The sequence below is a fragment of the Actinia tenebrosa genome, unplaced genomic scaffold, assembly GCF_029948245.1.
Source record: "Actinia tenebrosa isolate PJP-AT-01 unplaced genomic scaffold, QUT_ActTen_1.0 PGA_scaffold1__47_contigs__length_23844297, whole genome shotgun sequence".
Taxonomy (NCBI): domain Eukaryota; kingdom Metazoa; phylum Cnidaria; class Anthozoa; order Actiniaria; family Actiniidae; genus Actinia; species Actinia tenebrosa.
The window spans coordinates 1,887,101-1,958,057 of NW_028292578.1; the positions used below are offsets into that span (position 1 = coordinate 1,887,101).

The 70,957-nt window shown below is 37.4% G+C and overlaps 5 protein-coding genes and 1 long non-coding RNA gene across 10 annotated transcripts in view; 3 read left to right on the forward strand and 3 right to left on the reverse strand.

Moving 5' to 3' along the window:
• Positions 1-5,612: 5,612 nt before the first annotated feature.
• On the forward strand, positions 5,613-21,107 carry LOC116305210 (uncharacterized). The gene is made up of 19 exons (XM_031715068.2): positions 5,613-5,752; positions 8,719-8,882; positions 9,308-9,359; positions 10,737-10,949; positions 11,964-12,155; positions 12,410-12,598; positions 13,206-13,403; positions 13,691-13,882; positions 14,582-14,776; positions 15,325-15,516; positions 16,085-16,273; positions 16,786-16,974; positions 17,054-17,137; positions 17,595-17,754; positions 18,350-18,501; positions 19,056-19,187; positions 20,357-20,466; positions 20,694-20,852; positions 20,990-21,107. Exons 1-18 carry the CDS (start codon positions 5,698-5,700, stop codon positions 20,838-20,840), a joined length of 2,805 nt encoding a protein of 934 aa, XP_031570928.2. The 5' UTR covers positions 5,613-5,697; the 3' UTR covers positions 20,841-20,852; positions 20,990-21,107.
• A 637-nt stretch (positions 21,108-21,744) lies between these two features.
• Positions 21,745-35,427, reverse strand: LOC116305213 (uncharacterized). Of its 3 annotated transcripts, none has more exons than XM_031715073.2 (7): positions 35,257-35,427; positions 27,662-27,743; positions 25,234-25,384; positions 24,711-24,868; positions 24,489-24,620; positions 22,995-23,104; positions 21,745-22,567 (listed from the first exon to the last, which is right to left on the reverse strand). In XM_031715073.2, the coding sequence occupies exons 2-7, from the start codon at positions 27,726-27,728 to the stop codon at positions 22,421-22,423; spliced, it is 765 nt and encodes a 254-aa protein (XP_031570933.2). In that variant the 5' UTR covers positions 27,729-27,743; positions 35,257-35,427; the 3' UTR covers positions 21,745-22,420. The 3 variants fall into 3 exon arrangements, with proteins under 3 accessions (XP_031570933.2, XP_088888404.1, XP_031570931.2); XM_089032278.1 differs by lacking the exon at positions 35,257-35,427 and adding an exon at positions 29,093-29,800; XM_031715071.2 differs by lacking the exon at positions 35,257-35,427 and adding an exon at positions 28,430-28,940.
• Positions 35,428-35,442: 15 nt separating this feature from the next.
• LOC148909684 (N-acetylglucosamine transporter UNC93A-like) lies at positions 35,443-43,679 on the forward strand. Its single transcript, XM_089032277.1, has 6 exons — positions 35,443-35,881; positions 36,360-36,551; positions 37,141-37,336; positions 37,745-37,907; positions 38,351-38,618; positions 39,003-43,679. Exons 1-6 carry the CDS (start codon positions 35,443-35,445, stop codon positions 39,296-39,298), a joined length of 1,554 nt encoding a protein of 517 aa, XP_088888403.1. The 3' UTR covers positions 39,299-43,679.
• A 663-nt stretch (positions 43,680-44,342) lies between these two features.
• The window catches only part of LOC148909685 (phosphatidylinositol 4,5-bisphosphate 5-phosphatase A-like), a 67,148-nt gene continuing 40,533 nt past the window's right edge, over positions 44,343-70,957 (forward strand). The window contains exons 1-13 of one of the 2 annotated variants that reach the window (XR_016120163.1): positions 44,343-44,528; positions 45,593-45,703; positions 46,226-46,334; positions 47,145-47,261; positions 47,746-47,853; positions 48,243-48,310; positions 48,945-49,053; positions 57,150-57,262; positions 58,036-58,192; positions 58,902-58,976; positions 59,425-59,493; positions 59,941-60,123; positions 60,850-61,753. Coding sequence is in view for 1 of the 2 variants with exons in the window: in XM_089032338.1 (XP_088888464.1) it covers positions 44,518-44,528; positions 45,593-45,703; positions 46,226-46,334; positions 47,145-47,261; positions 47,746-47,853; positions 48,243-48,310; positions 48,945-49,053; positions 57,150-57,262; positions 58,036-58,192; positions 58,902-58,976; positions 59,425-59,493; positions 59,941-60,123; positions 60,850-60,921 (1,302 nt within the window). In the remaining variant the exon portion in view is untranslated. Of the gene's footprint in view, positions 44,529-45,592; positions 45,704-46,225; positions 46,335-47,144; positions 47,262-47,745; positions 47,854-48,242; positions 48,311-48,944; positions 49,054-57,149; positions 57,263-58,035; positions 58,193-58,901; positions 58,977-59,424; positions 59,494-59,940; positions 60,124-60,849; positions 63,564-70,957 lie in introns of those variants that run through there. The other variant, XM_089032338.1, reaches the window with a different exon arrangement.
• On the reverse strand, positions 46,068-47,736 carry LOC148909686 (uncharacterized). The gene is made up of 4 exons (XR_016120164.1): positions 47,566-47,736; positions 47,206-47,258; positions 46,593-46,641; positions 46,068-46,298 (listed from the first exon to the last, which is right to left on the reverse strand). It is a non-coding gene; the product is annotated as an uncharacterized LOC148909686 (long non-coding RNA).
• Positions 64,365-70,957, reverse strand: part of LOC148909687 (N-alpha-acetyltransferase 25, NatB auxiliary subunit-like) — a 16,231-nt gene continuing 9,638 nt past the window's right edge. The window contains exons 19-29 of one of the 2 annotated variants that reach the window (XM_089033352.1): positions 70,846-70,949; positions 70,627-70,688; positions 70,329-70,398; positions 70,149-70,191; positions 69,525-69,716; positions 68,426-68,549; positions 67,771-67,836; positions 67,475-67,572; positions 66,674-66,775; positions 66,450-66,593; positions 64,365-65,700 (exon numbers count right to left, since the gene is read on the reverse strand). In XM_089033352.1, coding sequence (XP_088889478.1) covers positions 65,578-65,700; positions 66,450-66,593; positions 66,674-66,775; positions 67,475-67,572; positions 67,771-67,836; positions 68,426-68,549; positions 69,525-69,716; positions 70,149-70,191; positions 70,329-70,398; positions 70,627-70,688; positions 70,846-70,949 — 1,128 coding nt within the window. In that variant the 3' untranslated portion in view covers positions 64,365-65,577. Of the gene's footprint in view, positions 65,701-66,449; positions 66,594-66,673; positions 66,776-67,474; positions 67,573-67,770; positions 67,837-68,425; positions 68,550-68,794; positions 68,891-69,524; positions 69,717-70,148; positions 70,192-70,328; positions 70,399-70,626; positions 70,689-70,845; positions 70,950-70,957 lie in introns of those variants that run through there. The other variant, XM_089033353.1, reaches the window with a different exon arrangement.

The following is a 70,957-nucleotide window of genomic DNA, read 5'->3' on the forward strand; positions in this document are numbered from 1 at the left end:
TATTCATCTCAGTTCTATAGTGTCCTTAAATCGACAGTACGAAGTGAGATTTCGAATCCGTGGTCCGGGGGTGTGGAGGGAGATTGAGGTTGGTATTCATCCTATTTATCCAATGGAAAGGCTGTGAAAAGCGATCAAAAAGTTAAAATCGTAGGTTTAAAGTGTGCTTCAAAATTTGTCACATTTTGGCTCTTTTGAATCGTACAGCTTGGATACAATTTGGGCTTCAAAACGTAATATCTATTGTAATCGTGTACGTAATCGTAGGTTTAAAATTTGCTTCAAAATTTGTCACATTTTGACTCTTTTGAAGGGTACGGCTTGGATGCAATTTGGAATTAAAAACGTAATATGTCTTTTGTTGTTGTTTTTGTTCTTGTGTGATTCGTGCAAACTTAGCGAAAACTGATCAGAGAATTGAGAATATCAAATCCACTATGGAGAGCGAAGAAGAGAATAGACTTAAAATGAAGAGAAAGTCAATTTAGATAAGAAAGGCAATAAATAAATAAATAAATGAATAAATAAATAAATAAATGAATAAATAAATAATGATGAACGAACGAACGAACGAATGAACGAACGAATGAACGAATAAATGAATGGATGAATGAACAAATACCCTTGTTTTGTAAGACTACTGGCGAGTAACCACTGAATCACAAATCTGTAACCCACTTTTTATGATCGAATTAATGAAATCTTAAAATACAAATTTAGCCTAAAATCTCTTAAAGTTAAAGAAACGATTTTCCCGCCATTACTAAGAAAAGTGTACCGATAGTCGCAATAAATGTTTACCTAATTTTAGGCGAGTAGCCCTACCTCCCACTTCTCCAGCCACAAAACACTTAAAATATCTGATCTTATATTACTTTCATAAATGCAACTTAGGAGGGACGAATTAGGAAGCTAAAAGTGTTAATTAGTACATTCGAGAAAAAATCTGTCCAATTTGAACTTGATTTCAACCACAAAACTTAAATTACTGTCGCATTGTTAGTAAGTGAGACGAGGTCTCCTGGCAATATCGACTTTACTGTCTTCAATACAATAATCATCAACATGATTTCTACAGCCCGTCTTTACAGTTACCTAGGAACATAACTACTTTGTTTATCTACTACTCTGTCTGGTTCGGTTCAATAACCTAGATTATTCCATGCGTTCGATTCTCCCAGGAGAACTATGTTTTCGAATCGATTTATCGACACTGATCTGAACTTCTATTCATATATACTCTATAGCTTTTTGTCGCTAGAGACAAAGGATGTTTTTCAAACGATTAGACTGAACTTCATTTTCTTGTTCATTTATTTGTATTCGCTTTTTGAGTTTTTTGTTGTTTTTTTTGTTGGTTTTTTTTGTTTTTTGTTTTTTTAAAATCTTTTTGGACTTTTTTTTTGTTTTGTTTTGTTTTTGCCCTTTGATGGTTTACGACAATAGAGGTAAAACAAATATCCAAAAATAAATCCCCCAAGTGGTTTTTAAATCGCATTATTCGTATTCCTACAGAAGTTACTTTGTAAATAATAGAGATGTGCTAACTAAACATTGTGCTAAGATATTATGATGACATTTAGTCGATAACACTTGAGCAGTTTGGTGATTAGACCTGTATATCTGGGAGTCGGGTTGAGAGCTGGTATCTCTTAGATTAGATCAGAGAAAACAAATATTTTATCAGGTTTTTAAGAGGATTTACAGATATTGATCGTGAAGCCGATATTGTTGTCGTTTCCAGATTCGAAAGATCGATTTTTGATAAAGAGCTCTATAGAGGAAAGGGGATCACATGATGATAAAAAATTTATAGTATTAATTCAGTTCCTTATGAAGAAAAGAGAGAAACGAAAGAAAGATAGGAAGGGAAAGATAGAAAGGAAGGAATAATGAGAGAAAGGAAGGAAGAAAGAAAGGAAGAAAGAAGAAGAAAGAAAAAGAAAGGAAGAAGAGAGAAGAAGAGAAAGAAGAAAAAGCTGGTAAAAGGGAGAAGAAAAAGAATGAACGGAGATAAGAGATTAAGCAAACTCCCGAATCACAGCCCTCCTGACTATCCTCCTTCCCCCTGCCCCCTCACCCTCTCCCCTCCCTCCCCCTTCCCCCCTCCCTCCCTCCCTCCTCTTCCCTCTCCTCCTCCTCCTCCCTGCCTCCGTCCTCCTTCCTCCTTCCTCCCCCTCCCCCTCCCCCTCCTCCCTTCCTCCCTGCCTCCTCCTCCCCTGCCGTCCCTTAATACTAATCCGCATTGCCAAAGTCTAAGAATACAGAATAAAAAGAACACAGAAGAGAAAATCTCACATCTGCACATCTATGCTGTAACATTACTCATCTTTGGTTGCCATGGTAATTATGGAGCTAATAATTTTCTACTAAAACTCAACAGACAGTTGTTTTTTACGTTCATTGTTTAACTTAAGTGCAATGGCAACTGATTTTGATAATTAAATGCTCTAAATTCTATATTTACTTTATTTGAGGCAAGAGAAACTGAAAACTTGTTTTCTCGGTTCAGTTTGAAAGTTTTTACTGAGAAAGACGAAACGAAATCGTAAGTTACAGAAGACTGTTGATTTACAGTGGAAACTTCTAAATAACCATGCATCTCTGTGACAAAAGTGTATCTTCAAAACTTGTAAGTTCGACCCTGATGTGCAATGCGACAAAATATTCCGAGGTTGAGAAAAAGACTGGATCGAGTTGGCATCGCAGTGCATTTTAGGGGAGGAAATAGCCGCCATCTTGGAAATATGTTTCTTTGAAACAGCCCCACAATGCACTGCAATGCCACCTTCGCCCAGTTTTTTATTAACTTCGGAATCGCTAATTAAAATCTCAGAGTACTGCAGTCCTTGTTTAATATGTTAAATTGATCAAAGATATGACTGACAGCAAACTCAAACTCGTTTTCTGAACGTAATCTGAAGTCACTTTAAAAAGTCGGTTAAGTTTTCCTGACGGTGCACTGTTTCGATTGGCTTAAGCTGCTGACACACGGTGCAACATTGCATGCAACATTGCACGCAACAGGACTGTTGCAGCGTGTCTACCCCAAACTTGTTGCATGCAACGTTGCCAACAAATCTGAAGTTGAATCGAGCTCTACTCTTGCAACATTGCGCGCAACAAATTTCATCATGTAAACATAGCTGCAACATTACCTGCAACATTTTGAAATTTCCAGCCAATCAGCTTGCACCAAATTTATAACTGCTGACCAAATATCTTAACATAGCAGGCTGACACAAGCGATGTTGCGTGATTTTGTTGCAATGTGTGTCACTCCGATTCAAATTTGTTGCGCGCAATGTTGCGTGCAATGTTGCACCGTGTGTCAGCACCTTTATCCTACAAATATCTTGATCAACAATTTTCCAGTCAAGGGATAAGCTAGATTTTGAGGATTTAAAAAATTCTTTTTTCTAATTTTTTAAATGAATATTTTGGCACTAATCAGTGTCGCGCGGAGACTGGAGACGTATTTGAAAAAGAGAATCGTTTATAAGACTATCAACCAAATGGGAACAAACAATTAGCCAACTAAACAAACAAACAAATAAAACAAACAAAAACCTAAAAGTAAATCAGAAATTTTAAGAAAAAATTAAAATCGAATTAGGCTTGAGATTCAAGTCAGCCATCCAGAACCTAAACTCACTAAACCGGACTTGTCTCGGAAAGAATAATTCCTAACGATACGCGCCTACTTATCGGGACTTTCCGATAGGAATGAGACATATCATTAATATTTTTCCGACTAGAATTTCTGGTTTTAATGGTAAGCACCCCTGGAAATGTGTTAGGGAACCCCCGGGCCTGCGATGATGCAGTGCCATGACTAGCTGGTGATGGATGCCACACATCGGTGGAATTGCTCCTAGTCTTTTCCGTCTATCGAAAGCGGAGTTAGCACCTATCTAATATCATTTTCAAAGGAGGGTTATTGGCTTGAACCTAATCACGCCTCCCAGTCCCCGTCAGATAAAAGGCTGATGCGCCCATCCAATCCACCTCAGGTACATTCTTGTTCTGATACCCCAATTCTAGGGTCGGATCCAGGAAGCATCCAATCTATTTCGTGTATATTCTAATACTGATACGTCCTTCCAATCCAGCTCGTGGAGGAGGAGGAGGAGGAGGAGGAGGAAGAAGAAGAAAAAGAAGAGCCGCCACCAGAGTTCAATGCAAATACATACACCAAGATAATATATCTTTCGCCGTTTTTTAATTCGTTTTAACTCTGTACGTTTAGCCGACATGAACCGACATTCCGTTTAGCTATAATCCTTTCTTATTACTGTAGCAATTTTTGTTTTCCAATGAATCAAAATGTTTCATCTTTATACAAAAAAACTGTTTACAAAAGAAAATCGTAAAAAGAAACTATATATATATAAAACAAATTAAATAAAATGGGTAAAACGTAATATTAAAGGAAGTGAAAAGGCAGGTTTTGAAAAGCATTGTAAAAATAATAGAAAGAAACGAACTGAAATATGTAAGCTATTCAAGAGTGATAAAACAAACCTATAGCAAAAATAGGGCAAAAACACTAATTCGAGAATCCTGTTATCTCTTTCTCTTTATCAAAAACAAGATTCTTTCCTAAAAAATTGTTTGTACAAATATCCATAAGAAGCAAGCAGCCTAGTTAGATAAATTGAACCATACATGATCAGTAATAGGTGATAAAAATTGTAACCAAATCATCTTAAATTGGCTCTTTGATGTAATTGTGTTTATATAGGTAGAATTATAACTTCCTGGTTATCTGAATCATTTCTACGGAAATGATTATGATTGATTACGGAGCTGAAAATTGTTGATTCATAATTACCAAGATGGCGGACCCTTTCTTGCTTCTGCTCAGAAAATCTTTGACTCTTGCCGAAAATACATCGATCACAAAATTAATTCCATAAAAATATTAACATGTTTTGTATTTTTCTTTTTTCATACACTTCTTTATATTTTTATATATTAATGTATCTTAGGAATTAAATATCTGAATAGATTCTTAAATTTCTTGCGGTTAAGTGGTCTGTGTCATTATCAGCACTATTCTTTTCTTGTCTTTATTTCATTATAAATGCCTTTTCTTGTCTATATTCTCTACTTTTTAAGAAAACAACAAATTACACAAAACTAACAGAACGAATAAATTAGTTTAGCGCGTGAATTCAAAGTCACGTGACATAGCCAAGCCTAAAATGCTGTTCGCTCCATATGTGTACGAGATAATAACTGTATGTTAGACAAAAGTGTCTTCTGTATGGATATAATTTGTTATTATTGTATAGTCTTTGTTCTAGTATTTTATTGCCACGGATAAAATCCGAGTATTAGATAAGCTTACCTAGTTAACAGGAGCGCGCAGTCGATAATTTTTATACCAGAGGTGGCTAGATTTAATTAATTAAGGGTATAATTATATTTGAACACATGTTCGCACTAAACCAAAAAATTATCGCGGTATCTGCTGTATCTTTTTGTACTAATACTAAAATTATTCCCATAACCATACAAGAATAAATTAAGTTTCAATCGAGATTTCAAAAGAAAAGGTCTTTTGTCCTGAACAAATAGTCGGTAAATACAATAGTTCCGTATGTACGGAAATAACTAATGATATCTGGACTACTTAAGAAGCGGTTAAACAAGTGGTGAACCATTTTCAACACTGTCACAGAATCAGAGGGGATGCGCTGTCTTGGTATATTACTGTTCTGTGTTCTGGGAACAGGCCTTGCTCATGGTAAGAAAGAGGATCTCCTTAATCTTTATTAATATATAAATTATTGATGTTAGAATAACATTTTCGATTTTCAAATACAATAACCAGGGTTACAATTATTTTTGCAAGTACTCGTTCAATCTGGTCTGGATTTTACGTGAGAAAACCTTGGCTGGTTAACAACTGAAACATTTCTATTTTAAGCTCTTATTTTTTTATCGTTCAATAATATTTTGTAATGTTTCTTTTTTTTAAACCAATGCGAAATTTGTAGAATTTTGTTTCAACATCTTATGATATATTCCTTTTGAAAGTAGCTAGAAAGTTTTACGGAAACAAATTTATCAATAAGATTTTGTGAGCAGCAAATTTCCAAGATAAAGGCGACAAGATAAAAGCTGATATATCTGATTGTGCTGAACGGTTTCATCAGTGGAAACACATATCGCTTTCTATACAAACGCCATGGAATTCACTCATCACCGACGTACTATAATAATATTATTTAAGATGGCGCCTTTTTTCGCCTTATTTCTTACTTTACGAATCATTAACACCTTAGCTGCTTTATACAAACAACTAATAGGTTATTTCAACCAATTTCGTTTGCTTAATTATCACGACTAATTGCGTCCAGGAAGTGGAGAATTTACCAAGTAATTTTACTTAGTTCTTGTTTTCTCAGCTAATCAAAATTTCCGATGGAAATTATAAAGTTTATTTGATTTAATAACGAATGCATAAATTTAAATAATGGTTAATTAGAGCGCAATTGGCCTATGATTCGATGAGGAGTAGTAATAACTAGTTGGATCGTTAGATATAGTATTGGGAACCTTATAGTATTGGGTGCTTACCATGTACTAACTAATCCATTACGTTGGAAATTTATTCGCTAAGGCCAAACAAAAAAATAAGTGTGTTTCCTGTTGCATGAGAAAAAATAATTGTGGTCGGTAGGTCGGTTTTTTTTTTTACTGATACAACAGTGGATGTGAGCTTACTGGGAACCTTGTGGTGCATTTGGGAATGAAAAAAATATAATGGTCGGCAAAAATCGGCAAGCAAATTAGGGTCCGTCGCGCAACAGGAAACACACTTATCTTTTTGTTTGGCCTAATGGTAAAAATAGAGCGAGAAACTTTGGTACTCGCGTCTACCGAAAGAACCGAAAAGAGCGGGAAAATGGATTACTTCAATCGGAAGAGCGAGTTTTCTGGAATTTTCTGATCGGAATAATGCATACCATTTATTTTCCATCCGGAATTTTCAGTTTTTCCGTGTTTATCATTCTGAGCACCCCTGTTATAACGCGAGAAATCTTATGCTAATGCAGGCATTAGATATAATAAATCAGCTGTGAAAACATTCTCCTGAATGCTCTCAAGTCAAGTACCAAAACCTACTATAATGGCGACCATTGGCAAAGAGCCTATTTCTGTAGCTTTTTCTAAATTATGGAACGCTTTATTTTTTACCTTATAACATAAAAACGTGAGAAACTCCGAACATTTTCAGATCTACACTCAAATCTTATTAATTTCTTAAGTAGATTTTCCTTTTCTTTCCTCCCCTCCAGCTCGATATATTAGTTTCTAGATTAGTTTAGCTTTGTAAAGCACCGATACTTTGTGGGGTACTAAAACGTTATTATTATCATTATAACTTTATTGTTCAAATCAAATTTGCAATTTGCAATTACCAATAAACAGTCCGTTCCGTCTTTCTGCTTGGCAAGCTTTTTTTTTACATGGCATTCGATAAGCTAACCTGATATTTTTCAAATGTTAGAAGAGTCTTGAATTTCTAATACGGTGTCATTCCATTACCTTAAATTCTTCGCAAAACTCATAATAAATCAGAAAGATTATCGATTATTGCATGTACAAAGGCCTCCTTTTATTAGTCAAATTATTTTGCCGGCATCGCAAAAAAACAAAAACTTCCTGTGAATATTCATTGACAATTTGTATTAAAATAAACAAATGTTAAGGTTTACTCACCTGTGAAATTTCATAACTTTGACAAACAAATGTGACAATTTCCTGAAAAATAACAAGTTTGTTAGACCATTAAATACACCTTATTACAAAAACGTTGTCGAACAAAAAGTACTTCTTTTATTGTACTGTTATGAAGGGAAGACTGACGTTTTTGATATTACGTTGTTGATAAATTCTAAAACAAATATTTTCACCCATCCAGGGGGCTTCAGAATTAAAATAACTTATCTGTTATTTTATATTTTTATATGACAACGATGCAATTAGGCATAATCTTTCGGATATGAAAATCAAGAGCAACCAATTTTAAGAAAAATCTTAGAACTGGACAACGGCCACCCCCTTTTCCTTTTTGAAAAATTAATCCTCTTTTGCTACATATAATTTTCAATTAAATAAAATGACCAAAAGTTACTTTCAGTTCAGCTATGTATTTTTTTAAATTTTTTGGTCTTGTCAGATATCATTATGATTTTTTAATACCTTTTGACCATGGTATATACCTAAAGTAATTTTTAATTGAGGATTAATAATTTTTAAAAAATTTTATATTTGGATCGCTCTTCCAAAGTTGGAAGAAAGAATGCTAATCACCTCGGTCTGCAAAGGATTGTGGGATTGAATATTAGAAGGAGATCATTCGCCACCTTGGATGCCCAAATCAAGTCCCCCAGTAAATCTATTTTGTGAGTAAATGACGTCATTTACTCAACTCTATTGTTCCATTTCTCTTTTAAATCAAAATTTCTCAACTGCAAGTGGCTCCAAGGCTAAGATTTTCACTCCTCTTTTTTCAATCTGGTTTTTATAATTAAGTCATATTATCCTCAAATACTTCAAACACGTATTACAAGTGTCCCTTCTAAATAATTCTCAGGATGAGAGGTGGTTGATTGAGAAATAAATCTTGCGCAGATGATCATTATACTCTTGTTACAAATGAAAAACCTCTATCTTAGCATAAAGTAATCCATCTTTTCACAGGCCTCGAAGACGATAGCATTACCGACGATATTAAGCTAACGGCTGACGAGGCAAATGGTTTCATGGCGCATCCTAGAGTACGAAGAGGATTGCATCATGAGTGCTATTCTGAGGGATGCTCGTTCGAAGAGGTTCGAGAAGTCCTGGGACGATCACAATACGCGGTAAGTGAGACTTGGGCGTAATACATGCTCGGTATTGTTCACTCTGAGGTTCGCAGTAGGGGGAAGTGAATGTGAAAATGTGAAGATACGTTTCGAAACGATAGAGGAAGCTCGAAAAGGACCATGGACCACGTTAATTTACGGAACTCAAGTTCTGATTGGTTAACCCACGACTGTCCAAATGATGGACTGAGCATGCGCAAGAACGACCATAAATTGATTAAACACGGCGGCCTGCAAATAACAGCATTTTCTAGTTACTGACAAATCACCATCGTTTTTGCTCAACCTGGTCCAAAATGAGGACCTTATTCGTTTGTCAAAAAATAAAATTCTCAAGGGAAAGTCACGTGGTACGCTAATATAGCGTAGAAGATTTGTTTTATAGTCTGTTAGTAATTCTGTTTTTTGTTTTTGTTTTGTAGTATGAGTACTACTACACTTATACCTGTAATAAATTCAAAAGGAATTGCAAAGGTAAATTTCAAGTGATACTGATTTTGTTTAATACGTTTATAACCACTTATCAAGATAATATATAGTTCATTTTTTCTTGCAATTATCTATTAGCCATTCCAAGCTTGAGGGGAAAACTGGGTCGAGTTGGCAGTGCAGTGCATTGTGGGGCTGTTTTAGGGGAAGAAATAGACGCCATCTTGGAAATATGACCCCTAAACAGTCCCACAATGCACTGCAATACCAACTAGAAGCGGTTTTTTTGCTGAATCTCAGAATGGGTACGTTATTTAATAAGTTTAATTTTTTGGATTTTAAGGTTCTTCTTGTTCTGTCCAGTTCATACTATGTTTGTTAGTTCGATTGACTGTTTTTTTGTTTGTTTTGCTTGTTTGCTTTCATGATTTGATGTCAACTATTTTTCGTTCTCTTATATTTGTTTGTTTATTCGTTTCAATGTTTATTTGTTTCTTCGTTCATGTGTTTATTTGTTTATTTGTTTGTTTGTTTGTTCATGTATTCAATTGTTTGTTAATATGGTAATTTAATTTTTCATTAGCTCGTTCTTCGATATCAGTTAAATTATTTGTTCGTTTGGTTTATTTGTTTAAGTTTATTTTTTGTTCTTTTATGTGTTGATGTGTTCGTTCGTTCGTTCGTTCGTTCGTTCGGTCGGTCGGTCGTTCGTTCGTTCGTTCGTTCGGTCGGTCGTTCGTTCGTTCGTTCGTTCGTTCGTTCGTTCGTTCGTTCGTTCGTTCGTTCGTTCGTTCGTTCGTTCGTTCGTTCGTTCGTTCGTTCGTTCGTTCGTTCGTTCGTTCGTTCGTTCGTTCGTTCGTTCGTTCGTTCGTTCGTTCGTTCGTTCGTTCGTTCGGTCGGTCGGTCGGTCGGTCGGTCGGTCGGTCGGTCGGACGTTCGTTCGTTCGTTCGTTTTTGTTCGTACGTTCGTTCGTTCGTTCGTTCGTTTATTCGGTTTGTTGGAACCTTTCAAAAGTGTTTGTCTCTTCATTCTCCTGAGCGACCTATACTTTATCTACCTATACTTTATCTACAAAGCTAATAAAGTAATAAAGTATATTAGTATTTTTACACAAGTAAATATAATAAATCCGGCGCGCTCATTGGTCAAAATTTACGTCTAATCCTGCTATACTCACCTACAGGTGAATATAGCGAACGAGCGCTCGCTCGTTGTCGATTTGTGCTTCTTTTAGAGATGAATAAAATTTGAAAAAACAAAGCAAATGTCTCTCCACGTGATTTATATTAAATTCATTGTGTTAAAAATACTAAAACAGTTATTCGCCTCAGGCTCAGTGAATATCGGGGAATATTTACCTCGTCGCTCTCCTTATTAGTATTATTATTGATACTATTAATATCATTATATTCTATCTATAGTAAGATGCAACTACCGCAAGGAATGTACATTTGGTGCCTGGGGTAGCTGGACTAAACCCGATATACCCAAGTCTGATAATTCATCTACTGGCTGTTACAAACAATTTAGGTACCAACCATACCAACACCCCCTACAGACAACATATCAACGATGGAACTGTAATGGTCTTAAGACGAGTTGCCCTGCAACCCCATCTGAAAGCCGCCTTTACTGTAAGTATTTTTATCAATGCTAGGAGTACAGTAAAAACCTGCATAAAAGAACCCCCATTTTTGGAGTTGAGGCTGATTTTGTTCTTATTTAACGGGTGTTTACTGAATAAACAGCCTGAAGGTGTTCTTAAGGTGTTCTTAAAATAAATGTTTCTAAAATATATAACAGTATTACTATATAGACTACCAATACATGTAGGTGATATCAATGTGTAAGTTCAAAAATGTTATTAAAAAATCTTGACTGCAATAATAACTGTATCAAAACAGTAGAAAAATAAATTATTGTCAGGTCAGGCTTGGAGTCTGCTACTGGTAATATTGATCTTATTTTTTTAAAAACACTTTTTAATATTTCAGGCTGATTGTGTTCTTATTTACATGGTACTTAAAATGCCCAAATTCAGGCTGGGTGTTCTTAACTCACTTGTTCTTTTATGCGGGTTTTTACTGTATTTGGTAGTGACTCCACATTAATCTTAACAAATCATCCCTCCCTTTCCTCACTGTAAAACAGATGTCTAGGCAGATTAAAGGTAACTCATGTCAGGCAATGCTCATTACAATCAATGGACTACTTCGACGATACAGCGGCCATCTTGGATCGCAAGGCAATAGAAAAATAATATCAGCCGAAGCTTTACCAAAAAAAACAATTTTAACACTAATTTTTACGCATCGCCCATGTTTTTGACACTTATTCGTCATTGTCCCGACGATTTTCCGAACATACGCAGTTTACGTTCCGAGGAATACCAACTTTTTTCCGAGCATATTACTCGTCAATTACGACTCAGCAAACATGCTCGGCTGATCACAGGATGTAGTTTCTTTTGCTGGTCCATATTAATTAAGGAAGATGTTCTTTTCTCGTCAGCGAAGATGAAAAACAATCAGAGCTTTCGGCTCCCATCCCAGAGCCTTTGTCAATTATGGTTTTTGATTTTGTCTTGAGTTTTCTCGTTTGGTTGGTTTTGGGTTATGTACTAACAAAATGCCATATACGTTCTCCAGGTTTGTGCAAGAAAGCTGTCTGTAATGAAGGATCCTGGTCATCCTGGGTTGGTATTGTCCCTAAAGGAAAATGTACCAAACAAACTCGACAGCAACCCTATCGAGTCACGTGGACGACTGAAGCAAGCATTGGATCCTGCCAAGGAGTTTCTGACAAGTGTCCTGCACCAAACGTTGATTTGAGGAAGAGATGTAAGAGGTGGCGATAAACCTTAACAATAAACAATATGAGCCACTACTAGGCTATACGTTGTAGCCTACTAGTAACAAAAAGTCCCGGCTTTAAAAACTAAAACATTAAATTTAACTTTAATTCAAAACTCGTTTGCAAATATTTGACCGAACAATTACGGCCTCACATAAGCTATTGACTCATAGTCCATTCGTCGAGGACTTATTGCTGAATACTCCATGCTGTTAAATTAACTCCAAGTTTACTGTTATAGGCAGCTGCAGCAAAGCTGTTTGCAGCCTTGGGAACTGGGGGTCGTGGTCTGGTAACGCTGCTCAAGGACAGTGTGGAAGTCAAGTTAGAACACGTTCGTACTCTAAAAGTATTGTCTATGAAGAACGACAAAGCTGCGATGGTGTATCTAAAGACTGTCCAACAGCAAAAAGTCAAACAAGAAAGTTCTGTAAGTAGCAATACTGAGTTACTGATAAACGTTTGTTACGAGGGACAAGGAGATACTTTGAGCTGAAATCAATCAAGGGTAGTGTAGCGGTAGTGGAATCAACATTCACCTCTCGACTCGGCATCACAGTAATGATAAAAGGGTAAATTATTCACCGTGAAAAGATGAAAAAACTTACTGGCGTTTCGGAAGCTAGTTCTTCGTCGGAGTAAAAGAGAAAGAAGTGGTAGAAAGGAGTGTTTATATACTGGGAACAAGACAAAAGAAACTAATGAGAACAAGGTGGGCAAGGAAACGAAAGAAACAATCTAAAGGCAAAAGAGTGGGTTAGTTAAAAGCAAAGCGTTCATTAATCCCGTTGGGACTAAGAGTGCCCAATAGGTGAATATGCCGCATTTCTTTGGTCTTGCGATAATCATTGTTGCCGGCATCACATGTATCACATGTAAGTAGAGTTTGTTTTAGGTCTCTCCCTTGATTCGATGTTTTTTCTCTGGTTCTCCGGCTTTCCTCCCCCCGCAAAACCAAACAAGCTTCATTTAATTCTACTTATGCATAAAAACTATTGCAACGCTATTGATGACAAGAATTGTTATTCAATCTTTAGGTAGCTGTAAATATGCGATCTGTAAACTGGGAGAATGGTCCGAGTGGAGCCCACAGGCACTAGCTAAAGGCTCATGTGGTCAGCAGCAATCCCGTCAAAGACGATACGAACTTACAGTAGCCTATCAGAATCATGTGGGCCCCTGTCCATCCCTTCCTCAAAAGTGTCCTGCAGACATCGTGGAAAAGAGAGAGCAGTGTAAGGAACTATAGTCATATGAATAATTTTTTTTAGATATAAGGATAAACCAAACACCACGTGGTGCGTTAGCGGAAGCAGAAGAAAACCGATGGACGTACGGATTGGCGCAACGAACGAACATAGCATTGTATAATTTACGAAACTGACAAACTACTAACCAAAAGGATACCGAAATGAACCAACAAACCTATGGATGTATCGAAGAAAGAAAGATTAAATTAAAATTAAGAAGCACAATCATTCATAACCTTCATTTTTGATAGTTTGTAATCTGATTTTTCCAGGTTCATGTGCCTATCGAGATTCTTGCGCACTTGGCGCCTGGAGCGAATGGAGTGCAGATGTTACTGAGGAAGGATGCAAGATACAAACACGAACAAGACCTTATAAATCACCCCTGAAGCACGCTCAGGGTGATAGTTGCAAAGGTCTCAATACTGAGTGCGTCGATGAACCCAAGGAAAGCAGGACTTTCTGTAAGTAGCTTTAACAAGAATTGGCTAATTATTATGTGCTTTGTACGAGCGCCATCCTGAAATACGAATTGGAAAACCTCGCTACGTCTTCACTCTTTGTTGCTGATCAATCAGGTCAAGAGGTCCCCCACAGGAGAAAGGAAGGAAAGAGCACCCAGTGAATCTCCCAAAGATATATAAATCTGCCTGTCAATCCTTAAGTTTGCTACACACTATTTGGACTGAATTTGTACAACGTCGCTGTGTTTCTGGATTACAGATTCATTTGGTTTCAGTGTCAAATTATTAGTGTCAAAATATTCACAAAATACGAACGGTAATGTAAAGAAAGTACAATTTTAACAGTGCACACAAACTTAAAATCTAACGAATCTTATAAACTAATTACGATTTTGAGAAGACAATACCACAAAATATTGACGGCTGGTTGGGAGAAAATATATTCTATACTAGGCGGAGTCGAAATTTTTGTATCACGATTTTAAAGTATTGAACACAAAAAAAGGAAAAAAAACTGACTGATTTTCGTTTAAAGCGCGCGCGCTCAAGCTTTCCTTTTCGTCGTGGGTTAGTCAATCAGAAAACTGAGTTACAGAAAACCTGAAACTGCAGTATTCTTGAGCCAACCTCTAAATTCAAATCGTTTGCATACGTTTTTTCAACGGCCTATAAACATTATTTTTAATTTTTGGTTCACAGGTAAATGCAAGTACTTACGATGCGACATTGGCGTGTGGAATGAATGGAGTAGTGATGATATCAGTGCTGGTTCTTGTGGAGAGCAGAGAAGAACAAGGTCCTATACATCCAAAGAAGTCTTTGAAAACAGAGTCGACAACTGTAATGGACTCCCAACTGTCTGCCCTAGTGATCAACATCAAACGAGATCAATGTGTAAGGAAAAGTATAATATAGTAGTCCGAATTAAAATTATTTCAACATTCCCATCAACCTTCATCTGGACTAAGAATAAAAAAATAACCGTTCTTGGGTTTGTATGAAGTACGTTATAGCCGCCATTGACCTTAAAAAAGGTTCAGTCTTGATATCGGGTCTTGCCATGCAATTTGTCATTTATTGGGTAGCATGGGTGGCGTTCGCGGCTAACGCGTCGTCTTTCGCCACTGTGAGTCTAACAGGTTGGGTCGCTGGTCCGTCCCCCGCGGTCGTCACATGTGAATTGAGTTTGTTTGATGTGTTGCTCTCTTTTATGCTACGAGGGTTTTATCCGGGTTCTCCGGTATCTCCCCGCCGTAAAAATCAACATGTGAGTTGAGCGTTGTGTGCGTAGAACATTTAATGCAGTGGTAGTGCGTGTGAGCGAAAAGTGTCCCCAATTAGAACTAGACATCATGGGAGCTAGTGGATGCACGCCACGTTTAAGATAGTGAAGACCTTTAAGTTCAAATTAATAATATTTTTATTCTTTTATATTCTTTCAGGTAAGTGCAAGACCGTCACATGTGAGGTGGGTGACTGGGGTCCATGGCAAGGTGATATACCTTCAGATACTTGCTCTACGCAGACTCGCAAGAAGAGCCTCTCAGCTAACGAAGAGCTCAAGTACCAAAAAAACACATGCGAAGGTCTGCCAACCAAATGCAGCGAGCCGCAACCAGAATCAAGGAAAATGTGTAAGATAATTTGTTTGTCAGTCTATTGACCTCTTGCAGCACGTCGGAATACAGCTCAATTTGGAGGACATAACGAGAGGTTTCCCAGGAAAGTGAAATTCTTTTGTTTTGTCCTCCAAATTGAGCTGCTTTGACGTCACATGCAAGGAATCTATTAGTAGCCGTAGATGATATTACGTAATGCAGCAAAAACATACAGCATCAACATATTGTGCAGTGATCGTGTCAGTGATGTGTCAAGAGCGTGTAAGGCTGATATTACACGGAACGTTTCGCGACGACGATTTTTCGCAATACGACTTGTGGATTTTTAATACGTCAACTTTTCGCGCAACGTTGTAATTGTTGAATGGATAGCGTCATTCCCATGAGAACGTAAAGTTAAAGTGAGAGGTTATTTCTTCACAATGGCATGGAATCCATTACGATGACATGGAACCCCTCCCCCCCCCCCCCAAAACGTTTTACTGAAGCTGAATGTTACATTGCCCCCACCCCTCCCTTGACAGAGACCTCGTTACGCCCCTATAGTGAAAGACAGTATTACCGTTTTCTTTGATTATTTCAGGTAACTGTTCACATCGGGAGGACTGTACACTCAAGGAGTGGGGATCTTGGAGTGGTGACGTCCCAGATGTTGGCTATGCAGTGCAGATCAGGAATCGTGAATACAACAAGTCTATCATTTACATCGAGAAAGAGTCTTGTGAGGGTCTCGATGTCTGTCCTGCCATTAGAGACGAAACAAGAACAAAATGTAATTAAGTACTGTGATACTTTATAGCCTTGTATAACAAATTTCATTTAGAAGATACTACTATTTGTATGAGAAGATTTAATTGTAGGATAACGCGATATGATGCAGTAATAATCATCTCAACATTTTCTTCATCATTGTCTTCATACTGTAAGGCGGCGATCATCACCATTATCACCACCATCTAGGTTCTCATCATCATCGTCATCATCACCATCACCATCATCAATTATCTTCGTCATGTAAGGCCATCATCACCATCTAGGTTCTCATCATCATCATCATCATCACCATCACCATCATCAATTATCTTCGTCATGTAAGGCCATCATCACCATCTAGGTTCTCATCATCATCATCATCATCACAATCATCATCATCACCACCATCTAGAACGTCGTCGTCATCATCATCATCAACGTCATCTTCAAATTTCTACGAAATTTGAAATTTCGAATTCAAAGAAGTTTCCATGAAAAGTAAAGCTACTGATCATGATTCGACATTTCCAGGTAACTGTAATCAGATCATCTGCGGCTGGACAGAATGGTTCCGTGCCGGGTATGACCCAGAGACACGCTGCTACGAGGAAGTGCGCGTCAGGAACATGTCTTCGGGATTCAAGAAGATTGAAAGAATGGGAAGCTGCGATGGGATCCCAACATTCTGTACCGATGATAACGTGGAGAAACGAAAGGATTGTAAGTGTGAAGCTATCGATTTGATAGTCACAAATACTAACACATTCAGCTAGTAATTTTGAATCATTATTCTATTTAGGTCAGTCTGGCGGTGGTGGTCACGTGATCGTTACCAGTCCCCCTGTCACGACACGTGCAACAACTCTTCCCCCAACTACAGCGTGTAAGTAAAGCTGACATGTTTTTTTTCTACGGATTCTGAAAAGCACTTTTAACTAATAGCTATTATATATTTTCAAGGAAAGACAATAGGAAAAAGGCGGATACATACATATATATGTATATATATCGCTAAATTGTCAAAGTTTTAGGGATTAGGTATATATATATATATATATATAATATAGTGATCATTATCATTAGAGACTCTTCCACAGTCTCTCGCTCGTCCGTTCCGTCTCCACGCTTAGAGACTGTTCTGGTTCTGGTTTTTGTTTTTGGACTGTTTTGGTTCCCAAAGCACGCCGGGTCCAAGCTTTCGGGACCCATAAGTCCTTTCGGTCACTGTACCGTTACAGTCTCTAAGCGTGGAGACGGAACGGACAAGCGAGAGACTGTGGAAGAGTCTATCATTATCATCACCATCATCATCATCATTGTCAATATTATTATTCTTTCAGTCGTTCCAGCAACATACGTCTCACTGGGTTGCTTCGCGGATTCTCAGAGCAACAAGGTTCGTTCAATGTCTTTACTCTACCTAAATCTACGGTCACAAGTTGATTGGTATGACCTGAAGAAAACCGTTCAAGGATGCGCAAACGCTGCCAGAGAAAGGAGGTAAAACACAAAATATATAGTCACCAAATACCGCAAAAGTTTATTTTGAACCAAGTTTTAAAAAGTTCTTTTTGCAATGGGAGGAAACTAAACAACTTTGTATGAGTTGGGAACTTAAGTTGTGACGTATTTCCGGGTCCTAATCCTCAAAACCTCACAAACCTGCTAAACTAGAAAGTAGAAAAAAATATCTCAATGGACAATGCTTTAGATAATAAATCCTATCATTAAGGAAAAAAATATTTATCGAAAATGCTTTTCGTTTTGAACACGGAAGGCTCGATGTGGCTGTGCTTTCGCGCACTCAGTGCCAGATTCTTTGATATCCCTTTGTACAGAGAAAAGGAAAGAAAGATAGAGTATAGACCACGGGCTTTGCATCAATGTGCAGTGCTGCGCATGCATACTAGACCGTGCACAGAGAAAGCGATCGTATTAGATTTCCTTTATATGGTATATATATTTGCTTAATTGGCCATTTTGCACGAACTTATCTTTCCCCCTTTGATATAAACACGGCAGCCAAACAGCCAAGGAACGCATTGTCTCAACTATTCCATAATTAATTATCTCGTAATATACATTTTCGTTCAAGGTTCAAGTATTTTGGGGTACAGTTCTTTGGTGAATGCTGGGGAGGCCCCAGTGCTGGAAAGACATTCGCACGTAATGGTCCTTCGAATAAATGCTGGAACGGAGTTGGACAACAGTGGGCTAACGCTGTTTACAGAGTAGAAGACATGCCAGGTATTACATTTCCATTACAAAAGGCTTGCTGGCCGATATTTTTCACAGAAGTCGATCTTGCTCGATATTTTTTTGGTGGTTAAAGAGCTTGCTCGATATTTTGGGAATCATCCCCCCCCTCTCGGAAATCAAATGGTACGTCCCTAAGTATGAGGAAAAAGATAACACTGGCCCCATCCCTAGACTATTTCCCATTTTTCGTGCGTTTCGCCCTAAAACACAATGACGTGATAAAAACAATCTTTTGTTTTAACGCAAAGAGTCATGGTCGTGGGTTAGGGGAGGGAAACAAAATAGCAACAACACAAAGAAAACTGGAAAAAAAAAATATTTTGTATAACTTAGAAATGCAATAATTGCCACACCAAATACCGTGTAGGGCAAACTTCAGTTGATAAAAGTCAAATAAGAGCTATCAATTCAGCTGTAGAGAGTAAAACTAATGGCAAATTCTTATTGTTCTTTGCAATTCTGTCCCCCTTACAGACAAGCTTTGACGTCAAAGTGATACAGGGCAATGAATATTATAATAATATTTCTTTTTTGTTCAATAGCTTGTTCTGAAGAGATGAAATTTAACGCTCAAGTCAGCAGTGGTGATGTGTCCGAGGGCAGCTGGTGTGCAGGAAATGAAGAGAAATATCAATGGATTGTATTGAATTTGGAGAGTGCCAAGAGAATCACAGGTAAGTTTTGCTATTACCAGACATTTATCATAAGGTTTAACGACTGAGAGGGGCCTTTGAAGTGCAAGATTTATATGAGGAGATGTATTAGAGGTGAAAACTGTTTTACATGTAAAACTAGAAATGTATGGAGCAATGTCTAGTGTTGAGTGAGGATCCTGAAAGGGGGTCCTAATCCCATTTGCCAGACCCTGTTTTGACAAAAAACCCTAGTTTCCATCTAAGCTTTACTCAAATCTCAATCTTATTCCCATTTTTTTATTTCTTTTTTGTTTGTGAATCCCAATCCCAATCCCTAAAATTCCATCTTCCCAGCCCAAAAAGGGCGAATCACAGCTCTTATTTTAGACATTTTACCCCAGGGCCCTCTTGTGAAACAATTGCTAACTTAGCCATGTAGTGCTTGAAAGTATTTAGTTATCAACTATTTAGTTGTAAAATAGCTAAGAATTCACTCAGGCATGAACTAAACAAAGACGCATAGAGGTATTTGCTTTTGTTCCCAATGTTCTGCTTCAGTAGTATCCACTTTTTGTACAAAATAGCAGCAAATTAGCTGCAATTAGGAAAGGCAAGCGCTTAGCTTCGCAGAAGAATTAATATGTAAGATTTACAAAATATACTGTTCGATTTGACTGCTCGCTTGCCGAAACTTCTCAAGACTGTTTCCATACCATCTTTCTTTGATTTCTTACTGTATAAATGTTTATGACTGAACAACACTTGCTAAAAGGTCGAATTAAAAGCAACTTAGTAGTAGATATTTGACCATCAGCTTACGGGTTAATTACTCTGGAATTCCTTTGGAAAACCATTTTTCAACCTAAAGAAGCCCTAAACTAATCTATTAAGCCTTCTTACCGGTGTTCATAGGGTTTTCTGTTCCTCAAAGCTCCAGACTTTGCAAAACACGACCTGACCTTTGATCTTCCCAACAATGAAACAAAGATGGCGGATGTCGAGTGTATTTTATGGGACTCCTGTGGCGGGCAATGATTGGCTAAAATCTGGTTTGCTTTCAACAAATCACATTTCAGTAAATAAAGAATGACCTTCACAAATTAATCAGTACATTAATGAAAATGATTTGTTTTTATATAGCAAAAATAGAAATAAAAAGAATTTAAAAAATGTTTTTTATGAGGTATTTCTGTTATATCATTCACCAGGTATTGGAACGCAGGGAGGTAACAAAGACAGCTGGGTGACCGTCTACAGTCTTGAACACAGCGAGGAAGGAGAGTCATGGATGCCGTATAAAGAAGAAGGCGTAACCAAGGTAACGATCAAACCGTCAAAACCAAAGAAGAGAGAGTGAAAGAGAGAGAGCGAAAGGGCGGAGGGTCCAGGATCCCACATTTCATTTGATCCTACATATTTCTCTCACGTCCTCCCACTGTCTTTCTACCTACCATTCAGTTTTCTCAGCTATCCGTCTTAAGACTCCCTGTCATAGTAGTACTACGCATTTTAACAATAGACTAAATCCTAATCTATATTTTAAAGATTTTTGCAGGGAATTCTGATCGATTCACCCTCGAAACTCATTGGCTTAAATTCCCCATCAACGCTCAATATCTGAGGTTCAAGCCAAAGTCATGGACCTCGACTCATGTCTGTATGAAGGTTCGTGTGTATGGCTGCAATGAGTGAACCACAAGCTAGGTAAGCATATATTGATTATATAAACCATCACTGAGTTTCGGGTTAGTATAACAGAGGCGAATATTGGGGGGGGGGGGGGGGGGGGGGTTGATATTCAGCTCTAGATCATTAACATATTTTCAATAATTTTTCAACAGACGTTCGTGAGATTCATTACCGCATCAGAAATCTAGACAATGGGTCTCAACCACCTATTGAATCAGTTTGATTTGGTGTGATCATCTTTAGTGTATTAATAAAAGTATTACATCATTAGTGTGACTTGTCTTGTCATGGGCTGATTGAGTGAGAGGAATGGGAGGACAGGAAAACTGTTGACTAGGTTAGATAAAATTCTTTTACAGTGCGACGCGCCTAACCGTGGCCACGAGAAACTTATTTTTTTACTAGTTAGCCAATCAGACAGCGAGAATTTGTGCATTTGTACCTGAACTCATTCAGCGTGACCGCAAATATTTACAATTATTTCGTACACTTTGCAACAAAAACTTAAATAAATGGCTGGGAATTTGTCTAGGTGATACCTATTTTGGTCCCTTTGCTAGCTAACACTTTCGTAAAAGTCTTTTAATTGATGGAAACACTTGGGGAGAAAGGATTCAACGGCATTGGTAAAATAATAAGTTCGGTTAGGCGGTTAGGCGCGTCGCATAGTATATGGAGTAGTATAATACCCTTGAGCTCAACAAATGAAACCCGATTTTGACCAAATGACTAGAATCACTGAGAAATAACGATATTCATGGCACCTTTTTCACGATCGTCCGGTTTCGACCAAACCCTCCCACGATGTGAAACTCGGCACTAAGTAGCGAGCTCACGATTCTACGGGAAATGTTGCCTCTATCATTTCGTTCAACGAGCGTAGAAAGTGAACACGCGGTAACTTCAGTACATGACATTTCTAATCATCATTATTTAATGTCCAGGCGTGTAGTCATGGCAAACAACAAGTACATAGTGTGTCCAGGCTTTCAGGATTGCTATCAAGTGATCAGACATCAGACAGTACAGTGCAAACCATATATTCGTGAAATAATACTAATTAGTACAAAATAGCACCAATGAAACAATTGAACTCTAGCAGGATGTTAGTTGCAATAACAAATAAAAATTATTAGAATTCGGAACCCTCATAAACCGGTCACCTACACCCTTTATTAATCGGGCAGTCTTTACTAAAGGTACCCGTCTATCTTAAAAACAGCCTTTGGTAAGATATTAGCGACCTTTAGATACGACGACGAGTACGAGTACGAGTCCTGTGCACGTGGGTAACACTAAATCGTAGTTGATTCCCGATTTTTTACAATCTAAAGTTTCGATCTACGTACTCGATCACGACTACAAAAAGATAGTGCCTCTCTTTAAAAGTTAAACACTCGCGTACTCGTTCTCATACTCTTCGTCGGATCTAAAGGTCTCTAATACCCTTCGTAAAACGGACACCCTCTGCTAATCGGACAGTTATTAAAGAGAGACCCTAATGGAACGGACACCACCACCCTTAGTATTTACCCTTTATTCACTGGATTCCTTATTGGATTCCTCATTAGTGAGACAACACCCTAGCAACCATAAAGTCGGATGCGCGCGCAGGCGCTGCTATGAGACGGTTGCCATGTTTTGGGAACGAGACGAAAGGTTTGTCCTTCGGTGGGATTAACAAGCCACTGAAGCTGCAAGTCGTACCAATTGGTGTTGCCAGTGAAGGTCTGTAATGATGAACGGAAATAATAATGACTATCAAAATAAAAACAAATAAAATCAAACAAACAAACAAACAATGGAATTTTTTAATAGATTTTTAATCAACAAAAACTTTACTTTAGGTAAAATGTGATTGAAAATCTCAGACGTGTTTGTGTTGAAAGATTTAGATTCATGTATGTATCTTTTTAAGTACTACAAAACAAAGAAATAATACTCAAGAGACGACAATGCATAGCCTGACATGGGAAAACAAAAATGCTCATGAGGGTCTTCTCTCATTGATTGCATAGCTAATATTGAATTGATAGAAATATTACTCATTATTTTATCATATTCGAAAACTGTTACCTCTTTAAAAAAGGTTTTCCCGCTCTCACGCTGTGATCACGCAATGGTGATTCTAATCTACCCATAATTCTGATGGCTTACCCTGATAAGGCCTCTCTCGCGGTATGGAATATAGAAGCTTCCGTCCTCCGAGTATTCCAAGATGAATGTAGTCACCCAGTGGTTAGGGTATTTACCCTGAATGCCAATCCCTGTTGACGTGATAAGATATTGTTATCTAGTGGTGGTCTAGCTGTGCTTTTCAGTGGTCATAGCTACCATTTTGGTTCCCTGCTAGCAGAGTCTCTCTTCTCTTTCTCTCCCTTCTTTCAGGCGGGGATCGGAGGAAGGAGACTGCCGATGTAGAGCGTTTCCTTTGATACACCGCCGTCCACGATTGTGGACGAACAAAACCAGTTTTAAAACCGGTTTTTAACCGATTACATGTAGTGCGCATGAGCAAATGTAAGACACCGTGGCGCCAAACATTGTTTGACGAGAGCGGCTGTCAAAATCATGACAGCGTTGCTAAGTTACGCCACACATGCGCGACAGAAATAACGTCCTACATCGGCAGAGTCTATTTTTCTCTCTCAACCAAAACAAAAGGAAAATAGGTTCTGCTAGCAGGGAACCATTTTGGTTGAATTTTAAAATAATTTTTTTTTGTTGTCGTTAACTGGCCAACATGACGGATCACGTCTTTTGTTATTCGATGTTATTTTTACCTTTTTGACAACAATTTGACCTTACACGTCATTCCCTAGCGTATTATTTCTTTGTTTGAGGGTTGCACACGAGAAGGCACATGAATATGGATACAACTCAAACAGATAGTCTTATTTTCAAGAGAATGACACGTGGTGTGAATTGGGAAAACTAGCTACATTCTCAACGTAACCTAGTAATATCTCCTACGAACTCATTATCGTAGGGGTGTACGTGTATGTATCGTAGGGGTCTTCGTGACGTCATTGACGCCATTTTGGTTGACTTTGACAAAAGATTTGGTCTTGGCGTCTTTTGTCATGTCAATCAACATAGACTTTTCCTGAGTTCGATAAACAGGATGCATTGTGGTCTAGTTTGGGTACAAACAACACCATATAAGGTTTGATGAAAAAAAGATGTTTGTACCGTAGACTAGACCACAATGCACCGTGTTCGCTGTACCAGAAAATTAATGTTCATGGTAGCCACGCCTTTTTCTTCTTTTATTTTCATGGGAAAGGATGTACGCTGGGTGTTACTTGACATCATGATCATTTCCGGTCTCCTGTGGGACTGTTCATCAGCTGAAGTTTAGAATAGTCCCCTTCACAGTTCCCTGCGTCATCTTGAAAGGTAGCCGTGCCTTTGCATCGAAGCGAGACGAACAGTGAGCTTGTAATGATAGAGACATGTCTAAGGTTGTCTAAGGTGTTAAAAAAAGGTCTCTATCATTGCAAGCTCACCGTTCGTCTCGCTTCGATGCAAAGGCACGACTACCTTTCAAGATGGCGCAGAGAACTGTGAAGGAGACTATTCGGTCTTGCTTACAGCACATAGAAGTCAGTGATGTGAGATTCAAAGACTTATCAGCTGATTGAAAAATACCTGTAATTCTTGTTGGACCGTTAAAGATCATCTCCAACCATGGTGACGTATCGTTCTTGCTGGAGCACCACGTTGATTCCAGAAAAAAGCCACTGCTTGCTTTGGGTGTAAAAAGCATCCCAGAAGAGCATGCTGTTGAAGAAAACATTCGAATTGAACAAACATTCAGACAAACAATCAGAAAAACGAACAGACGGACAGACATGACATTCAGTATAATACCAGGTAGGTTAACGATCTTGTAGACAGCATTAACCCACGATGTTCCGACGCCATCTTTACACTTGGTTTCGCTTGCAGGACCAACATTTGCAAAAGTCGTCCCAGCATCCTTTCCGCTCCAACACTCCCCGTAAAACTGGATCGCGAAGTACTGGAAACTAAAACACAATAAACATTTTATAATAGACTCATTTATTTGAATCGCATATCAATCCATTATTTTTTAAACAAATAGCGCTATTGAGAATGCGCATTACGTCATTGATAACGCCCAAAATAAAAAACAATGCACTCTCGAGATTCACCGTTCGTTTACGCATAGATTAAGGTGGCTGAAAATAAGAGTGCCATTCATAAGAGTGCGTCAAATTGCGCCCCAATTCTGGCCCAGACTCCTGTGTCGTCATTTCCGGTTTCCCTTTTGCTCCCAGACTTAGGTCCCTAATATACTGAGCCGTATTCACTACATTCCCCATGAACAGATGAACAGATCTTTTTTCTAGTGACAGTTTATCTATCTTACCCACGGGTTTTTACTTGTGCAGCGCAGGTATCAACCGTCTTGGAATGGTTCTTCCAGTCGATGGCGTCACGTAAGTTACTCACGATGACCGGTAGGGGTCTGGCACTAGAATCGTAGAAGCAGCCTACGTACACATAACTAGCCTTTTGCCCTGGTGAAGATAGGAAATAGAAAACGAAAAGGAAATGCTTTATCAGTAACGAACAAACAAGTAAGTAACATAAGTGGGAAAAATAAAAGAAAGAGGCAAAGGTAATACAAAAAAACGCGCACAAAAAAAACAAAAAACAAAAAACAAACAAAACAAAAAAAAAAAAAAAACACAAAAAAAACAAAAAAACGAAAAAACAAAATAAAAACAAAACAAAACAAAACGCACGCATGAAAAAATACACACAAAGCACACACAAAAAAACCCGCGTCAACCGGCAAAATAAAAACAAAAAATAACTGGGATAAAATACGATATCATAAGGAAATGCAAGCTAAGAATAAAGCTCATGAGTAATAGTGCAGCCTAATCCTCTTTTATTTTAATGAGCAGCAGATAAAACGAGAAATTCAAAAGAGATTATACTAAAGTAGAGATTTATTTCATTAGAGCGGTATTCATGTGCGTGGGCGATGGACCAGAAAAATAACCAATTAACAGATTTCAGGCTAGGGTATTTATTCAGTGCCATTAAAAGTTGATTTTAGTTTCTTTCTTTCTTTCTTCCTTTCTTTCTTCCTTCCTTCCTTTTTTTTTTCTTTCTACCTTTCTTTCTTTCTTTCTTTCTTTCTTTCTTTCTTTCTTTCTTTCTTTCTTTCTTTCTTCTTCCTTCCTTCCTTCCTTCCTTCTTCTTTCCTTTCTTTCTTTCTACCTTTCTTCCTTTCTTTCACCTTCCTTCTTTCCGCTAAATAGTCCGATTGTTCTCTCTTTAATTTTTCGTAGTTAATCTTAATTCACTTCCTCTTTTTCTTACCTCGTTTTCTTTTCCCTTTTCTTATTACTTATAAGTTATAATACAGTACAGTAACTTAAGGAAAAGAAAATACCAGGTGATGATAAATATAGATTTTTTTGGATTTGGTTTCAAAACCCTCTCTTCTGCGTCCAATTTTAGACTCAGTCTACTATATCAGATAACACCGCCTCACAATCATGAATACTAAAATTAGAATTATTATGGTGCGCAAACAAAAACTGAAGTAATGAAGCAAAACGCTCTTATTTCTCGTGTCTCCAGTGTGTTCTTGAATCATTTCAATACTTGAAAAACTAAATAAATAAAGGCTTAATTTTATACTATAGCTCGTCTTGTGCTTTGTCGTGCAAAGTTTCGAGTTGCGCAAAATTTACAAGGTTTGGTTACCGCGCGCACAAACCTATAAAGTCAAAGCATTGATTCCTTTCTTCATACAACTCAATCAAAGAGCTTAGCAAATTGAATTCGAAGGATTAAATTCAACAAACAGTCCTATTCGCTAAAACAAACCCCAATTGTCCCAACACCATTGTCATGACAACGCAAATAAGATGAAATCATTTCTTATCATCTTATGTTTATTCTTGAAATGATCATCTTTAACAGAAAATATTTTAAAAATTTAATTCCTTTTTCTGCGATATGGATAGATTTAAATGTTATAAGATAGCACTTGAACGATTAAACTGCCTTATTTATCTTCAAGTCTGAGTTTAAGACGTCTCGTTTGATATGAAAATACAGATTGCTTCTGGTTACTTTATGGCCCGGGCAAACACTGAAAAAAATAAACAAGTATACTATATTTCCTTGAAAGCCTTAGTACAGGAAGCATTTTCTTGACAGACAGTTTGGTTTTGTCAAAGCTGTCTTTCCATGCCGTAGATCTTGGCATTGCCAAGTAATCTTGCAAGACAGCAGAGAATGAAACTCTTGAATAAACTCTTAAGAAGATGAAAACAGTACTTTTAGCTTGTACTATCTAAAGTGTGTTGTATACATTGCTCGCTTTATCGCATTTACAGCTAATTTAATCGATAGAGAGCTGAGTAACAACACTATACTTGGATATCAATAGAAAAAAGGGGTAAATATAAGTAAAAAAGAAAAAACGAAAACAAAAATAAAATAGAAAAAGATATTGGTGATAGTTTCATTAGTTGTGTCCGTACCGTAAAGCCACTTGTTGTTTGTTCTCCTAATAACATTTTGGATCCGAAAATGAGAAATATTCAATATTTTAAATACAACGTAATGCCGACTTTTCAATACGTTGTATCTCAAATTTCATGATTTTTTTATTACAAAAAGCCTCATTATCCCCTTAAAATGTCAAAAACAGGACCACTTGGTTGACTATTGATTCAATATTTTTTCTTAAATACTGAAAATGAGCAGAGCTCAAGTAGCTTAGCATCGAATTGTGATATTTATTTTTTTACTACAAGATGAACACTCACCTTGGATGAGACGAGATGAAACCAAGAGCAAAGCGACAGTGATTACAGCAGGCAGAATCAGCCTCATGATGGATAACTAATTCTATAAGGAAAAAAATCTACAATCGATCAAATTGGTCGACTAAAAGTGAAGCGATTAGATTCAATATTGACAGTTTAGTAGGTTGATGGAATAGTATCCGGTTTCATTAGTATGACCGAGATCATTTTTGGGGGTGGGGACGGTAGGTAGATATTGTACTATCGTAGCCAATCAATCTCACTGATTTCACCATCACACCATTGACTTTAATTTTCTTACAAAAATGTAAAAGGTTTCATAATAGAATTCAGAATAGACTTCGTATACAGTACGGCACACGGCACGGTCACAGAAATGAAAACATCTTTTGGACCAACACTGAGCGCAAGACTAATTACTCATGCCCACATTCATGTTCACGGCGGCATGGCGTTTCCTTATCATGGATGATGTATTTATATAGTTAGTTGTAGACTTTGCAAAGTAAGGTTGAGGCGGCGTTTCGACTTCAAATCTCTGCATAGATGTTTTTAACGTTGGGCGTTATGCTTTTCTATTCCATACCACGTGTCATTCCCTAGAGTATTATTTCTTTGTCTAACGGATGCACATGAGAAGACACTTATGATTATGGATACACCTCAAACAAAGAATCTTATTCTAAGGGAGGAATGTTAAGTATTTTGTGAAATTTAGTCACAAGATACTCAAGATTGATTGAGAGTTTGACGAGTTTATTTACTAACCAGAGTGGCCTTTAGTCACAGAAGGTTATTTAAGTTGTTATTCATAGTCTTTTTGTTCTGAGCTATTTTTTCCCAACTGTGGTAACCTATGAAATGTAAGTAAGCAAACACGAAACTCGTGAAACACTTGAACTTCGAGTGAAATTTAAAGCTGCGCGCAAAGCAGCTTGAAATAGACTTTACTCGAAAGGCCTATATAAAGGTATAGAGTTTAGATGTGTAGATGGCCATCATTACGTTGGTGTCTTTACGAATATAAGAATATCCGATTAGAGCCTAAACGCTACTTAACTCTAACTTTAATAGGCTCCAACTGAATTTTATATATTCAGTTTCCTTTAGATAAATTACTCGTTTTTTGTTTTTGTTTTTAAATAGCGCAATTAACCAACAGAATTCATAATGTTAAGCAAAATCCCAATGATCTGATATGCAGGCCATACTGGGTTTTGATAAGGTATGCCAAAAAAAAAAATTATTTATCGGCCCAAACTGAATAGACCTTTCCCGAATTCGCTTGACTGACCACGAAACAATGGTTTGAAGTCGAGACTGAACTTGATTCTTTTATTCATCAAGTTCAACCTCGACTTGAAACCATTATTTCATGACCAGTCAAGCGAATTCGGGATAGGTCTATTGACCAATACGGAGACCTTTTACCTTGTTGGTTATGTTTACCCATTTCATTCCACGTGTCATTCCCTAGAGTATCATTTCTTTGTTTAACAGTTGCGCATATGAGAAGACACATGAATATGGATACAACTCAAACAAAGAATCTTATTCTCAAGACAAGAGGTCTGAAATGGGACGATGTACATTCAATATGCTCATGGTACATTGGTCGGCTTGTAGACATCCAGTTGATCGTGGACTTGTTAAGCTGCCGATACACGCTGAAATTGTGTCTCACGCTGGCAAAGCAACGGAAATATTGAGATTGCATTGCCAGCGTGTATCGGCTGTTTTAACACAACAAACGGTGTAATGTCTAATTTAGTTCCTGTGCGCCCTGTAGGACATGTTAAGCCAATTGACATTGGCCTTCCATCAACCAAGAAGATTAGTTAGCCGAACTTGTATCTTAATACTTGCGTAATTTGCTGCTGACACTGGCGACCCTTTCGCTCAATCAGCACGATACTCGTGTGTTTGAAGCTACAGCGCTGGATCGAGCTGAAACGAAGCGTTCGAGGTCGAAAGTCATATATCAGTCAGCAACTACTCTTTCGGAGTCCGAACGTCATTAAGTATTTCTTTGAAACTTTTTATGTTTGTATTGCAGCATGAAAACACTCTCCAAACTCACAGGATAGACTACCCAGGATACCTCTTGGCCTTAAGGACGGACCGTTAGATAATTGAGGGGGGAGGGGGGGGTGAGTAAACCCCAAAAATATTATCGAGCAAGCACCTACGGCAAAAGAAAAAAAAGCGCAAAACAATGAATAAATAGATATCGTGCAACATAAATTCCTGCCACTTCCCCCCCCTCCCCCCCTTCAATTATCTAATGGCACATCCCTTAGCTTCCAAACCCCTTCTCTCCACCTCGTCTTCTATTTTAGACAAAAACATGTTGGTTTTTGGCTCCCGTTTAACTCACCGCGTTGACTCGAGCTGCAATTCATTGTACAAAAAAAAAAAAAAAAAAAAAAAAAAAAACCAGTGTACAGTGACATACTTAAAACGAAGGATTTCAAATGGGACGACAATGATGCAGAACGGAACAGGTTTTTCATCTATCAATACGAGCCGATTTCATATCAAAAAGAAATCTAAACCAATTGAAAATCATCCACAGAATTATAGAAAAATGCAATCGATAGTGGAAGAAAATCTAGTCTATTTTAGTTCAATATTTAATTCCAGCAGATAAACATCGAACCAATGCGACCGTCTTCCTTGAATGGGCAATCGTGAAAATCTAAAAAAACGTTTGATTACAATCATTTGAGAAAAGTCCGTGGCGGAAAATTAAGATTAACAAAATAAATTTTTTTAAATTGTGTTGAAATTTTTTTCGAACTCAAAATTATTAGGAATTTTAAGAAAATAGTAATGGAGAGTCGTATATTATGAACGTACCTATGATTTTTAGCGGGGAAACTGAATTAAAATTAAAGTAAAATTGAAGCAGCCCTCCGCTGACCACAAATGACTGTAATATACAACTGCTTCGTCAGGAAATGGAAACAAATGATTAGTGTTAGTTTACTTCAAATTGGTTGAATATGACACCTGCAAAAGATTATAGTATAAAAGTAAATATCTTTTTTGCTTGACAGCCTGTTTTTGTTCAGTTAATATTTGACTGAAGTATGGATATTAGAAACAGGTGATTAAGAAAGAGAAAAGGAAAAAAATATGTATATCAAGAAGGGAAGGAACAAAAAGAAGAGAAGAGAAGAGAAGAGAACATAAGAGAAGAGAAGAGAAAAGAACATACAGGAGAGAAAAGAGAACAAGAAATAACAGAACAGAACAGAACAGAACAGAACAGAACAGAACAGAACAGAACAGAACAGAACAGAACAGAACAGAACAGAACAGAACAGAACAGAACAGAACAGAACAGAACAGAACAGAACAGAACAGAACAGAACAGAACAGAACAGAAAACTGAAGAAAAAAAGTTAGCAAGTAAAATTCAACCAAGGTTTACAGTTCCACACATCCATTTCTTCCCAACACAAACTGTCGTGACCGGTCTCCTTCAATATGTCAATCACGTGTACTGAGCTGCTTCAATGGATTTACCGCTGTCTCTATAGAAGCGAAGCCATTCAGTATCTCCTTTCATCGACGCTAAGTGCGCCCGGTCATTTCTACAACCACTATATATCCAGCGTTCTTGTCCAATAGATTACCCTAACTTGTTTTCACTTGGCTAAACCATCAAGGTAAGTTTTCTTTCTAGTCAAGTTTGTAAAAGCCACCACTAGGTATATTAATGTAGTACAGATACGTATTTTGTTTGCTCTACCAATGATGTACGAAACCTTCGATCGAGATTTCGCCACGCGATCTCTACGCTTCACCACAAACTTAAAGCGCGAAAGTACAGTAGAAGCTTTGTCGCTGTTGCGTGCTGTTTGGCGCTCCAACTTAAGATTGGTTCAACATCTTTAAAAAGAGATATTGCTTTTTCGTTTTGAGTTTTACTTTTGTTTATAAATGGCTTTTTACGGATGAAAAGATTCTTATTTTAAACAAATTAAAATGATAGTATAAATCTAAAAACGTAAAACAACATTTTTAAAAGTTATCGCTGAACTTTCGAATTTCAGCCCAAAAATGACTACAAAAGATTCTTCGTGATTTATACGTTGAAAATTTGGTATCTGGTTTTGTTCGCGTAGCTATACTCTACATCTGCGCTTCTTGGTGAGGTCATTGAACCATTCACCGCTAGAATGGTATCTTTTCCATTGCATTGAGTTGCCAGTTGCAAAGCTAAGTGGGACTTCTTTCTAGTGCAAGAGTCGCTAACCAATCGACGATGATCACAAAATGAACACAGGGGGCAAATTATTTAGTGGATCTCTTGTTTTGTCGCGTTGGGCAATAAGTCGGTGTGTTAGTTTTACGAGTGCATGAAGTAAGTATTTAGTGATTCGTGGCTCGTCCCTGAAGGCCCCTTGCTCTCTGTAGCATGCCGTTCTACCTCGTAGAAAGATAAGTTTCGTATTTTGTTTTCCTTTGAGAGTCAGTTTGCTGTAACAGAACAGCGGGAGAACAAAGATCACTCGGGATATCGATGACAAAAAAGAGAACATTTTGTTGCCAAGGTCGGAGCGATTGTCGACGTGGTTGTTCTCGGTATTCGCTTCCCTCGGCGATGGAAAAGTCTGAATCGTACGAAAAAGGGTTTAGAAATGATTTCTATGCGACAGACAACGAAAAAAAACGAAGCAAAGACGACTTATTGTTCCATTTTTTCTGCGTATATTAAAATAGTGTCCTCCTGAAAACCATACGACCAAGCGAAGAAAACCTCCTGTTTTTACTCTAAATAATGTCAATATTTTCAAACTAATTCTACTCAACAGAATAAGTATAATTAAGTAATCCTCACATCACCACAAAACACTGGTCTTTAAAACCCATTCCCTTAAAAAGGTTTACAATTTAATTAGAAAGAAATAAGCTTCTCTTTGTGTGTTTACATTCTCCGGGCGAACCGATCGACCGCCCCCGTGGACGCCCCCTTGCTTCATCCAGTCACAGTGCTCTAGGGCTACGCATTTATCCTCATTGGAATTCCACGCGGCTAGTTAAGCGATTTCCCATCAGTTTGACTGACAAGCACCAGGTTTTATTTGCAGACATGTCTGAGAATTGAATAGGCCTTTTTGCGGAGGTATGATGATAGGTTTGGAGCGCGTGTAAAGTCAACAGTCTTTTCAGATTTGTATTTCCTTTTTCGTTCATTAGTATGATCTACACAGCGGGGAAATGGCCAAAAAAAACATCCGCGGATCGTAAGTTCTACAAAACATAATATCAAAGAAATCAAACACGATTTATTTTTAAAATTTGGTTTTAAATTTTGAGTTCGGGCGGTGTGTAATGGGAAAAATTTGACCTTTCGTACAATGACGTCATCATTTGGCCATATATTAAAACATTCTCTTCGAATACTCCCAGAGAGACGTTTGTAACAATGGATAAAGTTTTTTATACTTAGTATTTTACTTGAAGTCTTAGTCTTCTTAGTCTGTGCCTTCAACGACGATTTTTTCCCATGTATCTTTTATATATGTCTTTTATATATGAACACTGATCTCCGAGTTCCGGTCGTGGATGTTGACGCTGTTATATCCCTCAAGGTTATTTGTACTTAGTATTAAGCTCGCCTTTGGAAGGTACTGGAAATAATTAGCGGAGCTTAGAGTTAATAAAGTCTATCTCGCTTGCTCACACTTACAAGTAAAACCATTTTGTACTTAACTTGTTTTAATTGAAGATGCTTAAAAAAACAGAGTGAAGTGAAGAAAATTAAAGTAAATTAGAGATCGAGAATAAGGTTGCTCGCTTCACTTCAAGCTTGGCGTCACGCTGCACATCGTTTGATAAGAATGACTGGCTCTTTACATATTGGGAAACATTCCAAAAAATAGTCATAAAAGAAGAGAACAGAACAGAATAGAAGAGAAGAGAAAAACAGAGGCCAAAACTTCTATAATTTTGAATACAAATGAACTAGTTATTAGCTACATCGTTGATGTTCAAAGACAAGATGTCATGTCAAGTTTTCTGGCAGGCAGCCAACGTCCATTCTTATTCAAATAGAATACTGTGCAATATTGAACCTGCGATTTGCAAACTTTAGAGCTTTAACCTACTATGCCATCAGCAAACTTGTTGACATTTGTTTTTCTATTGAGAAATGAGAAAATGTCGTCATTCTTATTATCAAAACGTCTAATACTTTTTTCTCTCCTTTTTTTTTTTTTTTTTTTCTCTTAAAATGTTTTTCTACGACTTAAGGAATTTATTTTTTTAGAAAGGAAAACGAGTTCCGCTGAACTTGGAAAGTTATAAATATTTTAGATTTTTGAGTCAAGGAGTTTTTAGATATCGTATAAAAATATTCAAAATGATCCTGCCGAGCAACGGGCTTAAACACACCAAATACTCAGAATATCAGCAGTTGTTGCTAAACACCTTAAAGTCTTAATAGTTCCCTTCACAGTTCCCTGCGCCATCTTGAAAGGTAGCCGTGCCTTTGCATCGAAGCAAGACGAAAGTTGAGCTTGCAATGATAGAGACCTTTTTAACACCTTGGATAATTATTCATAGGTCCCTATCATTGCAAGATTCGTTGCAAAGGCCCGGCTACCTTTCAAGATGGCGCAGGGAACCGTGAAGGGGTCTATTCCCTAATTTTTCAATTTTTAGCTATAAAATCCGCAACAGATACTGCATCCTGTTTTGTTCATCGAATTTATCGAAAATAAATTTTCATATTAACGGCGTATTATGTACATCATAAAATGATTTTCCCTACAGTTTCTATTTCACTTGACGTCATTTCCTGTCTTGTTTGGAATCAGCATCGTAGTCGGTGTTTGACCACCATTTGGAGCAGACAATGAGAATAAAAGACATTTATCAGGTGATTGAAATCTAGACACAAAAGTAGACACAAATGAATATCATCTCCTTCAAGTGGTGTTCAAACGCTGACCACCATGTGCTGTCAGCCAGAAAGAATTCTATTGAAAACTTGCGATTTGATAAACATTCTACAATAGAAAGGGAATGACGTCAAGTGACACCACGCAATTAGTCTACGAACTATTTCACGGTCTGTGGAAAATCACTCCAGTGTAACTATTAAAGTTATCGCAATATTAAACTACGAGTGAACTACTCTGGCATGACCCGGCATCAATACTACATGAATTAACATGCGCACCGCCGTTGTATTCGAAGGGGGTTTTAAAATTGGTTCAATAGGCTCTCTCGCTTCTCGGTCGTAGGATTTGTTATCGCGACATATCTACTCGTGCAACCGAAACTCGTGTCGCGAACAAGTTTCAACAACCACGTGAAACTTTTCTCGCAACGCGTTGCGTCAAGTTTACTAGAGCCTTGAGTTGGCTGTCACGATCAGCTAAGATGTTGTTTCGAGATTCCATGTACGAGTTAACCATGCCCTGACTTTGACTAGCCCAGACTGCGGTTGTTTCAGGGTTAGATAAAATTTAAAGATGTTTTTCTTATAAATAAATAAATGTTACTATATTATCATTAAATAAATAAGGCAGGATTTTTTATCCAGGATTTCCTGCAATGGGTCACTACAGCTCACTAACCTAAACAAAGCGTTGCTTCCTCCCCTAGGACTTGCTGCTGCACCCTAGGAATCCCGCGCTCTGCCTTCCTTCGATATACGACCCTAGATGAAGTATGTATAGCTGCCTCAATCAGTGCACAAAAGTTCACTTGAATACTAATCTTTTCGTGTTTTTTTTTTCCAAAGTTTCTTGATCTCGAACAAGATGGAGCACAGGGTCGAGAACGGTAAAATAGAAAATGGTTTCGCTTTACCAGAAAACACCAAGCCAACAGTAATCGATAGCCAGAACGCTAAAACACTCGACGTCAGCATGATGACACCTGCTCAGAAACGTCGAGAAAAAATTGCCATCCTAAAGAACGTTCTCACCATCAGCATGGGCTTCCTGTTTCTTTTCACCGCTTTCCAGTCCCTGCAAAATCTGCAGAGTAGTTTGAATGTGGACGAGGGGCGTGGCTTGGCCTCCCTGTCAGTCATTTACGCATCGTTAATCGTCTCTTGCATGTTCGTGCCACCCTACTTGATTGGTCGTTTGGGATGTAAATGGGCTTTAGTCGTGTCCATGATAAGCTATGTGTTGTATACTGTGGCAAATTACTACGTTCAGTGGTGGACACTGATACCGGCGTCTTTCTTGGTTGGTAAGTCATATTATTATACATTTGACTTACTATTTTGTTTTTGCTTGGCCGCGGTGTGACACCCCCCATCATTCACTGCACCAGATTTTTAATTTGCTCCATCATCACCAAAGTGCCCTATCAATTACACGTTGCAGCAGGTTGGGTACCCAGGATTATTTCCAACATGTGCGGGGAATCGTGTTTTATTCTGCATTATAAAATATTTGAGATAAAACATGCGCGCTTATTGGCTGGCTACCATGTTTATATCAGAGGACAGAGACACGCTTTAACAAAATCGTTCAAAAATATTTTATAAAAGCAATATAAAACGTCTGCTTACGTCTCTGTACTGTGATATAAACACTTAGGGAGCTGTAGAGCACTCGAGTAGCAAGAGAAGTACTCGGCTACGCCTCGTGTTCTCACAACGAACCAACAAACCAAGTGAATTTCCTTTTGCAGTTGTATTTTACCTTCAGATATTTTCTTGCAGGCTTATCAGCAGCTCCCTTGTGGTCGTCAAAGTGTGCGTATCTAACCACATCAGCAATACGATACTGTGAATTGAACAAAGAAACACAAGAAGCTGTCGTCACCAGGTTTTTTGGGATTTTCTTCTTGATATTCCAGAGTGGCCAGATTTGGGGCAACCTCATTTCGTCAATGGTACTGAAAACTGGAGAAGGTAAAATGCAATTAAAAAATATGAATAAATAAAAAAAAGGCTTTAGGTCTTGGGTAATGCACGTAGGAGGTCGAGCAAGATCCACTAACTGGCAAGAGGTTAGGTACATCCTTAATAGAGTAGATTTCGTATGACTGTGAAAACGTCGGTGCCGTATGCGTGCCTAGAATTTTGTTTGGCGAATTTTCTCGCGATGTGTTTGGTCTGGTAGTGCCGTGACCTTGACTTGACCGTGTCCGCGCCGTGTTTTGGGCATTCGATTGGAAGGAGAGTAAATTCTCGTGCAATGTGAATGGTCTGGCGTATGCCTTCGGTGTGTTCGCGCCGCGAGCTTTTCACAGTCATACGAAAACTGCTTTAGTATGACACCGTTACGGTACGAGGAATTAATAACATTCACCATTAAATCCACTGCGCGAAAAATTGCTGTTCGATGTGACGGTACACTGATGCGTACTGTTTTCTATTGTGTGCGATTATCAAATATATGGTATAGGTTCCAAGATTATCTATACGCTTTGGCGAACAATATCTAACTCCCCTCTCCAGCTACTAAATAATGGACATTTTTGTTTTATTTGTTTTACAGGCGAGGACGTATTCCGGCCCAATGCTGCAGAAGTGTGCGGAGCAAAGTTTTTCACGATGCCAAAAGACCCTGTCAACAAAACCAATTCTACTCACGCTTCATACAAACCACCACAGAAACTCGTCATTACTATGTTGAGTATCTATGTGGCTATTGGAGCTTTTGCTGTGGTTTTTATCATGATTTTCTTGAAGAGGTGAGCTTATAACTATTCCTTATGCATACCATGCACCTAAAACCAATGGGCAAGGTCGCAGCTCTAACAATATCTAACCCAATTGGATGAATACAATAGAACGAGAAACAATATAAACAGAACAATAGAACGAGTCGACAATGAAAACTATTGTTTGTTTTGACCAATCTTAACAGTTCTGGAAACCAATAGACCTTTGCTCCAGAACTGCACAGAGCAGAACCTTTTTCTCTGCAGTCTTTTCCCATAATTGCGCACCCAAACAAAGATCTATATTTATCCCAACACTTGCGAGTACCGGGCAGTTAAAGTCTATGCCAGTGATTTTCATTGGTACTCGTTAAGCAACGATCGTATTGGCGCGATCGTTATTACTAATACATGACTACATGTGTTGTTGCCATTTAGACTTACTGGCAGCATGAGCAGAAAGAAAGATGAGGTGTCTGGATTGAAGTTACTGATTGCTACCATGAAACACGTGTGGCAAGATCACAGGATGAAGCTGATTGTTCCACTGACAATTTACAGTGGGCTTGAACAGGCTTTTGTTTTTGGGGACTTCACGGCGGTAAGTTTAAAACATACAGCAAAATATCACTCCACATCTAACCACACCACACCATGCTATGCCATGCCATTACACACCATGCTATGCCATGCCATGCGCACCACATCGTGCCACACCACACTATGCCACGCAACACCTCACCACACCACACTAAACCACTCTACACCATGCTACGTCACACATCTCTATACCACATAACACAACTCTACACTATGCTATGCCACGTTACGCCGTACCACACTACACTACACCATGCCACACTACACCACACCACACTACTCCACACCACACTACTCCACACCTTATCGCAATATCGCAGCAAGCCCACGAATAATTCGAAGTGTGCAGAACTTCAGCATGGGGAGCCAAAGCAATTACAACACGTTGATAAATGATTTTTGATTAATTTTTTCACGTCTTTTTTTTTTTTTTTTTTGTTGCAGGCATTTGTTACATGTTCCATCGGAATTCACCGTGTGGGATTGGTCATGATCTGCTTTGGCGTAACAGATGCTGCATTTTCTTTCATCCTTGGTAAACTCACTCAGTACACTGGTAGATTCCCGATATTTTTGGCAGGATTCTTTGTACATCTAACAGCAATCGTCACGATGTTGGTTTGGATGCCGAGCCGTGATTACGTTTGGGTTTTCTACGTACTTGCCGCCTTGCAAGGCTTCTGCGATGCCATCTGGCAGACCCAGATCAACGGTATGTATTTGTACTTCTCTGTACAATATAGTTACGTTGGTACTGGCTGCAAAGTACCATGGTACGTTAGAATGCTGGTTGTAAGATGCCATCTTGCATGCAGACCAACAACGAATATTTCCATCTGTAAACTTACGTACATAGATATCGAGTTGAGCACGATTGCTATGCTACGTTAGGGTGCTAATGGTCGTCCTTCCAATTTACTTACACTGGGTTAAATGTTTACAGTATGATAGAGTGACCCTGGGACGAGTCTTTTGTTTTCTTTCCCAAGGGACATCCAAAACAAAAGAGCTAAACCTAGCTAGGGTAGCCCCTCTTCATGGAAATGTGGCCTAAGATCGATCTGAACACTGATGATGTAACTCTGTTCATTTATAGCTCTCTATGGCTGCTATTTCCCTGACAACCAAGAACCTGCTTTCTCCAACTACCGTCTTTGGGAATCTCTTGGTTTCGTTGTTGCCTTTGCATACGGCAACTATCTGGGCATCAGCGTGAAGCTGTACATCCTGTTGACCGTCCTTCTCCAAGGCATGATGGGATACTTTGCTTCTGAGATCATTCACTACCGAAAGGAGAAGAATTCTCTTGATATCTCTCCGGGGCCTGGAACAGAAATGGCACAGACGAATGCTGCTTTGGAAGGTGAATACCAACTGTCAAAAAAGGCATGAGCTGAGGCTAGTTCCTATACTTTTTTAAGGCTAGTGAAGCAAAGCAAACAATATAAATATTTCTTGTAGTGAAACTCAGAATTTATGGCTCATCCATCCATCTCAGTAGTTACGAAGTTTCTTGAAATAATTTTTTATCAAAATCTCTCTTCACCGGACAAATTCCAATTCTGGGAGGACATCTTCCGATGTCTGGCCGTTATTTCAAGTCCTGAACCAACTAATGTGATATACAGGTAGTCAATATAGTAGAATATTCAATCGATAGGGATGGAGATTGAGGGGTGGAGAAAATCATAAAAATAACATGTATATACAGTTAAAACACTCATTAATAATTCATAAGCCTTTGGTCCAATTGGAGCCACCATACACGTCACGTGCATGAACCTTTATACCCGATAAAGTCCTCTTCATTAGTATTCAAGTGATTTTATATAAAGACACATGTGTCTTTATATAAAGACACATGTGATCTTTATATAAAGACCACTCGAATACTATGAGGATGACTTCATCAGGGATGAAGTATGCATCCAAGTTTAGATGAAGACATAGAGCTTCATCAAGGTCATAGTCAACCCTAAAGATCTTTGACTAACGTGCCTGTCTTTGCCTTGGCACGCAATATCCAACGAGTGGGAGCTTCTATTGAATCTGGTTGCGCATGCCCGTGACGTCAAATCTCTATCGAAGTATAAAAATCCATGTTCGTGACGTGTATGGTGGCTCCAGTTGAACCAAAATCTTATAAATTGTTCATGAGTGTTTTAAGCAGTTCAAAAAACTCGTAGATCGTGTTTTATCAGGTATAAAAGCACTCGGCTACGCCTCGTGCTTTTATACCTGATAAAACACTCCTACTCGTTTTTTAAACACTACAGTAAAAAATACCGTAATCGGGAAAATCTTAATCGTAACCGGTAATCGGGAAATTTATATTATTTTTCGCACTATTGTAGGATTTACACATTAATGCTCAAAATGTAAAAATAGTAAAAAGTAAGTTAATGCAAATGACTTTATGCAAAGCATATAAAATAATAATTAATTATAAAAGTCTTAGAACTCCGTATTTATCCTATAGATTCTAAGGTTTTGACTAAATTTCCTTGATGGAAATTGCGTACTTTGCAAATGTGTGTAACCAAGAAACACTAATAATATAAGATAAATTAAAAATAATAGTGCTAACATTGACAACAATCATGGACTAGTTAGCTAGTTACATGCATAGACTGCTTCACAGCCCATGTTTCGGGGTTTTATCAGTAGCGAATTTAAGATTTGCAAAATCTGCGACGGCTACGTCTACCGGAAGTGTAAGTAACTTCACTTTGTGGTTCCACGCCTTCAAAGTCTGTCTTCCCTGTGGATGAGTTGACTTTACTGACAATGTTTTGGATGAAATATCCAATGAACAGAACCCTAAAAAGAAATTATTTACACTTTCGGTTGACGTCGCAGTCGTAGATTTTGCAAATCTTAAATTCCCTAGTGCCTTATTATTAGAGACCTTTAGCATGACGTTCTTGCTAGGTACCACAAACCCCAAACTGTAGTTCGACGTCAGGCGTTTTCCTTCAAACTTTCGACATTTAGCAAGGCGTCATAACGAAGTTGTTGCTGGAAGAGCCGCCAAATTGAATTTCATTGATGCCGAGTGTTTTCAAGTTTCCTCCGTGTTTGCGGGGGCGTTTCTGGGCCTGATCTCTAGCGGTTAGCGGTAAACCTGATGCTAAACGTCCGGCTCTAATGTCTTATTATGAGGAGCGGCGGGTTTCTGTGAAGCAGTCTACTAGTTGCATGAATGTAATGATGCTGATGCTGCTGCTTATACTTATGATATACTGACGATGATGATAAAAATAATGATATAAAGATTTAATTAAATATTTAATTTAGCGATTAAGGAATATGCCGACGTTTCGACGTTAGCTTAAATGACGTCAAGCGTTGTCATGTTTTCAAAGCTTTATCAAGCTGAAGATGTTGCAGCACGATGCCGGTCGTTGATGATGTTGCTAATGATGATGATGATGATGATGATGATGATACTAGCTTATAATTATGACACCAATCATGATGCTGAAGATGTTGCAGCACGATGCCGGTCGTTGATGATGTTGCTGATTATGATGATGATGATGATACTAGCTTATGATTATGACACCAATGATGATACTGAAGATGTTGCAGTATGATGCCGGTCGTTGATGATGTTGGTGCTGATGATGATGATAATACTAGCTTATGATTATGACACCAATGATGATACTGAAGATGTTGCAGCATGATGCCTGTCGTTGATGATGTTGCTGATGATGATGATGATAATACTAGCTTATGATTATGACACCAATGATTATACTGAAGATGTTGCAGCATGATGCCGGTCGTTGATGATGTTGGTGCTGATGATGATGATAATACTAGCTTATGATTATGACTGATGTTGTCGATAATGCTATTGTTGCTGATAAGAGTTGCAGCCGATGTAGCAGCAGCTAGTGTTTCTAATAATATACTAATAAACTATAGGTATGTTGCTACTGCTTCTATGGATAATATTGCTGATAAGTATTATGTTGTAATGGAAATGAGTTTGTTGACAAAATTGTTAAAATTACAATGAATTGCTTTTGTTAATTGTGCTGTTGATGACGATGATCAATGATCCTATACTATTAGTCGACTAGCAATAGAACAGATATTGTGTTGTTAAACACTTTACTTTGTCTGTTCGTTAAATGAACAGTGACATCTTCCCGTATGCAATTGTAGGATTGACTATGTTTTAGTCTCGTTCCTGAATAAATTAAACCACAACAATACACTACGACACTTGTATTGTTGAGGTTCAAAAATACCTATTGAGGTTCACCAAACGAATACATATGTTAACAGGGGTGAAAATGAATCATTTGTGTGGGTTTACATGGATGGTGGTTGAGTTTTAATTTCCGTTTAAGGGTATTGCATGTTTAGATCATAGCACAAATGACTTGATATCTGCGTGGAGTGGGGATTGATGTAAATGGTTGTAGAGCATAGTTGAGTGGAGTTTATGCAATAGGCTGAGACATCATTTACTCCCCATGATTAGATGTCAAGTCCTAAAGCAAGTTTTTTTTTACTTGCAATATTTAAGTACTACAAATAAGTTAAGAAATTATATAATCATGTGAAATAGGTATTAATTTATCTAAAATGGTAATTCATAGCCACCAATTCCATTCATTATATTTTGTTTTATATATATGTTTTCAAGATTGCTCTCTTGCTTCAGTTCTTCTCTGTTGCAACTGGTTGTTTGGCCTCATGCTTCTTGAAGCACTGAAGTAAGAGATCTATTGGCTGGATGCAGTAGAGTTTTCGGGGGTGTTTGATAGAGTGCAAACAATATAACCGTGAAACTTTAGTAATACTAAATAGCACAATTTCATGCATTAATTCCATTGTTTTCTATTGTTTAATTAGCACTATTTTGTACTATTTAGTAAATAGTGTTTCACGGATTAATTGTTTGCACTCTAGCAAAGAATAATAATAAATAGGGAATGTAGTGACTCTAGCGGGAAACCATACTCTTGCATCTGCCGGCGTTTAAATACACTATACTTATAATATAATAACTCTATTTTAATGACTTAAAATAAAATCAATCTAGAGTGCTTGCACTAAACCCGTGAAACAAATACTAATTTTTTTGGTACTAAATAGTGATAATCAAGCAATACAAAACAAAGGATTCTGTATGAATTACTACTAATTAGTACTAAATATTATTCACGGGTTTAGTGCATGCACTCTAGTGATGCGTGGTGAAATGATATTTAGTATGCAGCTGTATGACTAGTTGCGCAAAGCAATTGATTCTCAGAATATATACTTTAATTTTCTTTTTGCGTTCTAGAGTCAATTTCAACGGGTGACAACAAAAGAATACAAATCAAAACACAACCTTTTTGTCATGTTTCATAAGTTTGCTGTGTAGCCATTCTGGCTGGGGAAGGGAATATAAAGGGAAAGACAGAGTCAAGTTGTCATTGCAGTGCATTGTGGTACTGTTTTAGGGACCAAATAGACGCCATCTTGGAAATGTCCCCTCAAACAGCCCCGTAATGCACTGCAATGCCAATTCAAACCATTTTTACCCCAACCTCAGAATAATTAGTCTCCCCCACAGCCGCTTTCAGTGTCGTCACGCAATGCTTTCTCCCCGTGACGACACTGAAAGCGGCTGTGGGGGAGACTACAGAATAATATGTTTGTTTAAATGATTTGTTCTGCCTTTAAAAACACAGCAGCAAAGCAAGTGTGACGTGTGAATATGAACAAGAAAAACGCAAAAAAAAAAAAAAAAAAAAATTAATAAAAAGTTCAAGAATATCTAAGAACATTTATAATATTTGTGTTTATGTTGTGTGTAAAATAGTAAGTAGAGACAATGGTATTAATAATAATAACAATAAACGCAAAATAAAGGGATTGTTGTGGTTGTTATGTTTATATAGATATTGGGTGACCAGGTACAAAGTATGATTCTCCCATCTCATACCAAGACTCTTCCAAATCTATCACGTTATCTACTACTATCTGTATAAGCAATAGACGCACTCTTACCTCGCAACTGTGACCGAAACAGATGGCTGCAAAGAATAATAAATGAAGCACCACTTGTCTTTAAATCTTGCACTTTATCACCTTGTTTAAATGGTATCTTTCGACTTCTCAGCTTCATTACTCGATACAATTGTTTATGGTGTCTTGGTGGCACTTGACACTTATGTTGCATTCTGGGACACATCGGGATATGGAGATATAACATACTTGGGTAGCCTGTGTCATTTTCAACACAGGAAACCCATAAAATCAAATATCTACAAAGAGATGTTTGTAACGACTGATTAATGAAATTTCTCTCACATTTTTGATACTTTTGCCATTGATATTATTGATCTGAAATGGAGATTTTTAAACAATGATGAGAAATTAGACAGAAAATTTCAGAAAATACATTTGATGGCTGTGCCCACATTACTTAGAGTTCAGCCGGTCAGCGGGTTCTTAATAGCAGCTGTTTTCCTATCGAGGAGTAAAGAAAAAGAGACGCTCTCTTCTAATTATTTGACCTAAAAACACAACATCAGCGCACTTCTTTTACTAAAAGGATATATACCTGAGGTGTATTCATATCCTGGAAGAGTAAACCAAGCATGGCTTTGAGGTGAGTACGAAAGATCGGCAGAAAATTATCCGAGAAGACGTCAAAATGGCGCTGGAAAAGAAATGTTTTCTACCGTCGACTTTAATAACAATCGCTTTAAGGACATCACATAAACATTGCTATCTTTTTTTACAGGAAAAAATAAATATTCTCTCTTCCTGGCATCGGTAGCTTGGGTTCTCCACGTCGTTAAAATTAAATAAAAACACGAAAAACAAAAAAGCGCAAACCATGAAAGCAAGTTTATGTAAACGAAAACATACAGCAGTTAAATTGAGATCGAGTGACATTCTTGATTTTTATGCCCAAAAATAATGCTTTAGTGTGTTCCGAAATTATTTTCTGGTAAGATACTCTTTCTCGACATTAAAAGTAAGGAATATGTTGAATTTTTTTTTGAGGAAAATAACCTTATTTTACAATGCTTCTTCATTCAAATTTCAATTTTTTTCCTGATCCGCACGTAATACGTGATGTATTATTAACTGATCAAAGCAAGAGATAAAATTCTGAGACTAGCTGACTATCGTAGCTTGGAGGTATATTGCTTATATTAAGCGTTCACAACAATAATTATTTACATGGTGACGTTGAACAAATAATGACGAGGTTGCATTTTTGCTGATCAATTTTTGTGTTGTCGTGAAAAAGTCCCTTCAAGCATTGAAAGATAAAGCTTAGAAAATCCTTTTAACAGCCACTTAGAAACTAAAAGCTTTACTTTTCATGGATATTTCAGTTAAGAATACTGTATACAAAGAAGCATTTCTCTAATATGCTACAAAATTAATGTTGTCTATTGAAAATATAGACGTCTGTGTATCATACTTCAAAGATTATTTAATAAAACAATAAGGTCCCTGAATTTTGTGAATGGTTATTTTTCACTGCAATTTTACTTTCCTACAATAATATGTTTGCTTATATACCCAGTACATATGAAGTGAAAATTTGTGATACCAATAGGAAATTAATTTGTGGATGTGACAATTATTCTTTTGACAGATGTCAGACAGACGAATTTTAATATTCAGATTTATTTTCACCTGCTTTTTTGATGACAGGGTTCATGTTTGCACTTGGAATGTTAAAACAACACAACCTCCAGAAGTGGACTTGAGAGAGCTTCTTCATCTTGATAATGAAGAAGACATCCCAGACATTGTTGCTGTTGGGTAAGTATACATTTATTTATTTATTATTTATTATTTATTTATCTATTTATTTTATTTATTCATTTTATTTATATTGAAATGAATTCAGAATGTATTAAAAAATTTAGCATAAAACTAGATACTTTAAAAAAAAGTATATGTACAAACCTATGTTGTTGCATAATTATTTATAATAATAATATATTTTGTAGTACCAAACACAGAAAACTTTTGAATTTCTTTTATATTTAATGATGAGCACACAAATTAAGAAAAATACTGTATTTTCCTTATGAATACATGCATGCAGAAAAAATTATGAGGATGAGGATGTTTGATTCTCTTAATATGAAACATGGGTTTTAAACTGTTAATCAGAGCGGGAATTATATTTGAATTATTTTACAATTGTAAATAAAAAATACTGAACCCAAGACACATCAGACTTTGTCATCCCATTATGTTAGATGTTATTCATTTTTCAATTTTTGACACAAAAGAAGTAAGTGCAATATTAATAATACTATCTTCAATGTCTGTCAGACTACAGGAAGTGGATGCCAAGCCACAGTCACTTCTTATTGAGTACATCAAAGAGAACTCTTGGGTAAAGATCCTACAAGCATATTTGGGTGCATATGGTCTCATCAAGGTAAATATTTATCTATTTATTTATCAACAATATTTATACAGAGGTGTCCAGTTCAGCAAAGCTGGTTTGAATAGGGCTCTGTTTAAATTAAACTTACAGACAAAAAATATAATACAGAATACAAAAATTAAAGATATAGAAAGTACTAAGATTAAAACACTTAGCATGTAGTATTGCATGGAGTACAGGGTTAATTTTTAGCGAGATCTAAAATGCTTTTTAAGGCCAGACTTGAAATTATCTTGTTAAGTCATGTACCTTCCTCAGGTCCAGCAGAAGGCTGTTTGAGATCTTTGTACCACTGAAACTAAAGGAGCCCTGATGTTTAGCGTATATTAAGCATATATTTAGATTATAATGCCAATGGCTAATAGAGCCACCTCTGCATGTCATTAAAATGCACAAGTGACATAATCATGAAGCTAGGATTTACAGTTTTTTTTTCAGTTAAGACTATAATTATGATAATTAATTAATGAGATGTATGTAAGCTGAGAAATAGACCTTATGTGACAATGTTTTCCCAATTCAGCGTGACAAACCTCCAGATGATTCCTTTTGCTTTGTTTTAACTCTTCAAAAAATTCATTAGTCTCCCAAAGGAATAACAATGGTATCCCAACGAGTTTCAAAACAATAGCTGTTTATTCCACCAGGGGTTTGTCAATCACACTAATCATAAGGATTAAGTCATTCACAATTATTCTTGTTAATTCAAAATTTCAAAATGGTGCAAAAGAGGCAACAAGGAAGTGATTCCTCCATGAATATTTCTCAGTGTGATTTTTATGAAATATATTGTTTTTTTAGCTTCGTTCCATACGAATGCTTGGCATGGTCCATCTTATTTCTGTTCACTCAAGACATTTACCTTATGTCCGTGAAATACGACCAGGATACTGCAAGACTGCATTTTTAGGACTCCTGGTGAGTATAGATCAGAATAAAATGATGCTCATTTGTCAATTAAATCTGCTTTAACCCTCCCCCTCCCCTACAGGGCATAAAATGACAGCCAGACATATGGCAATGTCCAGCCAGAACTGGAACTCGTTTGGTTTTTAAAATATTTGCCTCACGGTCGTTTTGACTAGTAACATTTAGCCAGAAATGAGTTGTGACTAAGCTAAAACTAATTTAGCCTGTGATGATGACTGGCGACTGATGGGCCATTGTTTTTAAAAGCCCTGCCCTACCCTTTGTCACCCTCTGTGAACCAAAAGTGGCTTACCCATGGACTGCTCTCTACCACCATCACCTGTTTGGGGAAGTAAGGTGGAGTAGTGTGCATCTTTGCCACCATGATGTTTGGTCCTTTCCCTTGCCTTGACGATTTTTCTCTGGGTACAGTATACTCTGGTTTTTGCCTTTTAGATATTATTAACTATCACCATCTGTTATTGGTTTTTAGGGAACAAAAGGAGCTATTGCAATGAGATTTTCTATATATGGTGAAACATTCTGCTTCATTAACAGCCATTTTGCTGCTCATGCTGAATACACAGAACACAGAAACATGGTAGATAATAAATTTAGTAAATGTTTCCTACATTAGAAAAAAGATTAAAGGATTGTTCCTTGACTGCCATGCTTAAGCACTCTGCTCTCATGGTGCTTAATTAGCAACATTCAGCAAGCATTAAAACTTGATGTAAGCATGCTGATGTTCGAAGCGTGACCAGCTGATTTTTGACTGGCGGCAGTGAAAAACTAAATTTCAGCATTCAACTTGCAGCTACAGAAGGGGCCGTGGAACCGGTATAAATGCATAGATTTGATTTTTAATACTGTTATTAAGTTATTGTTGTGATTTTTTCCAGTGCCCCCCACAGATTTTCAGCTTCCGCCGCCCCTGACAGAGTTAGCATGTTCATGAAAATAGTAGTAACACATTGTTGTTATTCATAGGAGACACAGACTGTTGAGGATTATATCACATTTCCAAACTGTACACCACAAAAAATAAATGAACACAGGTAAGGAGCTAGAATATAAACACCAATAAAATTATATTTATTGATATTATACCTAAATAATAATGAATAAAAGGAAGAAAAAAAGGAAGAATAGAAGGATGAATAGAAAAATGAATAGAAGAATGAACAGATGGAAAGGAGAATGTTGGAAGACTTATGGATGGATGGACGGACAGACACATGGATGGGATTGATGGATAGAATGAATGGACACATAGATGAGTTAAAGGATAGGTGGAGGGATGAGATGGACACATGGATGGGTGAGAGGATAGATGGGATTGATGGATTGAAATGCATGGATAGGTAAAAGGATAAATGCATGAATTAGATGTATGTATGCATGCATGCATGGATGGAAGGGTCAAGCTCTTCTCTAGATTTTGAAATTGAAGCTCTTAGACCTTATATTATCCCTCCCTCTCAATTCTGTATATTCAAATCACGTTTTCTTTGATCTATAGCTGACATGGTTACGATCATTCCCCCAAAAATAACTTAAGACTGACATCATTGTTGGCCATCCTGGTTGCCATAGTAACAACAACAAAAACCAAGATCGCACCTAGCCATAGAGACCAGCAGTAACAAACCATTTAACATGACAATTTGTTTTTTCTTTTTTTCTTCACAGTTATATCTTCTGGTTTGGAGACTTCAATTACAGGATCAATGAATCTGCAGAAAACATCAAAGCACTGTGCAGTCAACAGCAGTACTCCACTTTATGGGAGCATGACCAGGTAACATCCATTCCCCCTCCCCCCTCCCTCCCCCATCCAGGGGATTGAGAAGTCAGTGGGGTGGGGTTAGGCAGGGCATGTGATAGTCTTCGGTTGGTTATGTCTCGATTTATTTGTTTTATCTTGACTCTATACTACATGTATTGATCAGTACGCAAACTGATATATATCTGGCGTACATGTGTATATATATACGATTACAGTCATGTGATTACTATAACGTAACTAGTTAAACAAAGATGCATTGTCACACAATATCATATAATGTTACATCCTCCTCTCAACGAACTACAAGTCAAACTTTGTTGTTGGTTTGACAACCCGTCCATATCTAGTTGTGTAGTTTGAGGGCGTGTCCATGCCACTAGTACTTTGTGGTACTTGGTCATCTGCTGGTGGCTTTGGTGGTGTATCTTGCTTTTGTACTGCTGTATCCGGTCGCAAGTCAGACCTTGTTCTGCGATATACAGTTTCATTATCATGCCTTTTCACAAGGTACGACCTTGGTTCTCTAGCTTGTTGCTGTACTACTGCTGGCTCCCATGTCTTCCATCTGTGATCATACATGCGCACTGGTTGCCCACCATATAAGGGTTGTTGTACTCTTCCAGTGGTACGGTTATAGTATTTACTCTGCTGTTCTTGTCGGTCAAGTAGACTCTCTCTGATCTGGTCCCTATCATTTCCAGTCTGGAATGCTCTTTGTGCAGCTGGTAAAGTGGTCTTGAACTTTCGACTGTTAAGAAGTTCTGCTGGTGACTTGAGGTTATTGTTGACTGGTGTTGTCCTGTACGAAAGGATCCCCAAGTATGGGTCCTCACCTCGCTCGTCACACTTCTTCAGGATGTTTTTTATGGTTTGCACCATTCTCTCAGCAAAACCGTTTGACTGTGGGTACAAAGGTGAGCTTGTCACATGATCTATACCATATGTTGCTGTAAACGAACTGAATTCTCTGCAGTTGTACTGCGGTCCGTTGTCAGTTATAAGGCGTGATGGAATACCATGCTCTGCGAATATACTCTTCAGGTGGCTGATGACGGCTGCTGAGGTAGTACCTGTGAGGTAACGTATGACTGGGAACTTGCTGTATTGGTCAGCCACTAGTAGGTAGTGCTTACCTTTTGAACTTGAACATTTGAATTTGAACATACCATTAATGCTTCTATGCTATTTGATATTTTTTATTCCAAACTGTCTAATGTAGTTAATAAGCATATTCCTATTAGGGAACTTAGTAAAAATGATGTAAGGCAATTATGTAAACCATGGATAACTAAAGGAATTAAAGTATCAATTAAAATTAAAAATAAACTGTATAAGAAATATATTAAAACCAAATCTTTGTATTATTTTGATAAATTCAAAATATACAGAAATAAGCTTAATCACCTTATAAAATTATCAAAAACTCGATATTATAATAACTATTTTATATCCAATAGAACTAATATTAAGAACGTTTGGAAAGGAATTAAAGATATTATTGGTTTTAAACATGGATTATCTAATCTGCCTTCTAAATTACTAACATCTAATAATGTTGAGTTAACTGATTGTAAGAGTATAGCAAATCATTTTAATGAATTTTTTACTAATATTGGTACTAATCTTGCTAGTTCAGTCCCAAAAAGCAATGTATCTCCATTGAGTTATTTGCCTCAAAAGTCACTTAACAGCATTTTTCTAACTCCTGTTACACTTAAAGAAATAGAGGATGAAATAGATAAACTGAACCCTTTAAAGAGCACTGGGCCCTTCAGTATACCTGTTGCAGTTTTAAAATCTATTAAACATCTTATCTCAAAACCTCTTAAACGTATTTTTGATAACTCTTTTTCTTCTGGAATTGTTCCTGAAAGTTTCAAATTAGCTAGGGTCATTCCTGTGTTTAAAAAGGGTTCTCAAGTCAATGTTAATAACTACCGTCCTATTTCCCTTCTTTCAGTTTTCAATAGAATTCTTGAAAAACTTATGTTTGACAGACTTATTAACTTTGTCAATAAAGAAGCTGTTTTATCTCATAAGCAATTTGGTTTTCGACCAAAGCATTCCACTTTACAGGCTGTTCTTTCCATAACAGATAATATACAAAATGCTATTGAAGACAACATCTATTCTTGTGGAATTTTTCTTGACCTTAGCAAAGCTTTTGATACTGTTAATCATCAACTTTTACTCCAAAAACTAGATTATTATGGAATACGTGGGTTAGCAGGTAAATGGTTTGAATCATACCTCCATAATAGACGACAATTTACTTCTCTTGGAAGCACCTGTTCCGAAATTTTACCTATATCTTGTGGTGTTCCTCAAGGTTCAGTTCTTGGACCCATTCTTTTTCTCTTGTATATAAATGATTTCTCTAAATCATCCAATAAATTCTCTTTTCATTTATTTGCTGATGACAGCAATCTTTTTTATGCTAATAAGAGTTTAAAATCTCTAGAATTGATCATTAATAATCAATTATCTGATGTGCACACCTGGCTTTGTGCTAATAAACTTTCCTTGAATATTGAAAAATCAAATTTTATTATTTTTCATCCAGCTCAAAAGAAATTGTTATATGATGTTCAGCTTCAGATAGATAATCAACCTCTTCAGCGGGAGTATCAAATTAAATATTTAGGTGTCACGATTGATAGCCACCTTACTTGGAAATCACATATTTCATTTATTTCAAATAAAATAAAACGCAGCATTGGAATAATAGCCAAGGCTCGCCATTATGTCAATTTGGATATTCTAATTAACATATATTATTCTTTAATATATCCTTATTTAACCTATGGTATTGTAGTGTGGGGACACACTTATAACACAACACTTGATCCTTTGTTTATTCTCCAAAAGAAAGTTCTACGTCTAATGACCTTTGCTGACTACAATGCCCATACTCATCCTATTTTCATTAATTTAAAAATTCTCAAGCTTTGTGACTTGGTCTACTTTCATACTGCTGTTTTTATGCATGATTTTTATTCTGGAAATTTACCTATTTACTTTAAGTCATTTTTTCACTCGGTAAGCATGAAACATTCTTACAATACAAGATTTGCTTCTAAAACTTCTTTTTCCCTACCAAAAATTAGAACCAATTATGGAAAATTTAATATAAAATATGCTGGCGCTAAAGTTTGGAATTCTGTTGAGGAGTGCTTAAAACCATATAGCAAAGATAGGTTCAAGAAATCCTTAAAAGAAAAATTACTGCAGGCTTATTCTTCTTCTAATTAAAATAAAATAAAATAAAATAAAAAAGTGTTATCTATACCAACTTATGAAATGATAATCTTAATAGATCAAAATTTTGTTAATTACTAAAAATTTTCTTTTTTCTATTTATTGTAACAATCTAAAATGAACTGATCCATTTCCTATTTGTCTAATTTTCTTTTTTGTTTTTTTTTTCTTATTGTATTTGTCAGTATTGATTATTAACTTATACTTAGTTGTTTTTTTTTAAGTAATTTTTTTTTCTTTTTTTCTTGCACTATATAATTTTACTCATTCTCTTCCTGTACCAAATTTGCAATTATTTTTCATGTCAAGCTGTCTGCCTAGGTTAGCCTCATGGTTATTGCAGATAGCCTGTACCTTATAATTCGTTATATACACATTGTATTAGTTCTATTTTACTTTTTGGTACAATAAAATATGTATGTATGTATGTATGTATGTACCTTTGTACTCAAACATGTCAGAACTGAGTGTTTCCCATGGTCGGCTGGGTGTATCAGCTTGCAAGATTGGTTCTCTTTGGTTCTTTTTTTGATATCTCTGACATGGTTCACATTGTTCAACTATTTGCGTTATATCTTTCGTTATTCCAGGCCAGAATACACATGATCGTGCTCTGAGAAGGCACTTTTCGATGCCTAGGTGGCCTTGGTGGAGGGCGCGTAAGATGTCAGCACGTAGCTTGGGTGGGACGATGATTCGGTCTTGCTTAAGGAGGATACCATCTTCGATAGTAAGCTCTTCTCGAAAATTCCAATAGTCTAGTAGAGCTGCTGGACAATTACCTTTCTGATCAGGCCATCCTCTAAACACGGTTTCTCTGAGAAGCGACATGGTAGAATCCCTTGCTGTCTCTTCTCTGATCTGTTTAAGTTTTGTAGGCGAGGCAGGTAGGGTCTTTGTGATGCAGTGGACATCTATTCTTGGTAGTTCTCCAATGGTTGGCCCTGTTTGTGGAGTGATTCTCGAGAGGGCGTCTGCAATGGGGACATTAGCTCCTTTAACGTATGTAACTGTGACGTCATACTTCAATGCGCGGAGCACCAATCGTTGTAGCCTCGGGGGGCAGCTAGCGAGTTTCTTTTTGAAGATTGACTCAAGAGGTTTGTGGTCAGTTTCTATCTTGCAGTGCTTCCCATATATAAAATAATGAAATCTTTCTAGGCCCCATACCACGCCTAGCGTCTCTCTCTCAATGTTACTGTAGTTTGATTCTGTATCTGTGAGTGCTTTCGATGCGTAGCATACTGGTTGGCCATTTTGTAGGAGGACTGCGCCTAGTCCCTTCTGCGACGCATCTGTTTGAATAGTTGTCTCAGCATTCTTGTCGAAGTACCGGAGTATTGGAGCTGATGCGATTTCTTTCTTGACATCCTGGAAGGCTTTATCCTGTTCTGTATCCCAAACAAAAGCTGTTTCAGCTTTGGTCAGTTCTCTTAGTGGTGCTGTGATTGTCGCTAGACGGCTGGAGTACCTTGTCAAGTAATTAACAAGGCCCAAGAAGCTCTGTAAATCCTTGACGCTTTGCGGTGGTTGCATGTTCAATATGGCTGATATTTTCTTTGTATCTGGCTTAATCCCTTCAGGTGTCCATGTGTGTCCAAAAAAACTCACTTCTTTGCATTTGACTTGCACTTTGTCTTTATTGAACTTTATGCCCTTCTCTCTTGCGCGGCACATTAATTTGGCTAAGTTGTCGTCATGTTCTTTCTCTGTTTTGCCATACACGAAGTTGTCGTCGGCGATGCCTGTAACATCTTGCAGGCCTTCTAGGGATGAGTCGAGTTCCTTTTGGAAAATGTCTTGCGATACGTTTAGTCCAAATGGCATTCGCGTGAATCGATACCGGCCGAATGGGGTGTTAAACGTGGTGAGCAGCGAGCTCTCTTTGTCAAGAGGCACATGCCAGTAGCCCTTCGTGGCATCAACAATACTAAAGAATTTAGCATTATGTAGTTGGCTTACTACATCGTCTATCGTCCTAGAGTGGTAGTGCTCTCGCTTTACCCATTTGTTGAGGTCCCTGGGGTCCAGGCACACTCTTAGCTTTGTTATCTCACCCTTGTCGTTGACTGTCTCGTTCAGGACTACACTGTTGACCCAGTCTGTAGGCTCATTTACTGCTTCTATAACTCCAAGTTCCTCCATGTTGTCAAGTTCGGCTTTGAAACGTTCGCGTAAATGTATAGGTACTGCTCTAGGAGGGTGAACGACCGGCTCTGCTCTTGTGTCCAAGGTGATGTGGTATGGCTTCATTTCAAAGGTACCAATACCTTCAAAACGGTCTTTGTATTCATGTATGAGTCTCTCTTTGGTTAGAGGACGGTTGTCTTGCAACTTTCCTTTTTGCTTGTTGAATGTTTCAATGCTGCAGTTGATTGTAACGAGTCCAAGTTGTTCGCACGTGTTGCATCCAAGCATGGCAGGCCCTTGTACATCTGTTACAGTAAAGGGTACCTTCGTAGTATTCCCATTGTAGTGTACGTACAGTTCACATGTACCGATACAACGGATTTCCTGTCCACCATACGCGGTCAGAATATGTGGTGGCCCGAGTACTTTATCTTTCGGTAAAGCGATTATCTTGTCGAAGTCTGTTTTAGACATAACATTGGTCTCTGCGCCCGTATCAAGTTTACATGATAACCTTGTCATTTTCTTGTGGAATGGCCTTGTTGTGACGTTAACGGTTGTAATCACTTTGTTGCGACTTGAACTCTGTAACCCGTCGACTTCAAGCGATCCCATAAAGAATCTTTTAAAATCTTCTTCACAGTGTTCAGGACTTGGTTCCTCGTTTATTTCGTGTACTTGTCTGCGCTTGTTACACATCTTACTGAAATGTCCTCGTCTGTGGCAGTAATGACATTCGACACCGCTGGCGGGGCATTTCCGGTTTGCTGTGTGCTGTTCATTACCGCAACGGTGACACGTGGACTTGGTCGTCGATTTAGTTTCTTTATTCGTAGGGTACTGTTCATACTTGCGTTGATTTTGCGTTTGTCGCTGTGGACCCTTTAGAGCATTTACTTCATGGCTTGCGTTGCTCATCGCGACAAGTTGTTCACGTGTTGCTTCTTCGGTTCGTGCGATTTCCCTCGCTCTCTGGAACGTCAATGAATTTCCCTCTGCAATGCATTTCTTTCTAACAGTCTCATAGCCAGTGCCAAAAACTAGAGTGTCTCTCAGCATTTCATCTCGTAGTTCGACGGGAAATCCACAACTTTGTACGATGAGTTGTGCTTCTGTCAGAAAGACGTCTAGCGGTCTGCCGTTTTGTCTCACATTACGTAAATTAAATCTGTTCAAGATATGGTTTGCTTGTGGCTTAACATGATCCTCAAATCTCTTCCAATATCCATTTATGTCCTTGTGCTCTTCCTCGTCCAATGTCCAAGTGTTGTATAGATCTAGTCCATAGTCTCCTGACCATAACAGTAGGTAGTTAATCCTTTGCTCTTTAGTTTTGCCCTTCAATGGCCCATCAAACATGAGTTCGCATTTCTGTTTAAAACGCTTGAAACAGTTATATAAATCTGGTCCAGACGACCAATCCATCTTTGGGGCTTCGAAGCCTGAAAGATCTCCCATTCTCGTACTGGATTTGCTGAACAATACGATGTATATACTACTGAATACGATGATGCGTGGCGGCGACTTGAAAATTGACCTCGGTGTTATCGTTGTGTAATCCCCGTGTGTAATCTCTCGAAGACTTGGCTTTACAAATAGGTTCTTCGAAGTAAGTTAACTGATCCCGGTTCTGACATCCATGTGATAGTCTTCGGTTGGTTATGTCTCGATTTATTTGTTTTATCTTGACTCTATACTACATGTATTGATCAGTACGCAAACTGATATATATCTGGCGTACATGTGTATATATATACGATTACAGTCATGTGATTACTATAACGTAACTAGTTAAACAAAGATGCATTGTCACACAATATCATATAATGTTACAGGGCATAAGAGGAGAATTTGCTTAACATTGTGACATAATGATCATATTTTAAGTCCCAAATAATACTTACTCTGTAAAGTATGTGATAGATGAGAGTGGTAAGCCGAGTGGAATGGGCTCGGAAATCATATAAGAACATGCGTAATAGGTTAATTACGAGCCTTGTATGAAACGACTGAAGAAGAGGGCCAATGGGCCTTTCACAACATCAAGTTGCGTAGAAAATGAGCCAGCTCAACTAGAAACCGTGGACAGCTGTTTTGGCCTGTATTGGGCCTCGTCAGCATGGTGTATCTAGTGAGCTGGTAGAATCCCACAAGAAGTAGTACATGAGAGGTGAGGTGGTAAGCCATGTGGAATGGGCTCGGAAATCATATGAGAACATGCGTAATATTTAAATCATGTTCCTTATAAGGCTTGTAATTTACCTAAATTACACATGTTCTGTAAAGCATTAGCCATGCACTTTTTTCCCCTGCTAGTAGATCAGATGAGTGGAAAAGGTGCCATCTCTGCTCATTTCCTAGTGGGATAGAATAGAACCTCTGCTCAAAGAGTAAATAATACTATACCTTGACCATGCAGATAGTGGATTCGACTGTCAAGATATAAGGGGGGAGGGCCAGGGGGTAGGATGTAAGACTTAATACAAAAATATGACTGCAGTATGTATGTTTAGAATACAAGTCATATGCTTAACAGAAATTTCAGATCTTGGCCCCATTTGCAGAGATCGAGTAAAAGAAAGAGGAGAATATTATTTGCTACTTGGGAGGGAGGGGATGGGGAGGCTTGTATAGTGATTTCCTTTCTTAACATTGTACAAATTTTTAATAAACTAATGAATGCAACCAAGATGCTAATGTTATATTTTATTGTGTTTTAGTTACTCAGTAGTCAGAAGGAAAACTTGTGTTTTGTTGGCTTCAAAGAGGGTCCCCTGTCTTTTCCACCTACCTACAAATACAACGTTGGAACCAATGACTGGGACACAGAAAGGCAAGTACTGGCTAGTTATAGTTTCACTATTGCTGGCTTTCACTTCACTTCATTCCTTGTCTCGTGCGGAATGTTCATCAGCAAGTTTTCAATATAATTCTTTCTGACTGACAGCACATGGTGGTCGGTGTTTGACCACCATGTGGAGCAGATAATGAAAGGAGGAGGAGGAGGAAGATAAATAGTAAAGAAATTCTATGATTTCTTGCCTCTCTTAGGGCAAAAATCTGTCATAAAAGTAACATGCAAAATTCAAGAATCAGCAAAGTCTAAGCAGAAGCCTGCATGGTTGCAAAAAAATAGAAATTGAAAAAAATAAAGATACCATGATAATATTACTACATGATTATGATGATGGGGAAGCACAGGTGGTGTGCGCTGCTATGGCGTTGTGTCTCACCAATACGACCAAGGTTTCGTGCTTGGTGCTTGGTGTCGTATGCAAGTAGAGTTGTTTGTTGGTAATTTCCTATGCTTCGAGGGTTTTTCTCCGGGTTCTCCAATTTTCCACCTTCCTTAAACATCAACTCCTAAATTCTAATTTGGTACTTTCACTTAGTTTGGAGCCTACAGTAGCTCTGTAGTGATTGTCTCACGCTGTGATATGACAGCCAAAGCTTAGTAGATTTTTATGATACCTATTGATGAGGATGTTTATATGATTTAGAAGAACTGTTAATTAACTACACAATATTAAGTAATCATGGTTTATGATGCACAATGATTTTTACGAGGGTGACAAAATTTTCAACAAAAATATTTTATGTTTACAGTGGTAAATTTAGAAAACCAGCTTGGACTGACAGAGTCTTGTGGAAAGAAAAACAAGAAAAAGCAAACACAGTTCAACTGATAACATATAAATCACATGATCAGTACATGACAAGCGACCATAAACCCGTCAGTGCTTTATTAAGCATCGATATGCAGGTTAGTCAATGAAATATTTAACAATTTATTATTCACCAAAGTGAATATCGGGGAATATTTAAGCCCTGTTTACACTGGTGATTTTTGCTGCGATTTTTGCTGCGATTTTTACTGCGATTTTTGAGGCCACTCTCAGAAATATAAAATCTTTTGTCTCATCCTTCAAAAGAGACATTTGTCTAGGAAAATCTTGGTATCCTGAAAAAAACTTTACAAGTAAATTATTTACCATTATTTATTATGGACAAAATCGCAAAAAAAATCGCTAGTGTAAACAAGCCTTTACCAAGCCATGAGTGACCTGACATGCTGCTATACTACCCTTAATTTTCCTTTCCAAGGCTACAGTATTGGAACATTCTAAGCTAATTAGTTATCTGAGAAGCTGTTGGCCAACCATTTACCATTCTTCATTTCACGGCTTTAGTGAACGATTCAGTAATAAAGCACAAAGGAAGTACCAAAAGCACTCAAGGAGTGTAAAAAGCACTTGCCTATGGCTCATGCTTCTCTTCGCACTTCTTTCTTGCTTACAGTACATCACCTCCTGCTTTATTACTGAATGGAACATGGATAAAACTGTTTTTGTTAATTAGAAAATAAAGCTGGCTGTAAGAATCCAGTGCAGTAAAAGGAGCTTACTCTGACTATATCATTGTCATTACAATATCATTTTGTGTTTTGATTATGTATTTCTTATTACTCCAAGGAGTCTATGACTGACCTTGAAAACCCAATTGAGTGGAAGATGGACTTGATGAGCATGCCTTGGTATGGCAATGAGGTAAGCTGTCAGTAGTAAATAAACCAACAACCACTGAACCAATGAAAATTCATGCTGACAATGCATTGTGCAGTAACGTGCGTGGGGGTTCACAGAAGAGAAGCATGTTTGGAGAAGGACAATGCGTTATTGTCAGAGTGTTTCTCAACTCTTCTTTAGTATTCTGCCTGTCCCAAAGTGCTTTATAACTGCACACAGGTCAGTAAGCACAGATCAGCTAGTTTTTTTTCATGAAAAAACAAATCATAATTTATTAGTACTAATAAGTCTTGGTTAATTTGGACATGAATAACATAACTGTGCTTTGTTCTTTCATATACCATGCACCACAAACCAATCAGAAAGTCTTATAACAGTTATTTTATAATTATGCAAAAAGAAGTCTGAATAGAAATAATGAATTTGTCCCACTAATACTCTTCTTGCTTTTGACTTGCTTTAATTATAGGATGGTCTTTGTGTTTATATTGTCAAAAACTACAAAACATACAGTTGGGATTGGATAGGACTTTACAGGGTAAGAAACTGTCTGTCATTCAGCACTTGCCAAATGGCATTTTGTTGTCAACTTTTCTTCCTAATAATCAAAAATGTTATGTACTGTAAAATAGATACCCAAAGTTGATGTGGGTCTCTGCATGGACCTTTATAACACTATGCCATGCTTATTTCCATGAGAATAGAAACCTTTTTTCAAAATGTAACTTCATGCTGAAGTACTTCAATGCAAGGCTAGGTAATGGAAATCTATTTTCATTGTTCCATTCAACATGGCTACAGCGTGATAAAGGTTCATTCACTTTGTGCCCCTCACTATACCCATACCACTGTACACAGGGGCGGATCCAGGGGAGGGGTGCAGGGGGTGTGCATCCCTCCCTGGTTCTACTTTGTGCCCCTACTTTGAAGATATGCTGAACCAATGCTGTTTTTTTCCTTCATTATCATTTCTTTCTTATTCTAGGTTGGCTTTCACCATCTTTGGGATTATGAAATGTATGAGTGGGCAGTTGGTGACGGTGATGAGTATGGCGAGAATGGATGTGCTGTTCTCTTTGACTGTCTGCCGGAAGAAGCTGGTCATTATGTCATGGCCTATTACAGCTACAAAATGGATGCTGTTATTTCTGTTAGTGAACCATTTGAGGTAAGTCAATATTTTCTTATTGCATGGCAAGCTAGTCCAGATATTAAAACAAATAACAAAAATTTGACAGTGACATTTCCACAGGGTGGCTTTTCATCCACTGAATTCCAATAAGACCTCGGCTCTGACATAATGTTGTCCCATTTCAGACCACGTGTCATTCCCTAGAGTATCTTTCTTTGTGTAAGGTTTGCGCTCGGTTGCACATGAGAAGACACATGAATACGGATACAACTCCAAACGAAGAATCTTATTCTCAAGGGAATGACACATGGTCTGAAATGGGACAACATTACTCTCAAGCGCTCCAGAGCCGATTAGGTCTATTGCAATATTAAGAAGTTGATTTTTGCAAAGGGAGAAAAACCCGAGCACATAGAGAAAAACTCTCAAAGCACAGAAGAGTACCAGCCAAGCAACTCTACTCACATATTACACTGAGTCCGGGAATCAAACCTGGGTTGCCTTGATAAGAGGCGAGCGGTAGAAAGGATATTACCAGTGATGATGGCTCCATAACCTACCATTAAGAACTCAATGTGAAAACCAAGAACCTTTAAATTTGATTGGGATAAGTTTCTTGCAAGCATTACCCTACAAACAGCTGGCCTAACAACTACTGTCATCCTAGCAACCATCATCCTATTGATGCCTTAAGGATAACATTTCTCTGTCTTGTTACTTATATTCAGTGCTAAAATAATGTATTATTTTACTGTGCTTTAGATCTTGCCTCCTCGAGATGAAGACAAAGACCCTGTTGATGTTCAAGTTGAGCAACCACAAGAAGATGTCTAAAGATAACGTCATATCATTCCTAGACAAGAGTAGTTTTGTGTAAGTGGGATTACCATCACAGATTTAAGTTATAGTTACTACCTGTACTCATTGATAGAACAAGCTGTGCACATCCTCTAACTTGCCGAATTTTTATCCTTCAACAATGAACCAAATATGTAAACAATTTTAAATACGATTTTATTATTAATTAATAATGATTAATATTGATTATTAATTATTTAAAAAAAATTTTTAATATTTTTTTAAAAAATATGATCAGTTAACTGACCCCTTACCGACACCTTAGCAACCAAACTTAAGGCTGCAAGGCAGTCAAAATATATCAAAACCACCAACTACAACTGTAGGTACAATATCCAACCAACCACTTCCTAAACATGAGTGTCATAAGTGTTGATAATGCTCACAGCAATCTTTTAATTTGTCTGAACCATTTCAATTAATATCTTTGGGGGGGAGGGGGCTTACTTTGTAAGAGTCTAAAACTCTTGCTGTACCATTTTCCCACTTACACAAAATATTATTTAATTGGGACATTAATTATGTATGAAGCACAAAATAATAATACTTACTCTGTCTGGTAATATTATGCAGAATAGACACAGTTTGACCGATAGCAGTCCCACTTTTCCCTCCAGACTCAGTAAAGAATCATGTATTTTTAGGATTCCTGTGGATGTGCAGAGGTTGGGAATTCTTAAAACCCTTCTTTCCTGGAGGAAAAAGTGGGGCAGCTCGCAGTCTAAGGGACAAAACAATGACCGAGATGTCTATTGTTTAAATAACAAGAGCATCAAAGTACAGTATGTCATTAGTATACAATATTTAAGTACCTTAGTTCAGGAATACAGAACTCTAGCCAGCATATCAATAGCCAGGGCTTGGACCAGGTGGAACTTCAGAGATCAGAGAGTGCCGGGCTGTCTTTTCTTGTCATGGAGATTTCGAGGAACGTCGCCCTCACTTCTCCGTCACATTGTTCATTAATTTTAATTGGCAATTAATTTTTATTTATATTTTAGTAATCAGTTATTGAGAGTTCCTGGTTTAGGATTATCTTTTTCTATACTCACATAAGTTCTGAAAAATGTTTGGAGTAAGAAATTGCAATAATAGTAGCCATGTTGCCTTACTGCAGTTTTCGATATTCTGGGAACATGGTAGTTGCAAGCTACACGCTGAATTTAATCTTTTGCTGCCGTTAGTTAAGAATAATCAGTCGTTACCTTTGGTATTCTTGACTGGCAGCAGTTAAAAAAACAATGGAGCAAAACAATTTCACAAAAAGCTGTTGATATGTCAGAGTTCACAGAATATCAAATATTGTAGTAAAGCTCAACTTGGACAGTGTTTGACTTGCAGCTTTTGTGGATGTATTAGGGTTTAAAAAAAGCTGGTGAGATGGAGATATTAACAATTTAAGAATCAATTTTATTTGAAAAGTGTTTTGCAAAAATGTGGACAAAATTGAGAGGCATAAATATATACAGGAAGTTGTAAATAATTCCCTTGCAGCAATTCCACTTTAACTAAATTTGGAGTAAAATAAAATGAATTTTATTCTCAGCAGAGTAAAATTTCATTGGTTTGTCCTCCAAATTGATGTGTCCGAACTTAATTGAAGAGTGTACATATCTTATACCAGCAAAGCCGTTAATCTCATACTGTATGTAGCTATGGACTATATCTTATTCTTAAGTTATGCTGACTTTCCTGAGAATTGTTTTTATCTGTAAATTTTTAAGTTTATTACTAAATATAAAGGATATATTAACAGATTATTAAGTTAACATAGTGGTACTTAGGTTAGTAGTTAAGTAGGTTTTATAATCTGTGATCATAGATTTTATTAGTAACATGATTTCCAAAAATGATAAAATCAGTTTAAAATGTGATAGCAAATCATTAACGCCATAAATATGTGGTGTCTAAGTAATTGGCCAATCACTTAATGCCAGCTTATAACCACTTATTGTGGTGCATATTTTGTTCACAATTATTTATAGATAATCTTTACCTTGGGCGTCAGGTTTTCCCCCATTTATTTCAAACCATGTGTCATTCACTTTAGAAAAAGATTTTTTGTTTTGAGTTGAGTTGTGTCCATATTCATGTATATCTTCTCATGCACAACCATTAACACTGTTTCACTATGTGCTAACTGAAAAACAGTAGCGACAATGATGGAAATCTGGCAATAAACTTCCATCAATCAAATAAAGCATTACATATGATTCATCTAAAGGGACATGGGAAAATACTCTGTCTTTGATTGACAGAAGGGTGTTGCCCGATTTCCATGTCGCGGCTGTTTTCTCGATCAGTGCGTAGCAATGAAAACAGTCGTGCTTATTAAAACAAAGAAAATGACACTCGGGAATGACACATGGTCTGAAATGGGTAAACATTACACCCAAGGTAAAGAGGTCTATAACTTACTCAAGTGTTCAAGTATACCTTTACCAAATAAAACTAAAATATACATATATATATTGATATTAATAATTATATAATATGCTAATAGAATATTAATAATTTAGATTGCTGTTCACAACTTGAGTTAATTGTTGAGATTGCTGTGTGCAATCTTGAGTTAACTTGGTTTAGTTTTTATCCAAAATAAAAAGAGCGTAAATGGAGTTAGAAAATCATGAATAACTGGCAAAAATTAGTCTTGCCTTACCACAAAATACTGAAATAATGCAAGTGTAACATCACCGAAGAATCGCAGGGGGTACTCTTGCCCCTTTAGGATATTGATGTGCCACTGACCCCAATGAACCCTTACCCTGTTCCAGAGTAAAATCGCTGAAATTCATACCCTGTTCCGAGAGCAAGATTCCTGAAAATCAGTCTGAAAGTCTGCTTTGCAATACATCATGGGAAATTCCATAAACATTCGACAGGGAGGGTGCCTGGCTAAAAAGGAACAACAGTCTTCAATGTCCTAATCCCTATTAGTGTAGATTAGGTTTTTTTAGGTTTACAGCAGATGATTGCCTCTCAAGAATGGACAACATTTTTCCCCAAGAAATTATGCACAGGTATACAGGGAATTTAATGTGTATAGCAATCTTTTCCTGGGGACTGGGGAAAAGTGCTAAATGTAACTAACATAAATATCCCCACAATATCCTAGGGGTCGAGGGGTAGGGGTTTCACAAATCCATACTATTGCCCAAATATCAGCATCCAACTCCCTTTCCTCCTTCCCTCCTGCATTCTCCACAAGCCAAATATCCGAAAAAATGTCACAATAGGTCCTGGCTGTCCCTCCATTTACCAGCTCACAGGATAATCATGCTGTTACTATGGTTACACGATGCATGAGGCTTTGACAGTGTCAATCCAAATTCCAAATATGGTTTTGCTTAGGCTTGCAGAATGTTTAGGTCCACAACTAAGCTAGAAAATCTCAAAAATGTTCAGAAGTCAAAGAGTTAATACAAAATATTTTTAGACTTTAATAGCTCAGTTGATTGCTTATGTCTAGTCTTTCACAATTTCTAGTTCAAATCTACAAAAATTGTTAAAATAGACCCCATTACCTTATTGCATAATGTTTTCCCATTTCAGACCACATATAATTCCCTAGAGTATTATTTCTTTGTTCAACAGTTGCACATGAAAACACATGAATGTGGATGCAACTGAGACAAAGACTCATATTATCCAGAGAATAACACTTGGCCAGAAATGGGAAAACATTACACCCAAGGTCAAGAGGTGTACTCTTCTAGTCTGTTTAGAGTATTGCTTGGTTTGACATGACATCAATCCCAGTCTCGTGCTGCCTGAAACTCAGGTTACAAGTTCTCAATAGAATTCTTCCTGGTTGACAATACATGGTGGTCAGTGTCTGACAACCATAATAAGGGGATTAACAGTGGATTCCATATAGTGGCTCCTCTTCCATTGGATTCCAATTGGAACCATTTTTTGGGGAAGATAATGAGATTCAATAACTTTTATCAGCTGATTGAAACCATGGAAACTGCCTGGCTGGTTTATTTTTGTTCTCGTTTTTCGTTTGTTTCTTTTCAAGTCAAATGTTTAACATCTGATGTGTCAAGCTTGTTTATAGAATCCTTAGGAGCAATAGAAAATTTTCTCATTTTGTTGCCTTTGACCACAGACTCGTTTGTACAGATTTAGCCTCATATAAAAGCATAGCATTCACAAAAGTCAACTTTAATAAATGAATTGTCAACTTAAACAATACCAATGTTTTGGATACCACAGACTCTTAATGGTATCTGTGAATTATTAATTAACTTAATAACATAAAAATAAACGACTAAAACTGTATAAAGAGAGAATGTGGTCATAAAAACAGAGGTACTGTATGCTCTAATGAAGTGACTCATTCCAGAGCAGCTTATTTTGGAGGGAAGCACAAAGGAATTCAATTCAATTCTCATGAGTAAAATCTACACTTTTGTCCTTCATATCAAACTATATTGGGAAATCAATTGTTATGCGAAGGGTCTGAAGGTGCTAAACTGTAGATAAGTGAACTAGTACAGCTGGAATGTTACCAAATGAATATTTTCACTGTACGCTGACATTTTACATGACCATCCACAGCTTCTACCAACCAGTTGGATATCATTGCCTTGAATGAAATATTTAACCAGTTTACGAGGGTTATTCCTAGAGGTGCAGAGTCTTAGCAAAGTTCATTTTTGTGTTTAATAGTTCTTTTATTTCTTTAATAGACTGTGTGTAGCTTGTTTGTAGCTTTTCCCAAATTTCTGTAGCTACCGATGAGTTGGTCTAGAAAAAGTAAAAGAATAAAAAAAGCACATAAAATCTCTGGAAAATTCTTCCCTCAGCCATTCATTCATCCAGCCATTCATTTATCCATCTAATCATTTCTTTCCCTCTTTCTTTGCTTGCTCTTTGGTTTACTGGAAAATCCTTCACTCAGCCATTCATTTATCCGTCTAATCATTTCCTTCCCTCTTTCTTTGCTTGCTCTTTGGTTTACTGGAAAATCCTTCACTCAGCCATTCATTCATCCAGCCATTCATTTATCCATCTAATCATTTCCTTCCCTCTTTCTTTGCTTGCTCTTTGGTTTACTGGAAAATCCTTCACTCAGCCATTCATTCATCCAGCCATTCATTTATCCGTCTAATCATTTCCTTCCCTCTTTCTTTGCTTGCTCTTTGGTTTACTGGAAAATCCTTCACTCAGCCATTCATTCATCCAGCCATTCATTTATCCGTCTAATCATTTCCTTCCCTCTTTCTTTGCTTGCTCTTTGGTTTACTGGAAAATCCTTCACTCAGCCATTCATTCATCCAGCCATTCATTTATCCATCCAAACATTTCTTTCCCCTTTTGTTCCTTTGCTCATTCATTAGTTCATTCATCTATTCATTAGTTCATTCATTTATTCATTGGTTCGTTCATTCATATATTTGTTTATTCTTTCGTTTATTCATTTGTTTGTGGTATACAGACAATTCTCTAAATTAGATAAATATTCATCCATAAATTAAAGACAAAATAAAACATACCTCTTTATCCACCTCTGTAAGGCTAAGCTCCAAGATATCTTTAGATAATTCTGTAAGTTGAATATTTTCAAGAGTTGAATGAAGCTCGGCTGAGGAGCTCTTTAACAATTCAATGTACTTTTTGCAGGCCTCTCGTAATTCTACCTGTAAAAAGAAAAAGAAATTGAGATTGTAAATGATTTAATGGTTACAAATAAACAGCGTTTCCTGGAATACATACTTACCACATGTGATACTGAACCTTTCTTCTTGGATTTTTTGGTGGTAATGACTTTATGTAGCAAGGAACAACTCACAGAAGTCAATAAAACCAAGTGACTAAAAGACTAAAACAAGTTCTGCAGTGAGAAAAAGAAGCAAGCTACAAGCTGTGTGAAGAAGGAGCAAGCTACAAGCTGTGTGTGCAGCTGTGAGCAAGTTCTGCTGTGAGAAGAAGAAGCAAGCTACAAGCTGTGTGTGCAGCTGTGAGGATGCTTTATTCAAAAGCAAGAATTTTTAATTGATAGTTACAATGTTTTTCACTCCAGCTTATTACGGCATAAAAGGAAAATAACAAACCCATTTTTGGGCGAGGAATTTTTTTCCGTTTAAGTTAAAAATGGTGTTTATTAAAATTAGAAGAAAATTACAAATACCAATAGACATCAATCAGAAGGTGTCAACAAGCTAGGAATTTAGTACAGCTTCAAGACACAAGGTACCAATAGTTTGTTAGGAAAAAAAAAAATCCATGGGCATGACCCCCAAAACCCCCCCTTCCCCCCAACTCCACCCCATAGCAGGAGAGGGTGCACTTCCCTGAATACTACCCTGCTATAAGACTGCCCCTGCCCCCCCCCCCCACCCATGACACTCCTTCTTTTGGGTTTCATTAGTCCCTCTAGCCTGCTGCTTAGCCTGAATATAGGAGAAAAATGACCCTCTACTCATACAGTATGGGATGGGAATTAATAAGCTATATATCTACTACAAAGTCAATGGCACTGGTTTGAAATAATAACAATTTTATGATTTATCAGATGTACCTCTACCAGATGCACTAAAGGTTCCAGGGCATGGCCATTGAACATTTGTTTTTCACCATTTTCCACTGTTAGACTAGAGATACAAAGCTTTAAATCATCTATTAAATGAAAAAAACAATTTGATTATTGGTAAGTTACTAGATTAACAACACCAACCAAAATGGTTTAACTCTTAAAATGCTGCCTCAGAATTTGTAGCGTCCTCACAGTAGGACTCAGAGTTGGATTGTATGCATTCATCATTGACAACTTGTATTACTATCAAGTACATGAAGTTGGCAGCACAAGCACCTCACCTTGAATGGTGTCCGTAATAAAGTGGATAATAGCTATGATCTTCTTGCAGTGCTCTTCTTGGTTCTCTAAGAATTGAAATCACAATACCTTAATATCGTTGATTGCATGTGGAAGCATTTAAAAGCTACATTTTCTTCTGATTTATTGTCACCATGAAATACTGTAAACAGTTACTGCAATTTTCTTAAAAATGCAAACTCTGTGTCTGTGAGCTGCATGCTGAAATTTTGGTTTTTCGCTGCCGCCAGTCAAAAATATGAAAGGTATCAACTGATTAGGTTTGATTGACAGCAGCGAAAAATCAAATTTCAGCTTGCAGCTCACAGACACAGAGTTCAGTAGTAATAAATTATGCATTCGGTGTGTGTAATGAAAGAGAGAATAAGAGAAAAATATCAAATGCCCTTGGCGGGAATCGAACCCACGTCTTCGGTATTCCAGTCCAGACACAGAGTTCGCATATTTATGAAAATTGCAGTAAAGAAAAGTAATGTATGTCCCTGGCAGAAATCAAACTCACATCTTTGGTTATCCAGTCTGATGTGTTCAGCACTGCACACCAACCACCAACCTCAAGAGTTTATTTCTCTCATCACATTGAATGCAGCCCATTTCCACTGATTAGATTGTAATCATGATTCTTTGAGAACATACCTGATGAGCCTTGTTGCAACAGGCTTGACAACTGACACATCCTTAGTAATTCCAACACAACATTCCCATGTTTGCCTTTCCTTGTGGTGTGCAAGTGGGATGGGGGAGGGCTTAGAAAAGGGAGCTACGGAAGAGAAAAATGATACATAAGAATTATTATGGAAATGGAAATGTAAAAATGTGCTATAATGAGAAACTTTTTTTATTATCATGACCAAGAATCACCATCATCGTCATCAATCTTTATCATCATCATCATCATATACCATGGTCATCATTATCATTATGCCATGGTCATCATCATCATTATACCATCATCATGAATATTATAATGAGAAGCATGGGTAGCATAGAGTTGAGAGAGCTCACCTCTCTCTAAGGTGACTAGGGTTCGATTCCCAGACTCTGCGTCATTGTTTGCTTGTTCTTTCTTGTGCTTTGAGGGTTTCTCCAGTTTTCTTCCCTCTGCAAAAATCAACTTCTAAATTAGCTGTTATTACAGTTGAGCCTGCAATGAGAAATTCTTTTGTTTTAAGAATCATACAAGTGAGGCTATCAGGTAGATACAATGCTTTTTGTCTCATTTGCATCTCATTTGCATGCATCCATAATGACTGCTATTGTCATAACCCTGCATGTAAAATTGTGTGATCTTTATCACGGTCACCATCATCCTCCTCCTCCTCATTTTCATTTTGGCTTGAAAGGATGTGCAAACAATTCCCATTTGATTGACTTCCGAGTGATCTTGCGCACGCACTTCCGGTTACTATTAACTAATCAGAAGCATTTTCGTTGCATCGCCAAAAGTTCCATGATGGCTTCAAAATGGAGTTGTATTTCGAGTTAACCTTTTTAAAATATGTCCTGAAATATAACTTCTCATTGAAAAATTCTATATAACATGTACTAGAAAAGCTCTTCTTGCCCTATCAGCAATTAAGATTAATAAAAACAAAGCATAAATGCAATAAATGTAAGCAAAATCGGCATTGTCTTGATTAAAATTAGAGACTAGGTATTAGGAACTGTTAGCTTTGACAAATAATGCTTTGCGCGCTTCGAACGAGACCACCTGGTTGTGTCTATTAATATTTACCATTTCCTGCAAGCCAGGGTGCTTGTCGATGTCTGCCAACAGTTGTTCTAAAGCAGCTATGGTTTCTTCTAGAGAAGATGTAATTGGCACTGGTTCCTCAGATTTCACATTATTGAGCATTGGTCTTTGGACCAGAGATACAGCCTGTGCAAGACCCCTTAGAATAAGGCACCTTAATCTGATCCAAAACACCTGATGATTTAAATAACAGCACAATAAATAATAATTGAAAGAACTTTTTATATATGGTAAGCTTTAAAGCTAGCCTTGTGGGGAATGACAGAATGGCGAAGAACAATAAGAATGTGGACTAATTTACTCTGCAGCTAAATTGATAGCTCTGATACATCCAGTTTTCAAACATCCTGTAGGGCAAATACTCTATGTACTTTAAAATTTACACATGCAGCGTAGGCAAAGGCAGATCCAGCCAAAGTTTTAGGGGGGGATTAATTGAGTTTAGGGGGGGCTAATTGAGTTTCTTCCGTCAACACAACGGAAAGCAATAAAAGAAAAAAGCATCTAATCCTTCATTTTTGTTTTGTTTTGTTTTCTGCTGAAGGGGGTTTCAGCCCCTCCTTTATCCCCCCCCCCTTCCGGATCCACCCTTGGTAGGTTACTTACTTCTTGTTCAAAGGAGTGGACCTCTTGTTCTTTTGTTAATGACCTGGGCAAAGAAGAAACCTAGGTGAAAACTCGCCTACTTTTCATTTACGGGAATATTCTCCTGGTACATTTTATGGTGACGAAACTTGTCTCTAAGGACATATAATTAATTAAACTATTTCAACTATCTATACTTACTTATAAGGAGGGTCACATGTTGCAAAAATGTGAAGATCTCTGTTGTCTCTCAAATCAGTTGTCCATTCCTCTAAGAAAATAAAAATAAATAGGTTTAGAAAAATAGTTTTAAGATCTGGTTTAACCCCATTTCCCAAGCAACCTGTCTTGATCCTAAGTTGCTCAAAACATGATGTATGATGTGAAAACTGTTGAATGTGTGCAGGCAAATGCTGTAGTAATATTTTCTTTGTTATCAAAGCATTAAAAAAGAATGACGCTTCTATCTTGACTTTCAAAAACATAAAACCTTTCTTACTTGTTGCAGAGCATTTCTCTATCATTTTACTCTCCTCAAAATAACTTTGTGCATCTGCAAGGCTAAAAACACAACATAGTCACTTGTCAAAGCCATTTCTAGTAATACTCAGGAACAGCATCCCAGATGCCCTTTTGACCATATGACAGCCATTTGTTGACCAACCTGATGGATAACTATTACAGTAAAATCTGAGTTTTCAAGAGTTGCCATACATACCTCTTTGTTCTTTGCAGGGTTTCCATCATTAACTTCTCATAAGTTACAGTTGAAAAATGCACAGACAAATTCAAGCACGTCCTAAATGATTCAAATTCTGGAATCTAAAAAA

Coding starts and splice junctions, on each gene's coding strand:
- LOC116305213 (XM_031715073.2), bottom strand. CDS start 27,728: ATGAGGCTGATTCTGCCTGCTGTAATCACTGTCGCTTTGCTCTTGGTT. Junction 24,621..24,710: donor CAAGATCGTTAACCTACCTG/GTATTATACTGA, acceptor TTTCTTCAACAG/CATGCTCTTCTGGGATGCTT. Junction 22,568..22,994: donor GCGAGAGAGGCCTTATCAGG/GTAAGCCATCAG, acceptor TCATCATTACAG/ACCTTCACTGGCAACACCAA.
- LOC116305210 (XM_031715068.2), top strand. CDS start 5,698: ATGCGCTGTCTTGGTATATTACTGTTCTGTGTTCTGGGAACAGGCCTT. Junction 13,404..13,690: donor CGTGGAAAAGAGAGAGCAGT/GTAAGGAACTAT, acceptor TGATTTTTCCAG/GTTCATGTGCCTATCGAGAT. Junction 19,188..20,356: donor GAGTGCCAAGAGAATCACAG/GTAAGTTTTGCT, acceptor ATCATTCACCAG/GTATTGGAACGCAGGGAGGT.
- LOC148909684 (XM_089032277.1), top strand. CDS start 35,443: ATGGAGCACAGGGTCGAGAACGGTAAAATAGAAAATGGTTTCGCTTTA. Junction 35,882..36,359: donor ACCGGCGTCTTTCTTGGTTG/GTAAGTCATATT, acceptor ATTTTCTTGCAG/GCTTATCAGCAGCTCCCTTG. Junction 36,552..37,140: donor GGTACTGAAAACTGGAGAAG/GTAAAATGCAAT, acceptor TTTGTTTTACAG/GCGAGGACGTATTCCGGCCC.